This window comes from Arachis hypogaea, chromosome 8, assembly GCF_003086295.3.
Source record: "Arachis hypogaea cultivar Tifrunner chromosome 8, arahy.Tifrunner.gnm2.J5K5, whole genome shotgun sequence".
Taxonomy (NCBI): domain Eukaryota; kingdom Viridiplantae; phylum Streptophyta; class Magnoliopsida; order Fabales; family Fabaceae; genus Arachis; species Arachis hypogaea.
In genome coordinates this window covers 12729446-12801534 of record NC_092043.1, presented here as the reverse complement: position 1 = coordinate 12801534, position 72089 = coordinate 12729446, and the positions used below count along the sequence as shown (strand labels likewise).

General features: G+C 29.5%; 2 protein-coding genes and 1 long non-coding RNA gene across 3 annotated transcripts; 1 reads left to right on the top strand and 2 right to left on the bottom strand.

The window, feature by feature from the left end:
* Window positions 1-12483: 12483 nt before the first annotated feature.
* LOC140174580 (uncharacterized) lies at window positions 12484-14134 on the bottom strand. Its single transcript, XR_011864313.1, has 3 exons — window positions 13978-14134; window positions 13819-13880; window positions 12484-12874 (listed from the first exon to the last, which is right to left on the bottom strand). It is a non-coding gene; the product is annotated as an uncharacterized lncRNA (long non-coding RNA).
* Window positions 14135-27860: 13726 nt separating this feature from the next.
* On the top strand, window positions 27861-31370 carry LOC112706163 (inactive TPR repeat-containing thioredoxin TTL3). The gene is made up of 7 exons (XM_025757320.3): window positions 27861-29024; window positions 29112-29304; window positions 29452-29624; window positions 29780-30113; window positions 30207-30411; window positions 30499-30599; window positions 30801-31370. The coding sequence occupies exons 1-7, from the start codon at window positions 28087-28089 to the stop codon at window positions 30951-30953; spliced, it is 2097 nt and encodes a 698-aa protein (XP_025613105.1). The 5' UTR covers window positions 27861-28086; the 3' UTR covers window positions 30954-31370.
* An 11896-nt stretch (window positions 31371-43266) lies between these two features.
* LOC112706162 (uncharacterized) lies at window positions 43267-44785 on the bottom strand. Its single transcript, XM_025757319.3, has one exon. The coding sequence runs from the start codon at window positions 44566-44568 to the stop codon at window positions 43543-43545; it is 1026 nt and encodes a 341-aa protein (XP_025613104.1). The 5' UTR covers window positions 44569-44785; the 3' UTR covers window positions 43267-43542.
* Between the last annotated feature and the right edge of the window lie 27304 nt (window positions 44786-72089).

Sequence of the window (72089 nt, the reverse complement as noted above, 5' to 3'; positions counted from 1 at the left end):
GACTGTGTGTCAGGCACCATATCCCATGAGTGTGACGGGCACTATATCCCAAGAGTGTGACATGTCGGGCACTATATCCCAAGAGTGTTGGAGCACCTTACCCTGGGAAGTGTATCAGGCACTATATCCCATGAGTGTGACGGGCACTATATCCCAAGAGCGTGGCATGGCATGTGCTATATCCTAAGAGTGTGGGAGCACTTTGTCCCAGGAAATGCGACGGGCAGTATATCCTTTGAGTGTGACGGGCACTATATCCCGAGAGTGTAACGGGCACTATATCCCAAGAGTGTGGAGGCATAGAGAGACGATATACGGGTTAGCTACCGGGTGTGTCGGGTTCTGGCAAGTAACCAACACGTGAAGGCATGCATCATACGCATCTGTTTGTTTTGTTTGAGTTTGCATTATTTAGGATTGCCTTTGTGAAATTACTACTCTTACTTGCTATATGATTTTCTTGTTGTACCTGCCTTTTACATGTGTTTGCCTTGTCTGTGTTGTTTGTCTGTGTGGTTCAATTGGGGAAAGACGATGATTTTAGGTTAAGTTAGAATTGAGATAAGTTAGAAATCTTTAGATACCTTACCGTATTTTATGATCTTACATGTTGGCTTTAAGTTTAAATTTATTTTTGGAAGTTCTAGGATTGCCTTCAGCATTCCCAAGACATTATATGTTAGATATGTGGACACTGTTACCATGCTGAGAACCTCTAATTCTCACCCATGCGGATTTTGTGATTTCCAGATGCAGGTCAGGCGGCACCTCGCTGAGTCATGATGGAAGCTTCTGATTAGTGAAGATCCTTATCTTTTGGGGTTCTATTTTGGTTATATGTATTTACTTAGATATTTAATATCTCCACTGCTTATATACTTGATGTATTAACTTCCTCTTAGAGATTATTTTGGAGAAACAAGTTTTGTAACTCTGTACTTTGGGATATATATATATATATATATATATATATATATATATATATATATATGCTCGGTCCGGTTTATCTTCGCGAGCTGAGTCTTGAGTTTTGTTATCTGTATTTTGGAGCTCTTAGGATATAATCTTGTTAGCTTGCTCTATCTTGTTTCGTTTACTTTATCGCTTCGTGAATATTGTGCTTTTCGTTTTATTTAATTTTGCTTTACCCCTTTTTCTTCAAAGGTTCCTAGATAAAAATATCTTTGCTATATTATATAAATATATTTTTCTTTTAGAGATCGTAGCACCTCGCCACCTCCGTTTTACATCCTAGGTGTAAAGCTCTGTGTAGTAGGATATTACACGAAAGATCTATTCTTCTTGGTCACTGAACGCCAACCCTTACCAGTGCCTTCATTTCACTTGCTTTCGTCGCCCCTATTCACCTCCACCGCGCCTCTTCATTGGTCGCCAATCGACTCTGCCCTGCCATTTTGAAATTTCAGAAAGCCCGTCCCCACAACACCGAATCATCTCCCGAAACGCCAGAGTTTGTTTGGATTCATAGCTGAAATCATTCCATTACCCACCGGTTCCACCAACAAATCCTTCCACTCCATACCTGTTCTTGATAAACTCGATAAGAACTCTTACAAAACATGGCTGTAGTTGGCTCTTCATGCAATTGGCGCAAATTCCCTTGAAGATCATTTGATTCCAGAAAAAATTCCTCTAAAATTTTCAACAGAGGCTGAAAGACAAGCAAACACTAAATCTGCAACATACAAAGACTGGAAAGCCAAAGATAATTACTTGATGACTTGGTTACTCTCGTCCATGAAAACGTCAATCAAGAACAAGATGCTTAATTGTGCTTTTGCTTATCAAGTATGGCAGCGCATTCAAGATTATTTCTCTCACACTTCCAAGATTTAGGTAAAACAATTAAAACTCAAACTTAAAACCATCAAGAAAGTAGGATTATCCGCCACAGAATACCTCAAACAGATTCAGATAGTAGTAGATGTTTTAACTGCTATTGGTCATGAACTTGTCGATGAGCACATTGATGCCATCTCTAATGGGCTAACCAAAGACTACTCTCTGTTTCTTTCTTCTGTTTTGTTAAAATCTGATGATATCACCATTTTGGAAGTGGAATCCTTGCTTCTTGGGCATGAAGATATACTTGAGACATTACAAAAAACTAAACTCGGGCATATAAAATCTAATTTCACTCAAACATCATTTGGTAGAGGGTTTTAATCAAGAAGAGGAACAGGAACAGGAACCGCTAGGGGTTATGGTAGAGAATTACAATTTCATAATTTTTTCTCATCAAGACCACAATGTCAACTTTGTGGTAGGTTTGGTCAACAATTTCTTTCTCAATTTGGTTCTGGCCAAAACTCATCCCCTGTTCCTACTCCCACCCCGTCCAATTTTCAAAATCCATGATCTTTTATGGCTACAACTTCAAATTTCTCTAAACATTCTTGGTTTTCAGATACGGGGGCCTCACATCACATAACCCATGACCAGTCACACTTATTTTCTGCATCAGAATTTACAGGTCCAGATCAGGTTATGCTAGGTAATGAAACAGGTACACGTATCTTTCACATTGGTCATAGTTATTTAGTGTCTCTTGATACAAATAAAAAAAATTATTATTGAGGAATTTTATTCATGCTCCCGATATGTCTGAACATTTGATAAGCGTGCAAAAATTTGCTCAAGATAACAATTGTTTTTTGGAATTTGATGCTAATCATTATGTGGTTAAATCTCAGGGCACTCATCAGATCCTGCTTCAAGGAGTACCTAATAATGGTGTATATCAATTTCATCGTGTTGCAATTGCTACTTCTCTTCCAACTGATTCTGATTCTGTGACTTGTGCTACTTTTTCTTCTCCCTCCAGTAATACAGCTCGTGTTTTTCCTTCTATTTTACCTATTTCTGATTGTACTTCTTCTTTTTCACCATCTGTTTCTGATGATCCTCGTGTGTTTGGTGCAAAATGCACCTCTTTCTCTATTTGGCATGATAGATTAGGTCATGCTTCTTCTATAGTCGTTAAAAAAATTTTGAACTCATGTAACATACCTATATTAAATTCAATAAAAATTAGGGCTGCACATGGATCGGATAATATCCGCAGATCCGCGGTAAATATCCGCATTCGAACCGAATTTTGCGGATATTATCCGATCTGCAGAGTCATCAGATCGGATCAGATCCGATCCGCACTGTGGTAGGATCGGATCGCGGATTTGGCAGTGATACCCGCGGATTCGATCCGCAGATCCGCACAGATCCACACATCATATAAATAGCTAATGTTATGTTATTTTGACCTAACCCTAAATCCCTAATGTTACCTTACGGCGCTCCTCACCTCTTTCACTCTCTGGACTCTGGACTCTTCTCTCAGTCTCAGATCCTCACTCACTCACTCAGACTCTCAAACTTTGGCTCTCCTTCTCCTCTCTGATGGGCTCTACCTCGCTCTATCACCGGTGTTCACTATCCATTACCGTCTCCTAAGGTCATTATTTCTTGTTTTTCCAGGCTCCAGCTGCACGGTCATCACCTCCTCTGTCGACGTGGTGGACGGCGGTCGCGTCGTTCTCCATACGCGTTCTTCATAGGTCGCGTTCTTCACTGGCGCACCGCTCACGGTCGGTGGTCTCCTCCAGTAGTGCGGTCACCTCCTCTAGCGCTCACGGTCGCGTTCATCGTTTCTTGTTCTCCCCAAGCAGCTTCGTGAATCTGTCAAAGTCAGACAAGCCGTCCTTCTTCTCCATCATTTTTGCTCTCGGCTCTTCAACTGATTAGGTATTATGGATAAATTAATTTTACTTTTAAATTAAAAATTATTTGTACACAAATGCTTATTATAAAGTACTTGAATCGTTGTGTTATACTGTTATTATGTAATAAAATCTGTAAATTTGAATGGTTTATTCAACTGTGAACAAATATGGCACTGAGGGTTTATATGGTTTAAATGTTTAATTGTTTAAAAATTAAGATGGTTTATTTAATTGAAGTCATATGGCACTGAAGGTCTGTTGTTTGTAAACTGATATAGTGTTATGGCTTATTTTAAAGTACTTGAATCATTGTGTTATACTGTTATTATGTAATAAAATCTGTAAATTTGAATGGTTTATTCAACTGTGAACAGATATGGCACTGAGGGTTTATATGATTTAAATGTTTAATTGTTTGAAAATTAAGATGATTTATTTAATTGAAGTCATATGGCACTGAGGGTCTATTGTTTGTAAACTGATATAGTGATATGGCTTACTTAATTATAGGATTGTGTTGGAAAATTAGAATGGCTGATAAATAAGCGCTTACAACCAATGCAAATGGGTCTGAAGTTGGGAGCATTCCTACTCCACCTAGTGTCGCTGGATCTACACCAGAAGAATCAACAAGGGGAGGAGAAACAAATACCAATCCAGCTTCAAGTGATGCTCCTTCTTTGACGACAGCAGCACAATCTGGCCAGTCAGGTAAAAGAAAGTCTACTAGACCCCCTTCTATTGTTTGGGATCACTTCAAAAAAAATGATGAGAAAACTAAGGCTCAATGTAAGCATTGTTTGAAATGGTTACAATGTCATAGTCGTAGTGATGGGACCTCTAACCTAAAAAAAACATATTGGAACTTGTGCGAAAAATCCAAAAAATCATATTGATAAAAAACAGAAAACTCTTGTGTTCACAAATTCTAATTTAGAGGAACCACCAACATTAAAGGTAGTAGACTTTAATCAAGATCGGTGTAGGCTTGCACTTTGTAAGATGGTGATAATTGATGAGCTTCCATTTAAGATTGTGGAAAATACTGGTTTTAGGGGATTTTGTGGTGAAATGCAACCTCAATTTAAGATTCTGAGTCGTATGACAGTTGCTAGAGATTGTATACAATTGTATGTAGAGGAAAAACCAAACTTAAGTCCCTTTTGGAGCTGAATCATCAGATGGTTTCTTTAACTACTGATACTTGGACGTCTATTCAAAACATGAACTATATGTGTGTAACAGCTCATTATATTGATGATGGGTGGACATTGAATAAGAAGATCATGTCTTTTAATTTGATTGCTGATCATACTGGTGTTACCATAGGAAAAGTTCTAGAGAAATGTTTAAAAGATTGGGGTATTCGAAAACTTTGTACTGTAACTGTGGATAATGCTAGTGCAAACTTTGTTGCTGTGAATACTTTGGTTAAAATCATGCAAGAATGGAATGGTTGTACTATGTTAGGTGGGGAATTCGTTCATTTGAGATATGCTACCCATATTTTAAATTTTATTGTTTGTGATGGTTTGAAAGATCTACAGTCATCTATTGCTAGGATTAGAACTTCTTGTATGTTTGTGAAGTCATCTCCGTCTAGGTTAGCAACCTTTAGGAGGTGTGCACATGAGACAAACATTACAAGTCGACAAATGATTATTCTTGATGTGCCGACGAGGTGGAATTCTACTTATATGATGTTGGAAGTGGCCGAAAATTTTGAAAAGGCATTTGCTCGTCTTGTTAGGGAAGATGCTCATTTTGAAAGATACTTTGAAGATGATGGGGGGCCTCCTAGTGATGAGGATTGGAGTAGAGCTCGTATCTTTATATGTTTTTTGCAAATTTTCTATCATGCAACGCTTTCATTCTCTAGTTCTTTGAATGTCACTTCAAATACTTTTTTCCATGTATTGTGTAAGATTTTATGCACTTTGAATAAATGGATTATGAGTGATGATTTAGTGTTGAATGGAATGGCAACAACGATGAAGGCTAAATTTGATAAGTATTGGGATGATTCTGATCATTCTTATACTTCTACTCATTTGCCTTCAGTGAACAAGCCATATCTGAACTATCTATTACTTGTTGCTGTTTTTCTTGATCCGCGGTATAAATTGGAATATATTCAGTTTACTTTGTCTGAGATGTATGGTCAAGGTGAGAAATCTTCAAGGATCTTTAGAAAATTGAAGGATATCATTGCTAAATTGTTTGAGCAATATAGCATATGGAATCAGCGACCCCTGAAGACACTCAAGATGCTAGCATTTCTTCGGATACTACACCAAATCCTAGCGTAGAGATGAATGAGAATGATAGGATTACGATTGAAGATCCTATGAGCAAGTGGAAGCAAACTCAAATGATAAAATTAAGTGAGTTGAAGAAAAATGAAATGGATAGGTATTTGGAAGATGAAGTGGCGGAAGATTTTAGTGGATTTGATATATTGAGGTGGTGGAGAGGAAAGACTTTGAGGTATCGTGTTCTCTCTTGTATGGCTAGAGATATATTAGCCATTCCTATTTCTACTGTGGCATCTGAGTCCGTTTTTAGCACGGGAGGTCGTGTCCTTGACCCTTATCGTAGTTGTTTGAGTCCCACCACTATAGAGGCGTTAATTTGCACTCAAAATTGGTTGAAACCTGCTAAGATATTGGTTGAGCTTGATGAAGGAGATGCCGCTGTTGATTCAGGTATATAATGAATTAGTTCATTTATATTTTATTAATTATTATTCATTTTTTGTCTTTCATTTTAGAGCCTTGATATACCATGACATATTTTGTTATTGTTGAATTGAATAGAATTTTCTAGAGTTACTAGTGTCGGAGATCCTGAAGTTTAAAGTGGAATGCAATCTCATCAACCATCTTAGGTATTCAATGGTGCTTGTATTGTATTGGTATATAATAATTTATTATTCTAACATGTTTTACTAATTTTTCTCACTTGTTATTTCTTAATAGGAACGAATGCTTGCTGATATAGTGTCAATTGAAATACTGGAAGAGATATGTTAATTGGAACTTGTTGAGTTGCTGTTTTAGTGTTTTTAGTATACTGGGATTGCTGTTTTAGTATGATTTAGTGTGCTGAATTGTTGAGTTGCTATTTTAATAGAATGTTAAATTACTGATTTAATGTGTTTGTTTCACCAAGTGTTGTCATAAATTTTATGATATTTTATTTTTAATTTTTAATTGCTGAGTTGCTGTTTTATTTTTAATTTTTAATTTTATGATATTTATGGACATTTTTTTCAAAAACAAACAAAATCACAAAAACAGGGCCTTAAAACAAATATTTTATTACACGGATATATCCGATATCCGATCCGATCTAAAAAAGCGCGGATATGATATCCGATCCGATCCGATGGGAGCAGTGCGGATCGGATAGAATTTTAGCCTATATCCGATCCGATCCGATCCGTGTGCAGCCTTAATAAAAATAGATACTTTGTGCAGATTTTGTTGTATGGAAAAAATGCATTCCTTACCATTTGTTAAAGATTATTTTCAATTCAATAAGCCTCTTAACATGATTTACATAAATGTATGGGTCCTTCCCCAAATCTGTCTTACCATGATTTTCGCTACTATGTTTCATTTATTGATGCTTTTACTAGAGATATCTTTATTTTTTTGCTACATACTAAAGCTCAGCTTTGTCAAGCATTTGTTTAATTTAAGACTCAAATTGAGTATCACACTGGTCTTAAGATTAGGGTTTGCAATCTGATCATGGAGGGGACTATTTATCCCACTCTTTTACAGAATTTCTCACTAAAAGTGGAATAGAACATCGATTTTCATGCCCTTACACCCATCAACAAAATGGGAGGGCTGAAAGAAAATATAGACACATTGTTGAGATCAGATTGTCTATGCTAGCTAGAGCTTCTATTCCCCTTGTTCATTGGGATGATGCTTTTTTGTCCGCAACCTATCTCATAAACAGATTGCCATCTTCTACCACTCATGCTATATCTCCGTGTGAATTTTTACATAAAAAATCTCTAGATTATTTTTTTCTCAAGATTTTTTGTTGTGGGTGTTTTTCTTATTTACGACCATACAATGATAAAAAATTTTCTTTCAAATCTAATCTTACTGTGTTCATTGGTTATGCTTCAAATCATAAAGGAAAAAAATGCTTACCTAAATCTGGTAAGATTATCATCTCTAAAAATGTGCTATTTGATGAGAAAAATTTTTCTTATTCTGAATTATTTCATACCTACACTGCTAAACAAGTTTTTGCACAATTTTCTCCTACAACTTTAACTATGCATGTTCTGCATTCTTCTTCTAACATCTTTACCGTTGAAAACCATTCTAGATCTTCTTCATCTCATACACAAGTATCTTCCTCTCACACTCACCATCTTGTAGACGCACTAGCAAATCCTTGTATTTCAAACCCAGTAACCTCTTCTCCATCTATTCCACCTGATCCAAATTCTTCTCACCCTCCACTCTTTTCATCTTCAATTCCTATTTCCAGCATTGAAATTCACTTGCCCCTTCAAAAACCAAATTCTTCTACTACAAATAATCATCCTATGATAACTATATCCAAATCTGCCTCCTCTAGACCAAAAGTTTTTAAATCCACTTTTTCTATATCTGATTCTGATCTTCAACATCTTCAAACCATACCATCTTCTATTAAGAAAGCTCTGACTTTACCACATTGGAAATATGCTATGCTTACTGAATTGAATGCTTTACAACACACTCAGACTTGGAAATTGGTTGATCCTCCATCAAATAGTAAGGTTATTGAGACAAAATGGGTGCATGCTATTAAAAGATCTGCCTCTGGTGAAGTAAAGAGATACAAAGCTAGGTTAGTAGCCCTTGAAAATTATCAAGTTGAAAGTATAGATTTTACTAAATTATTCAGTCCCGTTATCAAAACCTCTACCATTCGTGTTATTTTGACTATTGCAACCTCCAAAAATTGGACAATTCACCAATATGACTTTAATAATGCTTTCTTAAATGGCACTCTAAATGAAACTGTCTATATTACACAACCTTTTGGTTTTGTTTTACATCCTTCTTCTCAGGTTTTCAGACTTAATAAGGCCATCTATGGCCTAAAACAGGCTCCTAGAGCCTGGTATCTTACATTATATATCTTCAACTCTTGCTCAGTTCGGCTTCAAGAGCACAAGGCCTGATCCTTCCCTCTTTTGCTTACAAACTAGTGATTGTAGTATGTATATATTGGTGTATGTAGATGACATACTAGTCACAAGTAACAATTCTTCAGTTATAACATTTATAATGACTAAACTGCATCACATTTTTACTTTCAAATATCTTGGTACCTTCAATTACTTTCTTGGCATAGAGGCTCTTCAATTAAAATCTGGCTCCTATCTTCTATGACAAACCAAATATATCAAAGATTTGTTGTTAAAATCTGGCATGCAGATTCAAAACCTGTTTCAATTTCTATGTTATCTTCCGAAAAGCTATCTCAATTTGGTGCTGAATTATTTGATGACCCTACACATTATAGGTCTATTATAGGTGCCTTGAAATATTGTACTCTCACTAGACCTGATATTTGTTTTGCTGTCAACAAAGTCAGCCAGTTCATGCACAAACCCTTAATTTCTCATTGGAAAGCTATTAAGTGTATCCTCAAATACCTTTTTGGCACAACAGATTAGGGTCTTATTTTTCATCCCTTTTCTCATTTTTTAATTTTTGCTTTTGCTGATGCAGATTGGGACTCTGATGTGGATGATCGGCGCTTAACCTCTAGGTTGTGTTTACTTTGGTGGAAATTTGGTGGCCTGTTTTAGCAGGAAGCAACACTCCGTCAGCCGTTCTAGTATAGAAGCCGAATTTCGCAATGTTGCTGATGCTTCTACGAAAATTATTTGGCTTGAAAATCTCCTGCATGAGTTACATATTCTCGTCGATGGCACCCCTATACTTTACTGTGACAGCTAGTGCTATCCAAATATATGCAAATCCAATTATGCATAGCCGCACCAAATATTTTGGGCTCAATCTTCATTTTGTCCAGGACAGTGTGAATCAACAAAAATTGCATATTGTACATGTCCTAGGACTTTATCAAGTTGATGATATTTGTACCAAACCCTTGTCTCTAAATGCTTTTGAAAAATTCAAGAGCAAACTCAATATCACTTCAAGAGATCCCTTGAGTTTGAGGGGGACTAAGAAGAGGAATAGACTTGAAACTGAAAAAGGGTAGTTATAGATTGACGTTTAGTGAGAAGGATTCAGAGCCTTGGAAATATAAAAGGAAAAATGTATGTTAATATTAATTTTCGAGGGAAAAATAAAACCAAAAACACGCTTATCTAATTTTCCTTCATATGCTAACTACAGAATCATCTTTCATCATCAGATTTCAACATGTTCATCCCTGAGGCCTTGCGAAAGTTATTCATAACCTCCATTACCAACTGAACTTAAGTCTTTCTCGCTTTACAAAAAAGTAGTAAATCATGAGCAAACATAATTAAGATGTGATATCTTAGGCGCCCCTCTTGACACAACCACCAAATTTCAATTAACTTCATTTACCTTATGCTTAATATAACAAGCTAATCATTCCATGCATAAGACAAATAAATAAGGTGACATGGGATCACCTTGTCTAAGCCCACATCTTAGAGAAAAGCTTTTCAACTTATTACCATTCCAAAGTATAGCTAAGGACGATGATGTTACATAATTCATGATCAGCCTAATAGTTGGAGTAGGGAAATCGAAGGAGAAAAGAGTGTGCTCAAGAAATCTCCAATCAATTCTGTCATATACTTTTTCAAGATCAATTTTAAAAGCTAGAGTACCTTTCTTTGACTTAGTGTACTTCATGAAGTGGAGGACTTCTTGAGCAATTATTATATTCTCCGGTGTACCTTTCCCAAGAATAAATTCACCCTAAAGAAGTCCAACAATACCAGCAATGAAAGGACGAAGTCTATTGACAAGAACTTGTGTAATGATCTTATAAACCACATTGCAGAGATTGATAGGTCTGAACTCTTTCATAGAGGAAGGATCTTCTACCTTAGGGATAAGAACAATTAAGGTTTTATAATATTGGTACTAATAGGGCTGCCCATGAAAGCTTGACGAACCATATTCCAAATATCCAATTCAACAATATCACAATATTCTTTGAAAAAGAGTGCTTGGAAGCCATCAGGTCCCGAGGCTTTAAATGAGCTCATATTGAAAACGACTGCTTTAACTTCCTCTAAAGAGGCAGGAGTCGTGAATTTTTGGCAAGCATTCTCCTTAAGAGAGGGAGTAGAGGTGTTACCCAGGCTATCCAGATTTATCTCTTCAGTGGTACAGAACAAACGTTTGAAGAAATTGCCAGTTTTCCTTATAAGAGCTTTCGGGTCTGTTTTCCAAACTCCATCCTCCAAAAAAAGTCGATGAATCTTGTTATGTTTTCTATGAATCAAAGTTTGAAGATGAAAAAATTTAGTTTTCCTATCTCCAAACCTCATCCAGTGCTCCCTTGACTTCTGAAACCACAAAAACTTTTCTTGGATCAGAATATTATTGTAATCTTCAATTAACTCTTTCTCTTTAATCATAAGAGCCAGAGTATCAACTCTTTCCCAATGATTCTGAACATTATTAATAAGATGCTCCAATTCCCTTTTCCTTGTAAATAAGTTTCCAAAAATTTTGGAATTAAAATCAAGAGCACCTCGTTGCACCTCAACCAGCTTATTCTGAATGCAATTATTCACTTTCACCCAACAATGATGCACTATGTTCTTGTAAGCCGGGTGAATGGACCAAGCAGCCTGGAAGCTGAATGTTCTATTGCCTTTAGCTTGTGGATAGCCCTTACACCTGACAAGGATTGGATAATGATCTGAATGCATCCTATTCAAAATTTCAGCGTAAGCTTCCAAAAACAAAAAGACAACTAAGCACTGTTAGTAACAACTCGATCAAGTTTCTTAGTGATCTTTAAGGAATTTGGGCCTCTCCTATGCCAAAAGAACCTTCTGCAATCATATGAAGATCAAATAATCCATAGTCACCCAATGTTGAAGTTTGAAGACCCACACTTTCCACCTGTCTTGGAGTGAATGCAAGATCACTTTGCAGGATGTTGCGTACCACATTGGGTTATGCACCAACGACAGTGGGTGGCTACTTGAGGGTCTTCTAGACATGGTACAAACACCCGACATGGGAGTGGATAGAAGAGCTCGTCGGTGCTAGACTGCTAGCCCTCTCCATGCTCAACAACAAGGAGAGTAGAAAAATGAGTCATTTTCTATCAAGATGACGTGACTTAGGGGCAGAGTGTAGTATATGCCAGTTGGTGCAGATCCGACCACTCTTTGACAGTACACGAGGTGTTACATCTTGCTGTTGATTAGGGGTTACTTGATGACAGATAAGTCGAACAATCAGATTCACATCAGGTGGCTTCCCATTGTTGCCTGGCTTTGATAGGTGTCACAATTTGTCTTGAGGTTTTGTCGTGCTACCATGGACGTATCACTCATTTTACTCGGGAATATCGAGCCATCACAGACATTGCTGCATGTAGGGGTGGCAATGGGTAAGGTAGGATTTGAACCCAACCCTAACCCAACCCGCGCTCAACCCGCGGGTATCCGACCCTACCTGCGAGTTGACAAAAAGAAACATTATAATGACATAAGTATCTCATAAATAACACAAGTATCTCATACACAACATAACCATCAAATAACACAAGTTATCCCATGAACATTCAAATAACACAAGTATTCAAACAACATAAATTATCCCACAAATAACACAAGTATGTCATACACAACATAACCATCAAATATTAAAGTATTTTGTAGTTCCATTTCTTGGATTGGCTCAAAGAACAGATTTGTAATGGTTGCATTTTTTCTTCCAGTCTTTTTCCTCTTGAAATCGACTAAAGTATTGATAATAAACACTTTTCACACTCGATTTGTTGCTATTTTCAATTGAAGTGGACTCATCTGGAACAAAATTAGCGGTTACTTCCACCGGGAGTTCTTGTTTTTGTTCTTCTGCAGCCACATCTTGTGCCACTACATCCATGTTGGTACTTGGCATTTCAAAGTGAATTCCCTACAAATATATATATATATATATATATATATATATATATATATATATATATATATATATATATATATATATATATATATATATATATGTCATGTTTAAATACACTTGATACAGATATACAAATTACAACTAATTCAAATAGAATCAAATTACATAATCAAAATTTAGCAAAAAAAAAACGATAAACAATAAGCGTTTAAGTATTCATTAGAGATAAAATTTAGCAAATAAAAATACTATTGTATTTTAATTGTTGAATTATATAGGTTATCTCTCCATTAAAATTTTTAAATTATTTTCTACGGTGAAAAGAAAAGAAGAGTTTTACAAGACAGATTAGTCACTTTCTCAATGTAAACTTGAAAGGATAATACATAAATAAAAAACTAAAAATAAAATGATTCATTAGTGAGAAATAGAGTGCAGTTAAGGATAGATCCTTGCAACCTTTAATTTTTTCAAAAAAAGGGGGGTTGGGAAGGGTCTTCAAACTTGCACAACTTTAGATAAGCTTTGAGAAGAGCAACTTTTAATTTATGTCGCTGTCTTTCCTAGTTTCATTTTTATTTATAAATAAATTTCAGCCTCAAGGGTAAGTATATACACAAAAAAAAAATTATGAATATACACAATAACTCAATCAAACATGAAAGACATGCTCCAAAAAAATGTGACTCCATCCATTTTTTGTTTAGGAGTAAAATAATGAATTCATAATCTGACTCCATCCATGTGATGTAAAGAAAGCAGTTCCAGAGGAACATACACAAAAAAATATATGTTTACAAAAAGCAAGAGACACAATAACTCAATCAGACATGAAAGACATGCTCAAAAAATACTCAGAATAATTATAGCTACAAAATGATTTGAAATACTCAGAATAATTATAGCTAAGAAGTACACTATGCAAAGTATATAAAACTTCACAGTATAAAGCTTACCACTAGATTAGGGAACAAGTTTAATGAGTCAACAGAGACTAGATCACCGATGTTGTTATCACCTGAATGAAGAATCAGAGATTTAAAGTCGATAGATGTCCACAATCTGTATTTTGTGCAGGAAGATGAGCATCATCAAGAGAAATAGTGAAAAACTACCTAATAGAAGGCCTTCGCGAACAAGCTGGCGACGAGAGTGAGGGGAGATTACAACACCGCTGGCGACACGATCAGAGTCCAGAGAGATTTGAATTTGAGAATTGAGAGAAGAGGATGAGGGTTCTTCTTGCGCCGTTGAGAGAGAGTGACTGTGAAATAAAGGCTATAATCTGAATGATTGAGGCCACTAGATTGTTCAAAATTGTATTTATATCTCATTAAATAAAAAATACGTTTTATAAAAATAAATGAGTAAAACTTACAAATTTATAAATTTAGTTAAGTGGCTAGGAATTTTTTGCACATGCTTAAGGTCCTTGGTTCAACTCCCATACCGCGCCCAATCCTACCCAACCGGGTTGGGTCGGGTTGGGTACTCGCGGATAGGGTCCATGCTGCCAGGCCTAGCTGCATGGTGCCCACCACCGATTTTCGGCATGGTGCCTACCTGACAAGCAGACACCGACCTTTCTATTGGACATGAGGTATACATTTGTTAGCTTTTTAATTATAGATTTTCTTGGTAGTTACATTTATTTTCTCAATGTATAACCTGTTATTGTTGTATATGATTGTAGATTGATAGGTTTGGCGCAGCAGAGTAAGGACTAGTTTGAGGAAAGACTCCTTTTATGGCGTCTTTGGTTGGACCAGTTGCCACTCGACACGATAAGAAAACTTTTTTTCATTTAATGTTTTATTGCACAAAGTTAATTGTACCCTTATCTCGTTTACGGTATAAACTATAAACGAATTGATATCGTAAACGAAATACATTGAGGTCTTCTTTTGACATATGTCACATGTGCATCTATTTTCTTTGTTTAAGATACGTGAACACAAAGTAATAAGACTCTAAATTACATATTTTGGTAAATAAACAAATTAAAATATTTATTCGAAAAAAAAATTCCAGTATTCTTTGATGTGAATATGTGAACGTTTATTAACCAAATATTAAAAAAGGGTCCCAGAAAAAAAATAATGTGTTTTCCCTTTGGGCCTCAGAAAAGTAATTTTATTGGATGGGCTGCTACCTTTTAATTCTGTTGGATATTGGAAAGGGTTTTGGTGTGGAAGAATGTAATGTTTGTATGCTTACGCCTTATAATGTATGATAAGAAAAATGTCATTGCAATTTTTCGCGTATCTAATACCATAATCATTTTTGGGCCTTGCCATTTTTGTCTGTTCGCAGGCAATGATAAAAAGTACAAAAAAAATGCAAGTGTCATTTCATTATTAAATCACTTAATTACGAATAAGCATGTCACCCAAAAAAAAAAAAGAAATACTGTGGCTGTGTGGCATACATCTCAAATTCTCAATCATTAGTTATTCTCACTATGTACTTACATGTAGCTCTTTCATATCGCAACGATATTTTATAGTTTACGTACAGATATCTAAGTTGATGGATTTGGATTCTCTAAATTTTGAAATTTATTTTAGAGAGTAAAGTATAATTTATCACCATTTATTTTATAGGTGGGACCAAAAAAAAACATGAGAGAGAAAACATTCAATGATGAGAGATTTAACTTTATCCTTTAGAGTGAAAATCTAAAATTTAGAGGATCTAAATCCTAAGTTGATGATGTAGATACTGGGAGAAAGTAGTAAAGTTACTCATTCCAAGGTCAAATAGCTAACCTTTAAGCCTTTAACCATAAATCTAGAAGCGTATTTTGCACACCGCTACTCCCAAGAATATAGTATTATCCTTATACGAGAAAATCTTGATAAATAAGTTCGAACAAATAAATAAGAGTGCACACCAGCCGGTGAAGCCGGGTTAGCTTTATTCGAATTTGGTCCTAACTAATTATTATATTAATTTAAAAATTTTTATTTGATCTTAGTTCTGGCGAAATTATATTATTTTCAAATCCATTAAAATTAGATTTAGACTGGAGACAGATTTTGATAAATTTTATGTAAAAAAAATTATAATGTAGTTATTTATAAAAAATATATTTGTTATCAAAAAATTAATATTTATATTTGAACTTAAATTTGTTCATAAATTCTAATTTTATATTTTTTTGATTTATTTCTTAATTCAACAAATATGATTAAAAAAAATAATAAATTTATGAGTATATATCCATTTTGATTCTTAAAGAATTTCAAATCAGACACTTTAATCTCTAACTAAAATTAATTATTCGATTAGTCTCTAACAATTAACCCTGTCATTCATTTAGGTCCTTTATTCCATCAACTCTAACGGAGGACAAAGTAATCTCTGACAACTCTAACAGAGGACAAAATGGTCCCTGATCTCCTCTGTTCAGAAACGATATTGTTCTCTCACAATTTCCATCATATCTCGCATAACACTGACAATCTAACACTGTAACTTCAAGCTACACAATGCACACTCTATAACTTTAATGTTCATAAGAAAAAAAATTCTCAACATGTTCTCAACCAATTCATGCTCAAGAAACTAATGACTATGTCTCTCAACTACTTGTCGTCTTCGATGGATCTTATGAATCTAGACAGCAAGCCTGATTTGTTAAGACTCACCAGCATCGTTGTCATCTCCCTCCTCCTCTGCCCTACCATTTCCATAACACCACATTGTCCACCACTCCAATCGATTTCTTCAGCTTCTTCTTCGAATCAATGTTCAGTAATCGGTTCAATTTCCATATGAGTGGCAACGGCGACATTGCTCATTGTATTGATAGCTTGGATGCGAGATCGAATCTGTCTGCCAACTTGGATTCTGGGAAAAAAGGAATGAAGCACTTGGTGTCTATTTCAAATGAGAATTTGCATATGATGTCGAAGAAAAATCTTCTCATGATTCCCTAATGTCCAACAATCTATATTTCTTGCCGGAGAATGGAGAAAGGCGTGCCCTTGGGGTAGTTGTGGAACTTGGTCTTGAGAATGTCGTGGACGTTGTCGGGGTTAGAGATGATATTATCGAAGACGTGGAAGTGGATGCTTCTGGTGGGTGAAGTGCAAAGGAGGTGGATGTACCAGTCACAAAAAATTAAGAAGTGTATGGTCCATGACATGTTGAGGTAGGTGCGACACGTGTGGCAATTACATCATGGCTTAATTTTGGAGTTAAAAAAAAGGAAGAAAAAGATGGAAAAGAAGACTGAGAAGGTGAAGAAGGAGAATATGAATATTAGGGTTATGTGAGATATGATAAAAATTGGGGAAGAACAGTGTCGTTTTCGAATAAAGGGGTCAGGGATCATTTTGTGCTTTGTTAGAGTTGTAAGGATCATTTTGTCCCCTGTTAGAGTTGTCAGGGACCATTTTGTTTTCTGTTAGAATTGACAGAGCCAATAACCTAAATGACTGACGAAATTAATCGTTAGAGACCAATCAAATAATTAATTTTAGTTGATGACTAAAGTATCTAGTTTAAAATTTGTTGAAAATCAAAATAAATATATACTCTAAATTTATAATAAATATAATATAATATTAAAATTAATTTAAAATATATATATTTTTAATCTCTCTAAAATGTATATAGATAAAATGAGATTGAATTCTTGTTAAACTAAATTCGACTCTAAAAATTAATCGAATATATTTTTGAGACTTTATTTAATTTTAAATTCGATAAAATTACATTAAATTAATCCCAAGATATTAAAAGTCGGTCTAGGTCATGTGCACCCTACAAATAAATGTGTGTGTATATTCTTCTTCGCTAGTAGTACATATAGACTTTGAGCTAGTTTCTCTGGGAAAGTGACACTCATGAAATATTGAAATGATAAATACCTTATCTAAACGTTAACGGCACCCATACTCTTTTGCCCTTTTTATCGAAACATTTTCTTTTACGTTAATACACGTGCGTCTCTAGATCTGCATTCTGCAAATCTTGCATAAATTAAAGTGTATGTACGTAGTAGTAGCAAATTTTGAACTTGGAATGAGTCCAATGCCTAAAGTTGCTACTACCTATAAATTATCTTGGATCTAATATATCCCATACAGTTATTAGAATTAAATTAGTGATCGAATTGGTCAAATTAATAATTCTTAGTTTATTAATTTAATTGATAAATTATTAATTGAATTAACAAAATTAATCTTATTTAAATAATTATATAAAATTTTAATTTTTTTACAATAAATATTTTTTATTTTATTTTTATATCGAAATAACTATTATTTTTAATTATTTTTTATTAAAAATAAAAAAATAAAAATATTGTTAGTTTGTGATCGAGAAAATAAAAAATAAAAAATAATAAATTAACGTTAATTATAAATGTTATACGTATAAAATTATGAATATTAAATTAGAGATACTATAATAATTTTTACTATATAATTTATATTTTTACATATAGAATATGACAAATAAAAAATAAAATATAAAAAAATTATAAAACAAAATTTTAAATATAATTATTAATTAATCAAATTAAAATAAATAAATAAATAAATATACATATAAATATCAAATAAAAAATATTAAAATAATTTAAAATTATGTTTGTTAGCACACATATGAAATAATTTAAACTATATAATAATATATAGTTTGGAATGGGATAATATTAACTATAAAAATACGTTAGTTATGAATATTATATTTATAAAATTACAAATGTCATGGACATGAAATTACGTACGTTATGAGTGTAAAATTATGAATATTAAATTAAAAATATTAAAAATTTAGTGCAGGGACTAATTAAAAAAAAATATATAAAGATCTAATTAAAAATTTTACAAAATTATAGAGATCAATAGAATAATTAAATCTTTCACTATTCAACTCATATTTTTATATATAAATTATCATAAAATTAAAAAAAATTAAAGATTTTTCATAAATTTCACTATACAACTCATATTTTTATATATGGATTGTCATAAAAATTAAAAAAAAGAAAAAAATATAGGAAAAAATATTAAACAAATTTTTAGATAAAATGTTTAACAGAAAAAATTAGAATCAATAAATAAACGCAAATATAAATATCAATTAAAAACTATCAAATTAATTGAAATCATACTGCATTATATCTCGCGTGAATTTCCATGGTTTTGAAAAGGTGTATTAGCAACATTCTCGTTATATGAATCCAAAAGTTATTCAAAATCTTCGGTTCTTTCTAACCAAGGTACTGTGTTTAGGGTGTTAGCACTAGTAAGTAGTAACATAGAGATAGATGTTAATTTTTCTTTTAATTTATCGGTATATCACGTTTACATTTTTCTATTTGAATACTAAAAATTAAAATAAAGGTTTGAACACGTAATTATATTTGAATATTAATATGTCATATTACCGTGCATATTTCACGAAATTTTTAGAATATGCAATTATTACAGTGAATGCAATTAACTATTATAACATTATATACAATTAATGAACCCAATTAATACGATTAACAATTAATGAATCCAATTATTTCAGTGAATACAATTAACTATTTAGTCAAATTACAAATATTTATATAGTCTAAATTAATTTAGACGAATGTGGTATAATTATTTTATTGAATATATGACGAAAAAGAGATTCAAGAATATAATAATATGTCTATATGTTTTTATAAAAAAATTTATATTTAAATTTATTATAATTGTATATAGTATACGTTGATAATTTAAATATTATTAAAATTTTTAAAAAGATTTTATAAATTATAAAAACTTAAAAAAAAGTTTGAGATAAAAGATTTTGAAAAGAGAAAATTTTGTCTCAATTTACATATCAAACATACAAATAAAAGAAGGAAAAGTATAGGTAGACAATAACATTGCTCAACAATATAAACAATAGGATTAAAAAAGTAAATTAATTCTAAATTTAATTAGTGGCATGAGTAATTAATAGCTACTAATAACCAAATTTAAAATCCATTGTGCAAAAAAATCATTAATTATGTAGCATAATCTATAAAAAAAAATCTTTATTCATCAAATAATTTACACAATTTTTTTTTAAAGAGTATTATATTATAATGATAAGTATATTATTATTGAGAATGTGTTATAAAATTTCAATTATAATAAATACACATATTAAAAATATTAATAAAATTATCTTATTTATTTATTTTATTTTTATATATTTTTTCTATTTATTTATTTTACAACAATATCAATGGATATATCCTATTAATGAGGCGCGTGGAAAAAATTAAGAGAAAATTCCACTCCCTTTTAGATGTTAAAATGACACTTTCCTACTCTCTATTATATATATGTATATTCTCCTCCCTTCTAACTTTTAAAAAACCTTCTCTTTAATTCATTTTAAACTTTTTATGTTAACTAATGTTAAATTTATTCATTTTTTAAGAAAAAAATATTTTTTTAAAAATATCCAATTTTATTTTTTATCATTAAATTTTGCTTACCAAAATATCCTTTAATAAATTATTTTTTATTGATTAAATTGTATTTTAAGAAAAATTAATAATTATATTATTTTTTTCTAAAACACCCTTCAATTAATTTTTAATTATTAAATTATAATTTTACCAAAATTTTCGTTAACAATTTTTTTATATTTTACTATTAATTTTTTGATATCTATATATATTATTTTAACATTATATAAAAAAATTTAGTAAGATTATTTTTTAATATCAATATATATTAATTGTTATACATATTAATAGTGATAATATTTTTTATTTAATATTAAAATAATATTTATTGATATAAAAAAATTAATAGTAAATATAAAAATAATTATTAACAAAATTTTTTGTAAAATCACAATTTAATAATTAAAAAATTATTGAAGGGAAAAAAATAATTTAATTATTAATTTTTTTGAAAATATTTTAATAAACATATAATTTAATCAATAAAAGAATAATTAATTAAAAGGTATTTTGGTAAGCAAAATTTAATGATAAAAAATAAAATTTTTGTAAATGGGTATTTTTTCAAAAAATAATTTATTTTTTTAAAAATGGATAAAGTTAACATTAGTTAACACAAAAAAATTTAAAATGGATTAAAGAGAAGGTTTTTTAAAAGTTAGAAGGGAGGAGAATGTACATTTATAAAATAGAGAGGTAGGGAGTGTCATTTTAGCATCTCGTAGGGGAGGGGAGTGAAATTTTCTAAAAAATTAATTCTAAATGCTAGATACTTTAATAGATAATGTTAAAAATGAAAAATTTAGACTGTTTTTTTGCTGTTTATTATTATTATTATTATTATTATTATTATTATTATTATTATTATTATTATTATTATTATTATTATTATTATTATCTCCCAAACATTTTTATTTACAGAATAATTCTCTCTTCTCTTCAAACATGTAAACGTACTCCAATTTCTACCTGCTTTGAATCTTGTTAGGTATTTCCATTCATATGCTTATTTTTGATATATTAGCTAACTACTTCAAATGAGAAGCTTAAGTGTCACACAACGTTAACATTGATATGCGTCAGGTAGTGACTGCTGATTATTATTATTATTATTATTATTATTATTATTATTATTTAGTGCAGTCACCATTGACACGTGCAACTTTTTTATATTAATATAGTAACTAGTGATGAATATGATAATGCAAAAGAGAGAGATTGAACGCGTTTATAAAATGATTTAGATTTAGATTCAGAGACCAATCATTATTGTACACGTACGCATGGACTTAGTCCTTTACAATTTGTGGTTATGTTTATATGGACTTGACACCTACTTACCCTCTTTGATTTTTATTAATCTCTTAATCAATTAATAGAATGAGACACGAAGGAGAAGCGAGGATTTGAGGGAACTCAACAAATCCATTTTAATTGGTTCAATGGATTTTTTAACGGACCAAATTTAATTAACAAATGGCTACAAATTAATAATATTCTAATAATCATCATCACTTCTTGTCTTTATCTTCACCACCCTCTCCTACCACTCCCTTTCTTTTGTATTAATATGCATACAAATAGACCCACCACAATTATTATGATGGTAACCGACGACACTGCAATATTCTTGTGTTGTTGTTGCGTACCCTAAAAATATGCATAAATCTTTTAGAAAATTAAAATATGTACTGTAATAATCTTAAATTTTTTTATCATAATTTTATTATATTTATCTTTTATTTTTATTAATTTGAGTGTTAGAGTATTTTTGCATATGTCTACTGCTGTCGTTTTTAAAAAAAATTGACATATCATCTTTTTTGTCCAAAAAAAAAGTGAGTCCGAATATCAAGAAAACGAATTATACCTTGGAGTCAACCACTCACGCAAGAACACATACATGGTAACAAAAAAAAAAAGAAAAGTAAAATAGTTGAGAGAAAACCAAAGATAAAAATTTACTTAAATTGGAAAAGGTAAGTGATGGCCCTTTGTGTCTATTATTGTTTTGAAGGCAAGTAACAAAATCAAGGACATGGACGATGATATCTTTGTTCGTCGTAGAACTTTGACTATTGTTTTCACTAGGACATAAGGTTATTTGCATGTGATCCGTATTGATATAAAGTACCTTTTTTTTTCCACTCTTCGTTCACTGAATGAGAGGAAATCCGTATGTCCCATCCCATCACTAGGGAATTCCATATATGAATTGAAGCATAAGATTCCATATAGTGAGTAACATTATGTAATCTTGATTTATGCAACATTAAAATGATATTAATAATAAGTGTCAAATTTAATTACTAGCTAAATAGCTAGTAACATGAGGCCATACAATTAATTAAGATTTCAATAATGCATGATATAATTATGGTTTTGACTAATATCTAAAGAGAAGAAGTGTAGGAAGAATGTAAGAGTGGATATATATGGCGTCTGGTACGGGGTGGTGGTGATTAGAAGACGGCACCGACGAAGAGAGAAGATTATTGAAATTGATTTATACATAATGCATGCATGGTCCCCCCATTTTCCATTGACATCTTCCGTGTCTCAAGTCTCACAAAGCCAAATTACAATCCCTACCAACCTCCAAATATGGGAATTGTAATATAATATTAAAAATGTTATTTATATATTAAAATTATCTACTAAAATCAATCATTAATATATATATAATTTAATTTATTTTTAATATATATTTATATTTTAAAATATATTTTATATTGGTAATTAATTTTGTTGGTTAATTTTAGTATTACGTAGCATATATAGTCGATGCTATATATACGAAAGAATATTAGAGAGTGAATCAAATTTATTATTTTGTTTAGAAATTAGTTATTAATATTTAAAAATATAAGAGTAAAATCCCTCCTCGATCTCTAAACATTTACGAAATTGACATGGCGATTTTTTATCATTGAAAATTAACAACGCGGTCCTTAATCATTCTCTCCGTATGACCAAAATGACTTTTTTACGGGTACTTCCGATTAAGAGGGTCCTTTCGGTCACACAAAGAGAATGGATAATGACCGTTTTGTTATTTTCTAATGGTAAGGGGACCAGGGAGAAATTTTACTTAAAATTGAAAAATAAATAAAAAAGCATTGTTTTAAGTTTTGCATCTAATGCATTCTGCCATATTTTACATGTGGACAGAGAGCAAACAACGTTAAACTTAATAGATAGCACGAAATCATTAACAACAGACTTAACACAAAAGTGATAATTATTTGGGTTGATTAAGCATTATTATATCTTAGATTTAGGGTTTTAAGAACGACATATATGTTCTATATTGTTGAACCCAAAAAAAAGTTAGTTCAAGATTATTATTCCATACACCTTTTTCTAAAAAAATTAAACTGCTTTTCTTTTTAGTGGAATTAAATTCATCAACCATAATTTTAATAGTAAGGTTACATATAGAGACTAAATATTCTTTTTAGATTTTTTGAAGTGATATTTGTTTCATTCAAATGTTCGTGATATGACGAATTAATTTTAATTTAATTTTACGTATTTTAATTTTGTTTATTTAGTTACTAATTTGAATTTTATGTCAGAGAATTTAGAGTTTTCTTTATTTAACCTAAAGTTGAGTGAGTTTCTTCGATTTAATTTCCAAACCAGTGAACAAATTATATTGAGGTATTTCTTTCTTGTTGCATCAAGAAATTGAATACAAAGAGAATTAGTTGATTTTTTATTCAATTTCTTGATGCAACAAAAAAGAAAGGTCACCGATTCTGCTGGTATGTTGTGAACGTAAGGATTTTTTCTCAAATTTTTAAAGTGTGGCTGTATCTCTGGCTGTAGCCACGCTTTAAAATCATGGCCATGTCTCGCTATCGCTATGTTTTAAAAGCGTGGCCATATCTCTCTCAACTGCCACGCTTGCAAACGCTACCCTTTCAAAAGCGTGGCGATAACTCAAAAAGCGTGACGAAAACTGTCGCCACACTTTTTTCAGATTTTTGCCACCCCTTAAAAGCGTGGCAATAGAGCTGTTTTCTTGTAGTGTTTAGTCCCTAACTATCTAGAAAAGAACCTGGCACCCCCTGACCATTAGAAAATAACAATACGATCCTTATCCATTCTCTCGTGTGACCGAAAGGATCTTCTTGTCGGTTTTCGGGTAAAAAATAATCGGAGGTACTGGTAAGAGGGTCTTTTTGATCACACGAAAAGAATGACTAAAAACCGCGTTGTTAATTTCCAATGGTGAAAGAACGCCAGATCAATTTCGTAAATGATTAGGAATCGGGGAGGAATTTTACTTAAAATATAAACTAAAAGTATGATGCTAAATTATTAGGGGTTTGATTTTGCATTTGAATACGTAAGTTATGAACTCTTCCTTTTTTCCATGGGCTCCTCTATTCCAAGCCTAATAAATATATGAAAAAAAGGATAAATAGGGTTTTGATTTCTTGATCTATCGATGTTTAAGTTTTTGAAAAATTAAAAATACTTTTAAATTTTTTACCTTTTTAAAATTTGGATATATCAATTTTTTATTTATTTAGATTAGTCAAACCCAACAAAAGAATTAAATGTGGCTTCTATTGTATTTACCTGACCGATATACGAATACACACATGAAAGAATTTTTAAAATGGGACAAAATAAATCCAGTAATCAATATGTCTAAATTTTGAGAAAATCAACAATTTAAATAGACCAAAGACATATCGTTTTTTCTAAATATTATTTGCGAACAACGTTGGGGAATTATTTTTAGTTAATATGAGTTAATTTTTTAATTTTAATTCAAAATATTAAGTTTTCTAAAAATAAAAGCTAAAAAATTAATTTTACAATAATAAGAAAAATTAATTAATATATTAATTACTTAAATTTAATTTCTTGTATATTTTTTTGGCGTCTGAATATATTTTGATTGAAAGACAGTTAGTTAATAGTTAAAAAAAGTTTGCATCCAAAACAAAAATCAAACTCTCAACATACTTAGCTAAAAGTTAAAAGGAATAAATCTCTTCCTCTCATCCACACTTGATTAAAAAATTAATTCAAATATAAATAAAATCCACATTCCCTTAATAACCATATTCAAATAGCAATAATGATCTTTGGAAAAAGTTGAACTGACATAAAATTCCATAGTAATTAAGTTAGTAACCATAATCACATAGCAATGCTCTTTTGCAAAAAAGTTGAATTGGGGAAAAGGTACAAAATATAGAATGATATTATACATGATGGTTTTGGTTTCACCATCAAGTCCATTATTTCACCAATTTTATATTGAATCCATAACAAACTCATTTTCAATTTTCAAATTGGATGGTTCTGCTAGCTCTTTTCACAACCAATTCTGAAAGATCACTTTCATATGCTAACAAATCAATTGTTTTCGTGATTAGAGGAATCATAAATATGCTTTGTTTCTGGTCAAAAAGTAATGTCTCTACCAGCTTACACGTAAACCACATATTTAATAGTTGTTTACATACACGTATAAATGTGTGTCAACAATTAATTATTACTCTAGAGAAATAAAAAGCATTATTATAAAATGCACATTATTATGTGATATCCTTCACACCTAATTTATCCTCCATGCTTCAACTTAAAGTTTTTCATACATTTATGACTATGAATACTGTTTCAGATTATTTATTATATATCATATGTAGTTTATGTTAATCAACTTATTATTACATCATAATATTAATCAAAGAGGTGATAATTAAAAAAGAATTAGTCATAATAAATTAATAATACACCAAATCGAATTTCCAGATTAGAGTGGAAGTGAAAATTGTAGGCCCAACGTAATTTCCCATTCCCTCCCTTCCAAATCCGAAATTTAGTTTTAAATGATCAACTTTATTCTGTTCTTAATATAATTAAAAGGAAACCACATATTGGAATTCATATTTTCAACATGATAATATCATATTATAAAGTTGATTAAAGCAGATCATGCTTTATTTAAGCTAAGATTCGAAACTTGAGATGCAGGTAGAATAGGGTAATATGCTATGAAATACAGATATTTTTTTAAATTTTGTGGATACATTTTGGATATGATATTTATCTAATATATGTATTTTTTGTGTCTTAATAAAAAATATAAAATATTTTTTGTAGACATATTTAAATACTATCACATATTAATTGTGTCTAATTTTATTTTTATTTTATATTTTTTAAATAAATTTAAAAATAATATATATTATTATTTATTAATATAAAAAATTATTTTAAATATTTTATAAAATTAAAAAAATATAAAAAATAGTTAAATATATATAATTTATATTTTAATCTAATAAAATATTAAAATATTATTATAATTTATTTAAAAAATACTTTATATTTTATATATGTATAATATCTTATGTCTTATAAAAATTTAAAATTCGTATATCCGCATATTTCATATTGCGTTCGTATCCGTATTAGTGTTTATACTTAGATAGGTAGCATGTCAACTAAATTAATTGAAATTTTCTAGAATATATCAATTAGGTGCTTAATATAAATCTTTACTGTTTGGATATAGTGTCTTATCAATTAGGAATGGACATAGATCACAGCAATGTTTTAGGAATATTCTCAAAAACTTGCTGCAACTTGATAAGGCGATTATCTTCCATTCAATTTTTTTTTGGGCACCTACATTTAAAGAATATATTAAAATACGTTTCACAAAAATATGCAACAGTATACGAATCACTATTATAATATATTAAACCTTGTCCTTTTTAATTATATTTAGTTAGGTTGAGCCCTTGAGACATTTTCAGGGCACATTTTGACCATTTGATTCTTACAAATAAATAATACAAATAATAATTTTCTATCCGTGACATCACACATACACGCCTGTTGATTAATGATTATAGTAATAGTAATAACTAATAAGTAAGTTGCTTAATTAATAATTACTTTGTGGTTAAAACAGAGCGATAAAGTCTATGTTTGAATCCGGCAGATGCAATTTCAATTTTTGAAACTTCAACTCCATCTGGCATATTATTGATTGGATTTTGACTTTAATTTAATTGGTTATCTCGTCCATTACATTAAATATTTATTATTAGGATAAAAATTAAATCTATTAGTAATTTTTTTTAAAATAAAATTTCAATATTAAGTCCACTCTCTACCAACCAAATTTAAATAAAACCAGTATTATGATTTTAATTATGGGAAGTTATTATGGCTTTTTCCACTCAGATATTTATACAATAATGTTCAACCCTAGTAGTGCAGGAAAAAGAATTGTTATTTTCTTGCTCATAACATCATACTATTATCTTATCTTATTTTTAAGGGAAAAAAAGAAGCATGAAATAAATGATAGAAATTCATTGATTCATTGATGAATGATGCGTGTATGTTAGCAAATATTATTTTGAAATGGTTGACAGTACCTACTACTATTTTGATTGTCCCCCCAAAGCCTCAAAAAGAGGCCAAAGTGGGTTTCTTGGAAGCCACTCTTTAAGGCTCCATTGATCTTTCTAGTTTGTGTATATATATATATATATATATATATATATATATATATATATATATATACACACACACAGAGACACATACTCACTCATTCACATTTAACACAACACACTTGTAAGTTGTAAACTCCTTACAAAAACTCCTTCCACTTCAAGCAATAAACTTGATCATTTCCATTCCCTTTTATTGCACACCATCTGTTTGTCATAGTGACTTCAACATATAGTTACTTTCTTTCTGTCACATTTTCCAAACTTGACTACTAGTGATGGCAGGGAAGGGTAAGAACAACAACAACAAGGTGGATGTTGACTTTGGTTGTGGTTTGGTTGGGAGAATTCTCCAACTTAAAAGCAACAATAGGCTGAGAAAATCATCAGTTCATTCATTACCCTTGAAAGCAAGCAACAACAAAGGACAGCAGAGAGATCATAAGGTGGAAAACGAATCCAACAAGCCTCAAATTCATGAATCAAAGACTCCAAGTCCAAGAAACAGCTTCACTGAGACCTTTCACACATTGAATGATGATCATAAACAAGCCAGAAAGAGCACCTCTGCCTACCGAAACAGCCAGAATCGAAGACCTTCAGATGCTGCAAGAAGCTCAACATCATCATCATCTGGTAACTCAGAGAAGCAACACAGAGAAGCCATTGGTAATTCTCTGCAACTTGCTAGGATCAACACTAATAGTCACCACCAAAAAGAAAACTTGAGCAGGTCCCCAGTCAAAGATTTTAGTCCCTTGAAACTCACTGGAAACTTGATAGTTAACAATAGCCCAAGAACCAGTGTATCCAAGAGCATGGAAAGTACTCCCAAGAGTAAAGAGTTAAACCCCATGTCAAGTTCTTATTATAACAATGCAAGCAGAGGAGGACTAATGGGGAATATAATGAGAAGGAACAATGATGAGTTTGCAGCTCAGTTTCGGAGTCCAAGGAATAATAATGGAGTAGACCCTGAGTTGTTGAAGGGAATGGGAAATGAAGCATACAAGCAGGGAAGGTTTGAAGAGGCTCTGACCTTGTATGACAGAGCAATTGCTATTGACTCCAACAAGGCTACATATCATTGCAATAAGAGTGCAGCTTTGATCGCATTGGGACGGCTTCTTGAAGCAATCATGGAGTGTGAGGAAGCTATCAAGTTAGACCCTTCTTATGGCAGGGCTCACAACCGTTTGGCAACAATATATTTCAGGTACTTGGATCATAACAATGAAAATGGTGGTGATTTTGTTTCTATTAATCTTTTTCCCCCTAATAATAAAATTGTGAATTGGTGCAGGCTTGGAGAAGCAGAAAAGGCACTAACTTGTAATCAGGCAGCTTCAGATGATGATTCGGTTCTTGCTTTTCAAGCTCAGGCTCTTGAAGACCACCTTAACAAATGCACTGAAGCTAGGAAAGTCAAAGATTGGAAAACTATAATAAAGGAAACACAGTCCGCAATATCGTTAGGAGCCGATTCAGCTCCAAAGGTTAGTTTCCATGGTCTGGTTAACTTTTCTAATCCAATTATCACTCACTGGTATCGTAAAATTTCTGTATTATATATAAGTTCCATACGGTCACTAGCCTCTTAATAAGCCTTATGCTGAATAAAAAAATGGGTATGTATGTAACAGATCTATGCTTTACAAACCGAAGCCTTGTTGAAGCTCCTAAGACATAAAGAGGCACATGCCACTTATGAGAAAGTGCCAAAATTTGACCGTGATTGGTGTAACAAATTATTTGGACCGGTTTGTAGAGCTTATGTTTTGATGATAGGCGTACAAGTTTACTTGGCAGCCGGCAGGTTGGTGAAAATGCTTTATTTGATAAATTCTCCAAGCATCATTCTTAGTTTACTGTGATACTGATCCATTGTAAAATTGATGACTATGATATCGAATGTTATTCGAGTCTAATTGGGAATGATCTCAAGTTGCTACATATTTTTTGTGATGACAGGTTTGAGGATGCTATGACTGCATCTCAGCAAGCAGCCAAATTAGATCCAAGCAACAGTGAGGTGAATGCAGTGTTAAGGAGGGCAAGAGCAGCAACATCAGCCAGAATGAGTGGTAACTTGCTCTTCAAGGCATCAAAATTCACTGAAGCATGTGCGGTGTACAACGAAGGACTCGAGCATGATCCCAACAACCCAGTGCTGCTATGCAACAGGGCAGCGTGCCGTTCTAAACTAGGCCAATTTGAGAAAGCAATTGAAGATTGTAATGCAGCCCTTTTGGTTCAGCCTAGCTATAGCAAGGCAAGGTTGAGGAGAGCTGATTGCAATGCCAAGGTGCCTTAATTACCACTTTAACCCTGAATTCTTTTAGTACATACTTGTTCGAAGTTAATAAACTGTGTCATTTTCTTTTTGTACAAATTATAGTTAGAACACTGGGAAGCTGCGATTGAAGACTATGAAGTGCTCATAAGAGAGAAGCCAGGGGATGAAGAGGTGGCCAGGGCTCTGTTTGAGGCCCAGCTCCAACTCAAGCTCCTGCGCGGTGAAGATATCAAAGACTTGAAATTTGGTTCGAATTTGGTTTTCATCTCGAGCAATGATCGGTTCCAACATTATGTAACCTCTCCTGGTGAGCCTCATTTGGATGTGTGTCTAACTCAATAAAATTTGGGCACTATCAATAACAAACACTAACTAGTTGTGGCCAATTGAACAGGTATGTCTGTGGTGCTATTTTGCAACAAGGCAACCAATAAAAATGTACTGTTGGTGTTAGAGCAAACCTGCAAGAGATTTCCATCAGTTAATTTTCTTAAGGTTGGTCAATATACATTGTTTCAGCTTGCTATATTAACTGAAGAATCTTAAAAGAAGAATACAGTAAAAATGGTATTAACAGTGGACAAGAATGTGAGATACATATATGCTTAGGAAAAATTAAAATTTTGCTGACCAAATTAGATATAGATTGGGAGCAACAATGTTCACACTTTTCTTACTTGATTATTATAATTTCAGGTGGAGATTGAAGATCACCCATACTTGGCAAAATCAGAAGATGTGAACTCTGTACCAGCCTTCAAAATATACAAGAATGGATCAAGGGTCAAAGAAATTCCGGGAAACAACCACCAGTTGTTGGAAAAATCAGTTAAACTATATAGCAGCTGAAGATAAATATACTCAAATAAATCAAGCTAATTATCTCTGCCTCTTAAATCTGTTGACTTTGCTTAGAAGGAAAGTGGAAAAACAAACAAGAAGCATAGCATTGCTGTAGTGGTAGCTGTAGATATGTTTATAGCAAAAAAGGGAATTCTTTCTGTTAGTAATTAGTTCTTTTAAATTCTTTGCTTGTTTGAGCAGTCTTTGATTCTTCATATCCCATATTTCGTGTATATTGGATTGGGAAACCAATTACTTGATACATTATTTTTTTCAGTTGAAATTACATATATTTATTACAGGAGTGATTTGTATTTTGTAAGTTTGTCATTTTAAATTATTAAAGCAATGTAGAAGGAATACAATTACTGTACATCACAGAAAGTTGGTGATCAGTAGTGAGAGTTCTTATTATTGTATTCACTTGCTCTTGGTAGAATTAATTTGGGTTGGAATATTTAAGGATTACATGATTGAGATTGGATTTAAACTAGACACCTTTAACAAAATACTCTAAAATTCAAGTTTTAACACCTCTTTTTTTAATGGTTGCCAGAAGACACTTATAATTGATTAACTTATTCAATATATTGGAACTCGGCCCAATTGAATTGTCTGTAATCTGAATTACTGTTTGCAATCAACTCAGGTTACTGTAATAATAAACACTTTCTTTAGTGTAGGACTTTATTTGTGTCTCTTAAAAAGGGTGAAAGAATCTTCAGTAGTGTTAATTATCCTCATCAGTGATGTCAAAATCATTCACAGGAGGCCTTCTATAATGTGAATAGATAGTTGTAAACCGATAAAAGAAAGAAAGAAATAGAATCATTGGATATAAATTTCTCATTCTAGTAACTAAAAATCCAGCATTAACTGTTTTGCATTCTTTTGTTTGCTCCATCGTCAATCAGCAACATCATTACATCATATGAAAAATCAAAGAAAAGAATTAGGGCTAACTACCAATTTCCGAAAGATTCTGTCATTGACAAAAAGATTTTTTTATTGATAAAATAACTCCTGAATGATTTGAAAATACGACAAAAATAACCCATAAATATTATAATTTTTGTAAGTAACAAAAAATTTTCATATTTAGCAAACCATTTATCTATTAGATCTATATATTTTTAGGATTATACTACGTGTACACTAAAATCAACTATCAAAATCAACCACTAGTATAAAATAGATGTTAAAAACTAAAAATACAAATCCACATTGAAAATAAATTAAACCACACATCTGACCTTGTTCTTACTAATAAAATATGAATTTGTAGAATCAAACTATAAGGCTGAGTAATTTTGTCCTTTATTTATAGTATAGAAGGAAAATCAATAGAGAATTGAATTGATATGTACACTTAAATACATGTTACGATCTAGATTTCATCTCATGAGATGGTTTGCCCCAGCCCCCAAGAGAAGTGTTTTGAACCATTCACTATCCTCATATCTGAGACTTGAACCGTAACAAATATATATAGATTATATAGCAAGTAACAACTATAATTAAACTAAAATATATGCTAGTCAAACGACCTAGACAGTTTTGGTTTGAAGAAATCAAACGTGTGAATTCCAGATCATGTAAAAATCTAATACATTTTCTTAACTTACAACTGCATTAGATGGATCTAAAGTTGTATAATAACTAGGATGACATGGAGGAGCAATATTCAGCTTTTACAAATAAGACATTGCTTTGGTATTTGAGAGCGCAAAACAACAACAAAATCACCTAGCTTCTAGCTAGGCTTTAACCCTTTTTCAGTGTACGGTGAGTGACAAAACTGAGATGCAAAAGAAAAGAAAAGACAACACCCTTGACCCCTTCTACTTCACCTGGAGAAACTAGTTAAGTGCCAACTTTGCTTGTACTTATATATATGGCAATTGGCAAGGTTATATTCTTTTTTTTTTTTTATATCAAGGTATCTATCAGGTCGAAAGTCTAATGACTAATTCCTCGGATACTGTAAAAGTATAAAGTGGACGATCCTCCCAAACAAACAAACTCCATTTCCATCTTTCAGCAAGTATCAAATCCAAAAAAGATGGTTAAAAGACACAAACTCTCAGTCATTTGCGCCAAGTTGCGTTGATAGATTATATTCTTGTTCATGTGAATCATGTTGTTGACCAACAAATCAAGTACACCATGTGATGTAATGTAAGTCACACTTGAAGACAGGACCTACAATCATTCCAATCAGCCCACACAAAACTTGACCAGCCTCCTCTATTATCACCTCTTAATGGGCCTCCATCATGATTTGGGTTTTGGATCAACACAAATTTACCTCATTGCTGTTGAACATAGTATATGCACACATGATACATAATAAAAAATACTAAGTTTGATTGGTCTAATAGTTAGCTCATTAGTCCGCTTAAGTAAGTGTCAAAAATTTGAATCCCACTTTATACATGTAACAAATTATTGATCAGTGACAAACCTTAAATGAAGCTAAAAAATTAATCCTTAAACTACCAAACTAAAAGATATTCCAAGCAAGTATAAAAAATTTAAATACAAATTGAAAATACCATGGGAAACCATGATTGTGGAGCACATGCAACCATTTTCCAAAGTCCATATATAATGACTTCTTTTTAACGTAAAACTAAAAGATGTAGTTCTTTCCTATAAGTATAAAATTTGACTAAATTCAAAGTTAGTCTCCCTTATCTTAATTATAACAAAGGATTCTCTAGTTTTATAGTGAGAGAGAAGCAGGTGTGTGTAAAATTTAGAGACCTTAATATAATAATAAAAAAATTAAAACAAAAACATCCTACGGCAAAATTTCTTAAAGAGCTATTTGAGTATATATTCAAAATTGAAATATAAATTGGAGCCTCACCCGTGAAAAATTCTAGCAAGGAGCAGTGTGGTACAGTAATAGAATTATTTGGACTGTGCTTCATATATAGTTATCTGCTCTATTCATAATTTCATATCTACCTACACTTCACAGGTAGCTCGTTCCTTCTGTCGCCACTTTCCTTTATCACTGGAAAATTGCAGAATGCCAGCATCATTCAGTAAACCACGGGCTTGTAATTCAATTTTAATCAACGAAGCAACATACATAATTTTAATTTGTCCTATTATCCCAATAAAACATTAATAAATACGAACAAGGTATTTTTTTTTTTTTTTACCAAAGATAGGAAACTCGAATCCGCAATCTCTTAATTGAGTATGGAGAAACTATGTCATTTGAGCTATAACTCATTGGCACGAACAATGTGTTTAAGGACTGATAAAATTGTAACATATATTAAAATACTCTTTCACCTTAATCCATGACTACAAGACTTCTTTATTATTGTCATGGATTAAGGTAAAAGAGTAGTTTAATAAGGACTCTGTTGGCTCTGATTAATAATACACTTGTTATTCTTAGTATCTTAAATATGAACAGTATAATCACTCCAATAAAGACGTTTAAAACATCTTTTTTAAGATATTTTTTAATAATTAAAATTTAATACATATAAACGATTAAATCGTATTATTTTTGTCAAAATTAGGCCAGATAAATTAATTTGACTAAAAAATGGTTAATCAAATTTTAAATCGGTCTAAATTAATATTATTTTTATAAAAAAATGACTACAATATCCCTATTATAAAAAAATGATTAAAATATTTTTATTATATATATTAATTTTAAGAATTCTAAATTCTAACCCTTTTTTTTCTGTCGTCATAGGGTTAAGATTTAGAATTTTTAAAATTAATATATATATATAATATGGGTATTTTAGTTAAATTTATTTTTAATTTTTGGCTAAATTGATTTATCGGGTCTAATTTTAATAAAAATAACACAATTTAATTGATTATATGTGTTAAATTTTAAATTTAAAAAACATCTTTACAAAAAGATGTTTTTGACATCTTTATTTAAGTGACTCCCATACACTAATACTAAAAAAACAATAATCTAAAAATACTCTATTTAATTTAATATTTGTAATGTTATATATTTAATATCTAAAACTACATACTTATTATATCTATTATTATGTATTTATTTTAAAAATAATTAATAAATATAAAATAAAATAATTTTTAACTGATTTAAATTAATTTTTTATTGTCTCTTAAATACTTTTATATATAAGGAGTGATTTACTTTAATAAATATTACTCTTGCTTATTTTACAATATACATTGCTTATTACTCATGAGCCGTACTATATATCCTATGTTGTTAATTAGTTATGGATGTGTTACATCTAATGTTGTTTAATTCATTCTTGAAGTTGGTGATGTGCGTTTGGGTTATGTTTGGTATGTTGTACGTTAATAGAAAAAAGAATTAGCTAGAAATCCTAGAATCGAATTATTTATTATCTTCAAACATACACAATATGATTAATTATCCGGAAGATGTAGCAACTTCTTCTTCGACATAAAAAATCACTGGGTTTTGGAAGGTTGCCAAATTCATTGGTGGAGTTGTGATGATTTGCCAAGTGAAGTCATGATTTCTGACGTTGGAGAAAGCACCCAAATTAAAGCAACTTAGGCAGCCTCACGCATACACAATTCATAACAAAATTCATAGGGTTTAACATTTCTTTTAACCCCCTTAGAATAAAGCTAATCATGATATCAAACGGTGCGTTTGTTTTCGAGAAGATATTGAAAATAGGATAGAATAAAACACTGATAAATAGAAACACAAAATTTTGTGTTCTTGTATTTTATTTGGTGATAAACTAGAACAAATTATAAAAATCTAATTTATTCTTATTTTTTATTCAAAAAATTTTAGATAAAAAATATAATAGTAAAAAATATAATTATGAAAAATTAACAAGAATAATGAAAGATAAAATAAAAAATAAGTTATGTCCCTTGTTAGTGTTTCTGTGTCCTTCTTGTCAGGATGGACACAAAATACACTAATTCAGTATCTTTGAACACATTGTCTCTGTCCATGTCTCTTCTGCCAAACACGATCATGTATCTCTGTGTCTCTGTCTCAGTGTCCTGTCTCTGTAAACAAACGCAGCTAAAGTGACGATTTTTTATTTTTTATTAAAGAGAAATATGTGAAACACAACTAGTAGACTAAGGTAAAAATTCAGGTATAGTTGACTACACGCGAAGTTGATAACTGAGAGTCGTTAGATGAAAATTTAGTCAGATTATCTAACAGCTCTCAGTTATCAACTTTACATGAAGTCGATTGCACCTGAGTTTTCACTATTAGACCAATGTGTTTCCGGCAGATTCATAGTATATTTTTTTCAGATTATACTTTTATTAAAAGAAAAATTTTACAATATACTTTTGGCAAATTAACAATACATTAACGGCAGAATTGTACTTTTACGAATGAGGAGTGTTAGAAATTTAACAGATTTTATAATTTGTAATTATTAATTAGTTATTATTAATAATTTTAATTGTGTGAGATTACATCTAATAATAAGAGATTATTTATTTTTTTATTGGTTATATATTGGTCAAATTTTAACAAAAATGCTATTCCTAAACTTTCTCTTTACAAATAATAAAAAACATTCCAAAAGTTTATTAAACACCAAAACACTCAGTATTTAGGTGATTCACTAGATATAAAATAATATGTAAAAAAAATTAGTTATCAATGAAAAAAATAGTAATAACTTAGTAGTGCTTGCAGCAGCAGTAGTACTATCACAATTAGAATTGTCAGTAATAAAGAAACTATAGAAAGAAAAATTTTTCTCATGAAACACAACATCTCTAGATATAATAATTTTGTTAGTGGAGGTCATGTATTTATATCTTTTTTGAGTACTAGAATATCCAACAAAAATATACGATTGTGATCGTAATTCCGATTTATGTTGATTATAAAGTCTTAAGTTAGAAAAACACAAGCAACCAAATACTCGAAAAAAAACTATAGTCTGAAACATAATGAAAAAGAATTTCAAATGGAGATTTATATGAGGTGACATAAGAAGGAATTCTATTTATTAAGTACACAACAGTAAAAAAAGCTTCACTCCAAAGATGCAACAGTAAAGAAGCAGTAGCTAAGAGAGTTAGGTCAGTTTTCACAATGTGTCTATGTTTTCGCTCAACAAGACTATTTTGTTGTGGGGTATATGGACATGATAATCTGTGTTCGATACTTTCCTCTCTTAGATACTGTGAAAAAGCATTGGATAAATATTCCTTACCATTGTCAGTTTGAAGAGCTTTTAAAGAATAATGAAGTTGCTTTTCCATGAAAGACTTATATTGTTTAAAAATTGAAAACACTTGGACTTTATTTGTTAAGAGATAAATATTGGTATGTCTAGAAAAAACATCTACAAATGAAACATAGTACCTAAAACCATGCAAAGATGAAATGGGAGCTAGACCCCAAACATCCGAAACAACTAGAGATAGTAGCGAATTATAAATGCGATTAGACAAAGAATAAGGTAAAGAATGAGCCTTAGCCATACAACAAAAATTCACAATTAAGCTTGCAATCTGAATTTTTATTCTCATGTGCAATAGGTGTAACACCCCAATTAACCTAAACTTTACCTCGCGTCGTAAAGTAAAGGTTAATCAAGGATTACGACAGTTCTAAACTCATACATATGATATATAAAAGGAGTAATATTATCTAGAAACCCGATGAAGGATATAGCTAAAAAATCAGGATTTGAAAAGCGCAAAACATACTAGTGAAGCTACTAACTTAAGGCACAAGGAATAGGTACGACATAACAAAATATCATAGCATAATAGTATAATATCATAAGACGCTAGCCACGGCTCACGGAGTTTAAGCCAACTAGCCATATACAGACAATACATGAACCCAAATAATAAAAATAGCTTATACAAATTTTGTTCTCTCAGATACAAGCCTCTAGGCGAAACAAAATACAAAAGTGAGAGACATAATTCAAAATAAATTAAAAGACCCAAAAGGAGTATCCAGATCCTCTGCTTCTATCACCAACCAGATAACTCACCAGGGTGGCCTGGTGGGTTACAACCTGCATCTGAAAACAACAACAGAAATATGGTATGAGAACCGGGGGTTCTCAGTATGGTAACAGTGCCCAGTGATGTAGGATATAAGACCCAGGGACGCCAAAGGCAATCCTAGACTCCATATCCATCATAAGAATTCAAGCTTATATCATTCTAACCCAAATAAGCATAATAGGTAAAACCTTAACAAAACTTAGAACCATAGCACCATAAAAGGGTAATCTATCTTAGGTGATTTCTAATATAATCAAACACCGCTATCCCACAGCCTTCACCAACCGATCCGTCATGCGATCCTATCGCCACCGCCTTCCAAACCCCCTCAAACCTAGTAAAAGCGCAAGTATATATAATACAAGTAAAATACAAGTATAGGCATGTATAGCTATTAAGTCAAATAGCAATTAGACATGTTATACAGATAGGAAAATAATATCAAGTCGGCAAAGCATACAAACAGATAGAAGATGCACATGATGAATGTCTGCCCTACTGGCTGTGATATCACATTGTCGGTTCAACTGCCAACCCGATATATCTCCATGGAGAAGTCGCCCTTCGGAATCATCATATGGGAGCCCCCGAGATATAGTGCTCGGATCACTATCCAGGATTGTGCGCCTATACGCTTTGGAGATCCGAAGGGATGCGAGCGGGATCTATTGCCACCGACCTCACATCTAAGCGCAAGCGGAACGAACCCCCGCCCTTACGCCGCCCCGCTACCTCGAATAGGCGGGATCCAACATCGGCCCCTGCCGGGCTCATAGCGTCTCATAGTCTCAATATATAATGATACATCAGTGGTTCTCAGAAAACATTTTCAATATGTCATGGATCCTTCAATTCCTTCAGAGTCTTCGACTCAACTCAACCATTGCCAATTCATATTTCCATTCATCTTCTCACTCTGCCAACCCATCCTCAGTACACCAGAAACCTAAACCTCTGTTTCTCTAATTTTTCATAATAAGCATCAACTAAAACCCTTAGCCTATTTTCCATATTCCCATACTCAAAAATTAAGCCCAAGAGTCCTATAATGCCGTTAGAGAAGCTTACAACCTTGTTGGAAAGGTAGAATAGTTGAAAACAAAGTAAAATTTGAGAAACAGGCGTGTGCGTCCGCACAAGGGTGTGCGTGCGCACGCCCAGGAAACTTTTTAAAAATGTGCGTACGCACAGGTGACAAAACTTGCAAGGTTTGTTCACTCGCACAACCTGTGCCAGCGCCCCCAACAGACTGGGCTCCCCAACGTGTGCGTGCGCACGAGTCTGTGCGTACGCACAGGTTGCAATTTCTCATTGGTGCACGCACACATGAGCTGCGCCAGCGCTGCAAGCAGACTGCCTGCCTCCGCGTGTGCGGATGCACAGGTCTGTGCGTATGCACAGGTCACAATTTCATAGAGTGTGTGTGCGCACATACCAGAAAACATAAAACTCTATAACTTTGCAGAATTTCTTATTTTTCACACCAACTTTGAATGATCATAACTTCCTCTACAAAATTTTAATTTTCACAAACTTCATATCGATTTAAAGGGTTTCAAAGATCTTTAATTCTAAACAAATTTCAACCAATTTTGAAAACCAAGGCGAAAGTTATGATCAGACAAAGTTCACCAAAATTTAACTTTTACCCAAAATCACAATTTCCTCAATCTTTCATAAAACACAACCAAAACCAAACCAAATTCCATTTTTCACCACCATTAACACTATATGTCGTATTACACCAAGATTACTATATTTTCCTTTACCATTCCTCATCATCAACCTCAACATCAATATATTACATTATAATCAATCCTCGTTAACACTCTCCCAACAACATTACCAAATCATCAACATTATCATCACATATATCAACACAAATCATTTCTCAACTTCACAAATCATTCATTATCATTACATCACTATCAATTAACATAATCCAACTCAACAATCCTCAATCTTTCATAAATCACCACATACCATCATTCAACAACTCAACAACCATATAATTTCAAACCTATTTTATGGGTCGCTAGCCTAAGTGTCCATAAATATTATATACACATAGAGAAAACCGAAACCATACCTTGGCCGATTTTCAATATGAACCAAATGATCTTTCAACCAAAATCCAACCACCAATGTAACTCTAACAAGCTCCAAACTCACAATAATCAAGCTATATACCACCACAAAATCAACCTAAGATTCCATTTAAACATAATATCACAAGGGTTTAGTGGCTCTTATCTTTTCCAACAGATTTGATAGCAAAAATCTAATACTAAGAAAGGATTAGAGAAAACCTAAACATCCAAAATCATAAAAACTCATTTAACCCAAAATCCTAAAAACCCAAAATTTAGAGGAGAGCAACCGGGAATATTTCAAACTTTTCTTACCAATTTCTTACATGGGTTTTATAGAGCTCTTCACAAGGAACGCGTAGCCGCTGACGACACGCAGATCGGAGCACCGTAGCTCAAAATATTAGCTTGGAAAGATTGAAGTGAATAATGCTCAAGGGTTTCTCTTCTTCCCCTTCTCTTCAGCTGAGTGTGTGTGTATGTGTGTTTGAGTGTGTTATGAGTATTTGGGTTCATTAATGAACCCTTATATATGTTGGACTTGGGCTCAACTTGGGCCCGGTTCAATCCGTTAACGTTTTTAGCCTGTTTGGCTCAACTTCGAATATGTGGTGAAAGCCGACTTTCCTTTTCATCTAATTCATCACTGATATAAGCACGTGCTAATATCGTTCTGCCCTTCGGGGACCACCCCTCTTCCTTTCTTGTTTTGGTTAGGTTGACCAGAAGTTTTTCTGCCAACTTCTTACAAACAAGGAAAAATGATACAAAAGCATCCCGTCTAAAGATTGGATGACCTTAGTACGGTTGAATTATGCATCAAGGCGCGTCATCCTTAACGCCCTAACTAACTAGAAATATCTTATGAGAAGAAAGGGCTTTCTTTCTATATTGGTAAAATTTATTTATGCCCGAAGAATTTGTAGGGTTATCGCCCGATAATATTAAATTGATTCAAAATAAGGTAAAGACTGGTAAGTATACTATGTCTCCATTTCCACTTAAAGTATTTTCTAATAAAGAAAAAGCACCTAAAAATACATATTTTATTCATATTAATATAGATAAATCAACAGTTTATGGATGTTTATCAGTTTTTCATCTCTAATGTTCTTCTAAGGTTTTTGACTGTTTCCACTGTTTCCTCCGCGGCACCGAGCAGACTTGAACCGATTCAACCGGTTCGACTGTCGGTTCGACTGTCGGTTCGCGATTTTTTACGGCTTTTCGCAGAAAACACATTTTCTGACTCGGAAGGACCTACTGAATTCAAAAATTATATTTAAATCTCCAAATTCTCATCCTAACTTTCTGGAATTTAATTTGGGCATTTAAATGATTTTATCCATGAAAAATCCAGTTCTTACCATAGGTAAATCACATTTAGTAACTATATTCTTTATAATTTGAAGAGTAGGATGGCCAAATCTCCTATGATAGGTATCTAAAGAAGCATGTTTAGCTAAAAAAACAGAAGGTGATGTCAAAGTCTTTGGAATTTCAACTTTCTCAAACTTATACATTCCATTTTCAGCCTTGCCTCGGAGAAGAACCTCCTTGGTAGCTTGCGATTTTACCAAACAAAATTCAGGCCAAAAAGAGAAATATACATGATTATCCTTAGCAAATCTAGATACACTTATCAGATTCTGAGTTATAGATGAAATTATCAATAAATCGTATAATTTATAACGTTTTCTTGTTGCATACCATTGGAAAAAGGACTGTCCAACTTTAGAGATATGCATACCTGATCCGTTGCCAACATATACCTGCTCTTGACCTTGATAGCCTTGAGAATATTGCAAATTTTGTTGTTCATGTGTGCAGTGATGTGTTGTTCCTGTGTCAGCATACCTTGAAGAATCTACTACAGATACAGGAGTTGCAATCACTGCACATGGATTATGAAATGATGGAGGGGGTGGCAGTGCATTGTGCATGGAGGTGGAGGGGTTATTTTGTTGAGCATGATTAAAATTTTGATCAAAGCGAAAGAAGTAATAGCTGGCTACATGACCCAACTTGCCACAAATTTAGCACTGTGGTCGATTTTGATTAGTGAAGGAGCCTCTTCCACCTTTACCAAATCTTCCTCCACGTCCACGCCTTCCTCCAGGTCCACGTCCCAAACTTCCATTGTTGTTGCCTCTGCCAGTTCCATAAGAAGGAGTTGTCTCTATTAGTTTATAGGGTAAAGGTGTTGTTTGAGAAACATGAACCTGCACCATTGTTGAATTAGGCTTCTTGAACCTTTCTACGATTTCTTCTTCTGCCATAAGTAATGCTTTAAGATAAGGAATTGCATAAGCTGGATCTTTTGCTGAAATCAGTGTAATAAAGGAGTGATAATCTTCATTAAGACCATCTAGAATAACATTTGTGTATTCTGAATCTGAAATTGGGGATCCTATAGCAGCTAAAGTGTCAGCCAGTTTCTTGATCTTGAGTAAGTATCGGATGCAGAACCATCTTTCTTTACAGATCTAAATTATAGCTGCAATTGTCGAACCCTATCATTGGTTTTTTATGCAAAATATGTATGAATTCGTGCCCAAACTTCATGAGCAGATTTATATCCTATCATCCGGTGTTTGAAAGATGCATCCATTGATGCGAAAAGCCAAGATGTAACATTGTAATCATCAATACGCCATTCTTTATATTGTTTTGATTCAATTCCTTTATGCGTATCTTCAGTGGAAGCATACCTGTGTGGGACCTTTTCTTTGTCAAGATGATCTTCCATTTCTTGTCCACAGATGGTGAGCATGGCCAAGTAACGCCATGTTAAGAAGTTGTCTTCTGAGAGTTTTTTTTAGAGTGGAATTGCAAATGGTTTATTTTGATTTTGTGTTGTTGCATTCATGATTGAAGGTGTAGAATCTGATGATAGTATAGGGTCGTCTTCTACAAATTTAACGTCGTCAGCCATGAACCGATTGTGCTTTTGATACCATATCAAATTTGTTGAAGAAAAGGAGAAAAAAGACTTGTGGTGAGAAACCAAGAAGTAAAAAAGCATAGGAATAGAAAATGAGTAAGATGAAAAGAATTTATTATTAAGAGAATTTATTTTTTTTTTCTCTCCTATACTCATACACTTGAACCTTGCTATTTTATAGCTAGGGATAGTTAACTCTAGCTAATATATCTCACAAAAATAAATGCAGGTGTGAGTTCCTTTGAGATGAGATGAGAAGAGAAAAGGGAAGGTATTTGTATGATGAAAAAGCTGTACAGATATATTCATAGATTAAACAAATTAAAGCATACATCCGAATCTAAAAACTGGGACTTATGGTTATGGGACACTAACTCATTATTAGAATTCCCACTTAGTTTTCACTCCACCACATTAAAGTACTTTGCTGCAAAATAAAATTCATACGTACAAACGCTATTTAATATACTACTAACAATTAACAAAAAAAATTGAAAAATGAAAAGAGTCCTGGAAGCAATGGCAATAGCATGATGATGATGGTGATGGATCATCTCTTACAGCTTCGAGCCTTTAATAATGTTTCTCTTAAGCCACCAACAATCCATGTCTCTTTAGCAATATCCGATGAAATCCAATCAGCTGCACTCTCGTATCTCATCACCAACGCCTTCTTGTTCTTGTTCTTGTTATTATCTTGTTCTGTTTTTATTATTCTCTTTTCTTCCTCCATTAACGACTTCAAACTCTGCCCTCTCACCACCTCCACTTTCTCTTTTCCTTTTCCTTCTTCTTCATTCTCTCTCTTCACCCAACTCTTCGCCGGAGCAGACCTACACCGCATCAGCAGCAACGCGTTCCGAGGAGGAACCACTGTAACCGATTCATCATCATCATCATCATGTGCCATTACTACGTTCTTCTTCTCTTTCTCCTCATCAACACTACTACTACTTTGATGCTCTTGTACCACCATGAACCATTTCGAAAACACGGTTCTTGAACCTTCTTCTTCTTCTCGATCACCACTCTCTTTTCTCTGGCTACTCTCTTCTCCTTCCTCGTCTTCGACGTCTTCCTCTTCTTCTTCTTCTTCTTCTTCTTCTTCTTCGTCGTCGTCGGAGGTTACTATATCGGTTCCGGGGAATGATCCAAAGCATCTGAAATCGAACCTGATGCTTCTCAAGCAAGTCAAGAACTGCATTACCTCCTTCTTGAAACCAAGATGATTCCTCTGCTTCCTGCGGTTGTGGATCTTCTCTATCTCCTCCATGACCGACTGCCAGCTCCGGCAAGCGGTGGTGCGGGTGTTCTTGTGGCGAACCTTGATCTGACCGGCGCAAGTGACCTTGGGGGAGGTGGGTTCCGCAACGTCAAGGGAAGGGCTACCACCTTGTCCTCCAGCAGCAAGCATGGAGATTGATCTCTTGCGGCGGTGGTGGCGGCGTTTGTTGTGATCGGAAGGTCTGGCAGGGCTGCAAATAGGCTTAGGCATTAGAGGGAGATGGGATCTTGAAGGGAAACATACAAGAAGATCTGCAGATTGTGGCGGTTTTCCTTCTCTTGGCTTCAACATGTTTACATTCACACCTTTCTATCTCTTTCTCTTCTGCTTCACCCTTTCCCTTTATTTATATATGAATGAATGACTATGTAGTATATGTACCTGTCTCTCTCTTTTTGTTCAATTAATCCCCTTCTACTCCTACATTCATACATACACTTGCTTTTTGGTCCCCTCCCCTTTCAATTTCCCCTACTTTACCTTACTTTCTTTTTCGCCTCTATAATTAGTGTCTTTGGTAATCATGTTTCTTTTTCTTTTTATATAAATTTAAGGAAAAGTCTAGGGACCAGCAATTTTATTGAATTTTGGCCAGCATGTAAACAGCAGAGAAAGGTGAGCTATTGGATAAAATTTCACACCAATCTCATACCATTAAATCATCATTAATGACTATTTGATGGCTACTAATCACAAAAATTGCTGGCCCTAGCATTACTCTAAATTTAAATACAAAAAGAACTAATTGATTTTAGTTAATCCATCATCACTAACACATCAATAATATATAAATTAGTATGAATTATTACATATACAATAATAGAGAATATGTATACATCAATTATTATATTTGTATTTTACAGGTTTATATGATATTGCTGTTTCAAGGTGTTTTATAAATGTTAATTGTATAAAAAAGTATTAGTTGAATAAATTATTTTTGTAACTAAGTTTAATTAAATCTTTTTTTTCTTTTTTTGTGTATCTCTTTTTTTTCCTCTTTTTTCTTCAGCTAAAATATTATTTAGTTATCAAAATAACTTAATCATATAATATAATCAAATTATATATTAGATGAAAAATAATTGGTTGACTAAAAAATTCATTTTGATATTATATCAAGAATTAATTATTTCAAAAATTTAACTTATTTGATATGGATAATTTTATATCTAACAAATTTTAGATTAGAAGAGCATCTATAGTATTAAAAGATATTTACAACTAGCTTATTAAGAGACTTCTCTCACAGACTAATAGAAAACACTCAAACATATAAAGTAAAAGTACAAGAGAATAACGTTTTTTCTTAACAACGTAAATAATAGGTTAAAATAAGAAAATTGATTTAAAAAATCAAATTTTGAATTAATTAGGTTTAATTATAATTTTGAGTATTTTAATTTTTGTCGCAACTGTTCTTTCATAATTCTGTGCTACCACCGCTGCTGTATCATGATTCTAGTGCTCCTATAGTTATTGTCTCGTTTAGATATTTTTTCATTTTAAAGTGGACGTTTATTTGGATATACCATTGATATTTTACTTGATTTGTTTGATTCTGTATGCACCTATTCCGCAAGATGTTTATTTTACTATATATGCGAATGGTTCTTTTTACTAAGATGTGAATGTTTATTTGGGTCATACAATATGGATGAACGAAGCAAAGCGGCACACGATAAAAGTGAAAAAGATACGACGCAGTGGCATGGAAGTAAGAGTAGAGGTGTAACATTGGAGTAGTGGCAGCACAAAATCTCTGACTCGACGACGGTACAATGTCACGGAGCGAGAAGAAGGCGTGCAGCGACAGCATCGCTTGCAGAGAGAACAGTGGCGGTGCGATGCATAAGAGAAGAAGGTACAACGATGGCGTCGAGAGCAGGAGGCGCGGCACAGGAAAGAAGAAAGTGCAACCGCGTCAGTTGCGGAGAGCACAGAGGCGGCGCAACGCATGGGATAAGAAGATATAACGGCGGCGCGGCGTGTTGCTTCTTCAGAGGATTGCGGCGGTGGAGAGGTGCGTTGGTGATGGTGCGACAGAAAAGGAGGAGTGAAGGGGATGCAATAAAATGAGAGAAAAGTGAAAGGTAAGAGGCTAGAGTTATAGTAGATAAATGAGGTGGAATGTTTTTTTTGTTTTAGTGGGTTTGGAGCAGTAATGGATCCAGAAGAATTTAGTCGTAGAGGTAAAAATATAATAAAATTTAGGTATAAATATATTTTTTTTTGCTTCCCACAATATCCAACAAGTTAATGACTAATCTACCAGTGAATTTGAGTTTTATTTAAGAGGGCCAATGAATTGCTATACATACGAGACAGAATTCGAACTCCCAACACTTGCTTAAGCAAACCACTAAGTTAATCACTCGACCAACCCAAATTTGTTTAGATATATTGAAAATTTTAAATTAGAACTATCTAAGTTATACATATTGATAAGAACTAGAAATATACACAAGTCACTTATTATAGTATTTAAAATAATAAAAAAATAATTTCACACACATTATAATTTTCAAAATAATAAAAAATAACTTATAATGACTTTTTTTATTTTTAACATGAATAAATATTATTTTTTATATATATTCTTAAATAATTATTTTATTTTTTATTACTTCATATTTAATGATAAAATCTATTTATTATAATCTTTATGTAATAAATAAATTTTTTAACCAAAATAATTACTATAATCAAGACTATTTTAATAATAAATATTAATAGAGTATATTAATATATAGATAATATATTTTTATCTTAAATATTTTTTAAAAGGTCACTAATAATTTAAGTTGTATTTAATTAGAAAACTAAATTTTAATTTCATTATCAATTAATTAACTAATATAATAAAATTAATTATCACTACTTTTTTGAATTTATTTACTTATTATTTTTATATTAAATCAAATTTAATAATATAATTATTATTAAATGTTAAGTTTAACAAAATATTTTTTAATATAAAACATAATAAAAATTATTTATATTTTATTTTGAGATAAATATAATATAATAAAAGATAATATATATATATATATATATATAAGTATTAGTTTTTTTTTTAAACTTTGTGGGGATAAATGCCTCTTCGTTACTGAATGTGAATGCAATTCATTATTCGCGTTGTTTGCACTCTTTATTATCTACTTAGCAAACTCTTTTATGAAATAAAATGAGAGTGCTCATCTCCAATACCATAAATTAATTGCAACACTAGCACTAATAATGACATTTAAAATTAGGAGAGAAAAAAAAAAAGTAAGCCAAGGCCCACGAAGCTTGCTTGCTTGCTTCATGATCCAATGATGGCCACACCTTAGCTTGTGAGCCCATTATGCCAGATGTTAAGTTTTTTTTTTTTTTTAATATCTTGCAATCTGACAGAATCAAATATTTAATTAATAATCAAGTTGGGTTGGTCTAGTGGTTAGCTCACTAGTCCGCTTAAGCAAGTGTCAGGAGTTCGAATCCCGCCTTGTGCATGCAGCAACCCATTGGCCAGCGGCAAACCCTTAAATGGAACTCAGTATCGCGACGAATTAGTCATTGGCCTGTCGGGCCAAGGGATACCGTGGGAAACCAAAAAAAAATATTTAATTAATGGCGAATCGAAATTCTATTTAAAAATGTTTTATTAGTAAACGAATTATTATATGGAGGTCATTCAGATAAAGATATCTAAAACGTCTTTTTTTAAAGATATTTTCATGTTGTATTTTAATTAGTTTTTGTATAATTTATTCGATGTTTCTCATTACATATTATTAAATTTCTCAAAAGATTTTCTTTCCAAAAACAATAAAAAAATATTTAATTTGGACTAAAATAAAAAAGTAATAGATTAATTATTAGATTCTTTTTTAAAAGATTATTTATATAAAAAAATATATCACATTCATCAAAATATATATATATATATATATATATATATATATATATATATATATATAACAAGTTCAAGTCTCTTAAATTTTTTATAAATAAAAAAAATAATTAATTTATATTCGTACAATATATAAAATAATTACTATATTATTATTATATTATAGATTAAGATTCACTAATTTAAATTTTTTATTTTTAATATAAACATTAGAAATAAATAAAATTTTTATAACTAAATGTAGTGTAACAGAATATATATAATATAAATTAGTTTTTAAAAAATTTTAAAAAAATAGTTTCTTTCATTTTAGTAAAATAACAATTTATTAAAGTAGACAAGTTAATTATTTTCATCTCATATACAGTTTTTTTTAAGACATAAAAGTAATTAATTAAGACATTAGTTAAGATAATTAAAGTCACTATTTCATTAAATTTTTAATTTAAAGAAAAATCCTAGTTAATTTTGGTATAGAAATTTTGAATTTGAAAACATTGATAAAAATTATGTTGAATTTTGATTTATTTGACTCTCATTTAAATTAATCACTACATAAGTTAAAGTTCTATTTTGAAGTTATATTCGAGTTTTAATATGATTTTTAAAAGTTTCAATTTACTTAGTTTGATTTTTTAACTTAGGTATCCGTGACTCATATTAGGGTTTTAAGTGTTTAGTTAAAAAAATAAGGTAAAAAAATTTCAATTGTCACATCAAATAGTCACTAGAATGTATAATATAGCAGTCGTTAGTCGATCTCAACATGTCGTTAACGATTTTGTGAGACGGTGACAAAAATAAGATTAGGAACCAATGTGAGTCATAACTATTAAGTTGGGAGACTAAATTGAATAAATCGAAATATTTGAAATTAGATTGAAACATAGTTGTTAGAACCGAACCAGTGATCGAACCAGTCAAGCTACTGGTTCACTGGTTTATTGGTTCAACCGATAAATCACTGGTTGAACCGATAAAATCGGTCTCACGTAAATATAAAATATAAAATAGTTAAAAACTTAAAATTAAAAATTGAAATACATATCTTCACTAACATTTTATGAAGAATCAAGTCTCAACTTCTAAAAATAACTAATATAAAAAAAACCATAAAATTTTAATACTACAATAGTATCTTATTTTGACACAATAAAAAAATAATTAATTCACAAAGCCTATCATCTAACTATAATATCAGTAGATTTTAACACTAACATCAAAATAAATAACCTTAATCACAATTCTAGCAATAAAATAGATCAAGTAAATTAATAAATTTTTAGTAAAATTTATATTTATATTAATAATGGTTAAGTGGCAAGTAGAGGTTGCTTTTGCTCCAAGGTTCTTGGTTCGAGACCTTGTGGAGACATTTTAAAAATTTTTCAAGCCGACCAGTTCGGTTAGACTGGTTTACACCGGTTCTTATCGGTTCACACCGGTTTTATTTCTTAAACGGTCCAAGGAGTAAACCGAACTGGACTAGGTCCAATTCTAGTCTGGTTCACTAGTTTTTCAGTCGAACCAGCCGATCCAGTTTGGTTTTTATAACTATGGATTGAAATACGAACATAATTTCAGAGACCAATAAGTATTATCTCTTTGTTGACAATTAATTTGTTTTAATGGTAATTAAGATCTAATAATGGTTTATAATAAAAGAAGCATTCTTTTGCAACAATGAATCTATAGTAGTAGTTAGGGGTGTTCATAGATTAGATCATATCCATATAAATCCACAGTATTTATCTGTATCTAATCTGTAATTTGAGGATATGATCTGATCTATAAGATGATCGGATCCACACTCTAATCAGATAGAAGTAAATATGTTTAAAAAAGTAAACAAAAAAAATTATTGACTTTTTTTATAAAAATAAATTTTTTTAATATTTTTTATTTTATGGATATATTTGATATCTGATCCAAACATAAAAAGTGCGAATATCGAATTTGATCTAATAAGTTTAGTACAAATTGGATCGAAATTTCAGCCATATCTCATCTGTAAACACCCTAGCAATAATAACTAAAAAATTATAATAATTATATTTTTAACTAAGAGGAAGTGCCAAAAAAGTACTAAATACAAGAACATTTAATCAAATATTAAAAAAATTTTACTTTAAAACAGTTGGACTTTTTTTGCTCATATATATATATATATATATATATATATATATATATATATATATATATATATATTTCGAACCAATCATAGACTTTATTGAGATAGGTAAACCAAAGGCCCCCTTTTCTTGAATTCCTGCTTTTATAAAAAACTGGAGATAAAAAAAAATGGCTAATTAATCATACTACTATTTTTGGTTTTGGATCTTCCAAATCATTCCCGGGTTCAAATATCCACGGGGTTCAAATATCCACGGATTCGACATTTGTTTACTGGCTTCATATAATTTAGAAAATACGATTCATTCGATAGTTTTTTTTGTTTTCTAATAACTAATAAAAAGGGATTATATATATATATATATAATGTAATAATAATAATAATAATATGATAATTATTTTATATATCACACAAATATAAACGTTTTTTTCTATGATCTTAAGAAAGGTTTTGTAAGTCCCTAACCTTGTTATTGATTTTTGTAGTGTTAGCCCTCATATTATCAATTTGATTCATATATAATTCAGATGATAAATTATTTGGTGACGTGCTTCTTTTTTTTACTGTGATATACTTGTTTATTATTATTATTATTATTATTATTATTATTATTATTATTATTATTATTATTATTATTATTATTATTATTAAAAAATAATAGGCCAAATTATTGCCATAACATAATAGAAGTATGGAAGTTTATCATTCTTCTCTAATGGAGAAAATAAAATTCTTTTCAATAGTTTATTTAACGTTTAGTAGAATAAAAATAACTTTTGTTAGAATAAATTTTAGTACGAGTTTAATATTTTTATTCATCATAAAATATTTATAGAATTACTCGTAGATAAATTTTGAAAAAAAAGGAAAAAAACCATGATTTTTTATTTTATTTTTAAATAAACTTTATTTTTAATTTTAAAATAAATTTTATTTTTATTTTTTAATAATATTAATTTTTTATCGTATATAATTATTTAATTTTTTTAATCATATATAAATAAATTACTCTTAATAAGACTTTTTTGTGTTATTCAATTATCTTTTTTAAAAGATAATTAATTAATAAAATAATTAAACTTTTCACAACAAAAATAATAAAAAAATTATGAACGAAAAAAATTAACCATCCTGATAATTTTTTGTATTTTTATTCATATTTTAATTATAAACATAAATATAATTTAATTATATTATTTATGAAATGTGACTATAGATGTAGATAAAATTTAGTTATATTACTTATATATAGTTTCATTGTATTGTATTGCTTATAAAGTTAGATTATAATTATGACAATAGAATTGTTTTTGTATTTTTATATGTGTGACTAATTGGTGGTGTTAAAATATTACTCTTAATTATAAATAAGGTTTATAATTTAAAAAATCAAAGACTCAATTAAAAAGATATGAAAAAAATGATGTTAAAATATTCTAACTCTTTAAAAAAAAAATTCAAAATTCAATTAAAAATTATTTAAAATTTAAACTCAATAAAAATTTATATTCAATGTGTTTTGTATTAAATATATTTAATAAGTATTATATCATATTGGTTGAAATTAGTTTTTATAATGTTAATTTTTTAATAACACTTTATTAGAAAAAATCATCTTTTCAGAATTTTTTAAAAACTAATTAATATTATATATATTTTGTTACATTACATCTTGTTATAAAAAATTTATTTATTTCTAATGCTTATATTAAAAATAAAAACAAAATTTAAATTAGTAAATTTTAATCTATAATATAATAATAATATAGTAATTATTTTATATATTATACGAATAAAAATTAATTATTTTTTTATTTATAAAAAATTTAAGAGCTTGTTTTATATATATATATATATATATATTTTTTTTTTTTGATGAATGTGATATATTTTTTTATGTAAATAATTTTTAAAAAAAATCTAATAATTAATCTATTACTTTTTTGTTTTAGTCCAAAGTAAATATTTTTTATTATTTTTGAAATTTTTTTTTTGAAAAATTTAATAATATGTGATGCAGAACACCAAATAAATTATACAGAAACCAATTAAAATACAACATAAAAACATCTTTATCTGAGTGACCTCCAATAACAAAATATATATAACCACCAAACTAACTCAAATTAGTTGAAAATATATATACTCTCTGCTTCATTGTATATATTTTACGTTTACAAGTGCCCACTAACACACATGCTTCAACCTCAACTACCGAACCCATAACTTACTTTCTGTGACAGAATTTAAAGGGGAAATTTGGATATCATCATTGCTTAGGTGATCATCATCATCAGTTTACTCAATTCACATTTAATCGCTTCGCATCAGAAACTTCTGCTAATAAAGCAGTAACCATCATTCAACTCAATCATTCATGCCTGCGAACTTAAAGCGCATTGTTAAATGTCACATTTTAAAATTTTAATACAAAATTTAAATAAATGAAGAAATAACTAATATGTAGTAGTATATGTTACGTCCCCGCAAAAGCTGAGTGGTCTGATGTATCAGTAGCTATTAAACTTGTCCTTGTCCGATTCTAGGTTTGGAATTAATTACAAAGGTATCGTCTCTCTATAATTAATGAGCTACTGAAGCTATGTTTCATCACCGAAAGGTCAAGGATACCAACAATATTTTCACATACACTGATGTAACCGATCAACGACTAATATTTTCACATATATCTGACATGCTCAACCAGATGCTTGGATTCACCTAAGAGCAACTCCAATGGGTCAAAAATTGAGACCCTATTTCTGACAGGTACAGGAACTCACCGATGGAGAAACGAGAGAATGAGTTCCTGCACAGCCTTTGAGGAGCATGAGTCCCTCTGAATAGGGACTTATATTCTCCAATAATAACTTGCCACTTGGCAAGTTATTATAAAAATAAATAATTATATAAAATATTAATTATATATTAAATAATTAAATTATATAAAATTATATTAATTATATTAAATAATTATATTATAATAAATAATTATATTAAATAAATAGATAATAATTAATTTAATAATTATTATAATAATTATTTATATTAAATAATTAAATAATAATTATAATGATTAATTATATTAAATATTGATATTTTTATTTAATTAATAATTTATTAATAATTATAATAATTAAATAGATTAAATAACTAAATTTTTATTTAATTAATAATTTATATTAATTATTTATATTATAATTAATATTAAATATTATTTATATTTATATTATTATATTAAATTAGCCGTTAGAAACTAGTCGTTACTATGTTACTGTTATTAGTAATAAATTAATATTAGTGTAACTCCGAATTATCTATTGTGTATTATTGTTATATATGAATTTATTTAATATTAATATCTTTTAATAGTGAATTATTTTTAAATTTAAATATTTAAATTACATTATTAAAAAAATTAATTACATTAATTACAAGTACTTTAATTAATTAATTAAGTGGGACCACAACAGGGACTAAAGTTAGTTCCTCCTAATGGAGAAGAGAGAGATGTTTTGAGTTCCTATTTACTGTTTATGACGCAAAAGCTGATGTGGAGTTACTTTTTATGACAGGTGGACCATAAACAGGAACTGGGATGAGTTCCTTACTGGAGATGGTCTAAAACTCAATTTCATAATATAATTATTTATGTTGTTTATTTTTATCGATTTAAATTTTTAGAATAAGTGATATTGTGATATAATATCAAAATTTTATATCCGAAAATTTTAAAATTTAATACATAATAAATCTCAAAAATAAAAGAAATAGTATATAAAGTAAATAAATAAAAAAGATGTAAAATTAAACAAATCTAAAAAAAATTACTTAAAAAAATATTTAAAATATAATTAAATAAGAACAAGTAAAATCATTAAACCCAAAAAATAAGAGATGTGTATCATAAAGCATTCCACATGGTGGGGTTTGCTCAAGTGTTTGCATGTATTAAGATATTTTTCCGTTTAAGTATTAATTACTATTGCATTATTATTGATAATTGATTACTGAATTGACAGTAGCAAAGTGGAAATTGGGGACGTGTAGCTAGCTAGTTAGGTTAGTTGAAGATTCTCTGGCCCCTGTTTAGTCTTTTCCATATTCCACATTGGGAGATAGATGGTGTAGCAGAGAACTAAAGTTATATATGAAGGTGTGAAATTATAATTAATTAGAGTGGGCATGTCATAATAATGGAAAAATAAATGGTCCCCTATCTTAGCCATCATGCATAACAGCCCCCATAGGATCATAGTTTTATGCTTTCTCAAGACGTATATCTATATATATTATATAATACTCTTCATCTTTATCATTTTTAGTTGTCATCTTGATATGCAGATCTTTTATATTTCTATCTATGTATCAATGCCTTTCAAGTTTCAATCATATGAATTTTGAAAATAAAGTTGGCTAGCTACCATTGCATGCCTTTAACGTGAAACTTTGCATATTTCAAATTAGACACATGACATTATCCGCCAGCTTCAAATTTCGGACAAGGCTGATGCCAGGGTTTTCAAAAATTTTGGACCAGAAAAAAAGTTACTATAATTCTGGGATACACGCACTTTATTGCAAGCATGTCGATACTTTTTTTAAGTTTTGAGTTTTGACCATTTGGTATTGCGACCCAAAAAAAAATTGCAACGGAACAAAAGCGCTACTGGTTTTAAAATAATGAAGTTAATGCCATTCCATCCATCAATAAGGTGTAGCTCAAATAGTATATGTCCTTTTTTCGAATCTAAAAATTTTAGACCATCCTTTTTATGTTGCTTAATAGGTCAACGACTAATCCGGCCGAAAAGATAAAGACTTTTTTTTTTGGGGGTAAGAAAATTATGATCAAGTTAGCGGATCCAAAACTATGAAACTTGAGTGTGGATATTTTGTTGAAATAGATTGAAATGATATGATTCGTTAAGAAGAATCTCCCCCTTTCTTTTTTTTTCCGAAATTCCATACCAGATATTTGGGAAGTTCATCGTCACGACTTCTAAATTGTTCATTCTAATCGCCAATCTATAATTCCAAAAAAAGTAGAATCTTTCGGAGAGTGGTTGGTTTGCTAGAAAAGACATAGCGTGAGTTAAAACTTTAATTTAGATTTAAATTTTATTTAAAAATTTATTGTTGATCAATAAATTACTGTATGTACAAAATAACATTTAAATGTCTGATACCTACTTAAATTAATGAGCTAACCAATCGATCAAACTAAGTTGGTTATTTCAGTAAGAACATTCTTCTTCTTCTTCTTTTCTGCCCCCATGGTGCATGCTTAGTAGTTTTAATTGGATCAACATGAACTTAACATGGATCCTTTTGTTTTTGAATGTATATAAAAAAAAAGTAGGACCAACAATGAAACAAGTTATCATGGGCTGAGCAAGATGAGGCCCAAAGTCCTAAACCTAAAAATAGAGCAAAAATAAATAGCATATGGGCTTCAAGGGCTTGAAAATTAAACCACCAAAGTCTTAAACCATGATTGGTTTTCTAAAGGAAATATTGACGAGAATCAAATAGAGAACGGGGAGACAACATAGAAGAGTTCCGACCAAAAAAAAAAGAAGAAGAATTTGTAAGCAAGATCGGTTCTCTAAGTTGGGAAATGTGAAAATCTAGGAATCCACAGAACACCATCATCAAAGTGAATTTTGCATAATCAGAATTCACCAAATAACTTTTTTTTCTACAATATCTCTTAATTCGGTATGTCAAAGATTAATCCGTCACATATTTAAATTTCATTTAACAGTTTGTTGTTAGCTAACCACTTAAGACAAAGATAAAGTTACAAAAACTCAGTATGCAGACAAAGCTGTAGAATTTCATGACTGAATTGCAAAATTTTTGGAGCAAGGTAAATTATTGAAAACTCAAAATGTAAAAAGAATTGTGAAAACTTGGAGTGCATTGCCAAAGTTTTTGAGCATGTGTAACTCTTGAAAATTCATAATGCAAGCAAAACTAGAATTTGGGATGCAAAATAAATTGCAAAAATTCTCAAGCCAACCAAACTACTAAAACTCGAAATGATAGAGAAAAGAGAAAGAACTCAACGATTTGAGGATACATAATTCTAATATTATATAAGAAACAAAAAAAAAAAAATATATATATATATATATATATATATATATATATTAGAAAAAGATATGTATAATTACTATGTGTGTACTATACATATCACAAAATAAAGCATACAACCTATTTTATAGGTATTAAACAAATAAAAAAATCATCATAAATATAAGTCTAATTTAAATTCATATATAAATTTAAATTCACATACAATGCAAATTTAACTAATATTTAAATACTATTCCAACCATACTTTATACCCAACTTTTGTACCCTATTTTTCTCTATTCCTTTTTACTTTCAAAAATAATAATTTGTTATATTCATGCATGTTAGCAGAGCAACATTATTTCACTTGGGGAACCAAACAAAAAATATATCTATATCACTTTCACTTTCACTTGAAGGGACCAGCTTATATAAGACTTTTAATTTTCTTTAAAAAGGATTCGCATTCATATGTGAGTCACAGTTATGTGGCTATTCGATATTAATAACTTTCATATATATCATGCATGAGTAGTTCTCATATTTTCTTCCTCACTAAATTCCGAAAGTTATTTTCAACCTTTTTCTTTTTTCAACAACTTTTTTATGATTGTCATTTTCCCACTTTTTCGCGTTACACAACAACTAATAGACCAAGCTAAGTGTCTATGAATTGTGTTATATATATCATTCTTTTTAGTTTGTTTTTATATACATTTTTTAATTTTTTATATAAAAAAATAATACTAAAGGACCAATATTTTTAAGGTTTAATTACTCTGTTGGTCACTATAGTTTCGCAAAATTTTCAATTAAATTCTTATACTTTTTTTCCTTTTAATTGGGTCTTTGCACAATTTTTTTTTTCAATTAGGTCTTTATACTTTCTTATACGTTGTAGCTTGATTCTTCGGCCCTTTACTTGCTTAGTTGTTTTTACTTTTTCTTTTCTTATCTTTTCTTTCTTTCTTTCTTTTTCTTTTTTTTTTTAATTTTTTTAGGGAAGCGTTTGATTCATGTTAACTCCCTGAAAATGCTTTTTTCTATTTAGGAGAACTATTTGGTTCACTTTGATATAGACATCTTGTTTGATTAACTTATTATATGAGGTTTCCTTTATCATATATCTTTAGAATAATTTATTAAACAGCTTATTTAATTATTACAACAAAACAGAAAATGAAAAGGATAAAAGCTTATTTTCAAGGGTACCCATATCCAAATAAAGAAAACTATTAAAGAAATCATCTCAAAATTGCTGGCTTTTTGTCCTAATTTGTGACCAATATTATTAGCTTCATCATCAGTAATGGAAATTTGTTGTCGTTGATTACTCTTATAGTTTACTCTCATCATTATGAGCGTTATTTTAAGAAATGATGAAATATATTATTATACACGTATATCCAAAAATAATATTTCATTCAATATATATAACCTTTTTTAAAATAAAAAAATTCATACATAAATTACATTGCCATCAACCCCTATTAGAGTGATCATGATGATACTCACAAATAAACTTGATACTTAGATATTGTGAGAATATCTTGTTGGATTTGAAAATTAAAAAATATTCTCCTAAGAGAGTTTGGGATAAGGGAAAAATTTAAAGAGTTGATAATTCATGATAATAATTCTGATGTAAAATAAATCTTATATTCAAATATTGTGAAAATGTACAGGGACAAATGTCTATTTGCAGATTGAATTTAACTGACATATATTTTTAGAGTACATGATAAAATTATTATTAAAAAATTATTATTTTTTTAATAAATACAAAATAAATATATTAAAAATTTAAATTTTTTATATTTTTAATAAAAAAAATTTAATTTATAATCTTAACATATATATTTAAGATACAAAGTAGCTAAATACTTTCAGATTAATGATACAATATAATCTAATCATAATTATAAAATCAAACTAATATATCAAATTAAATAAACATAACTTCAATATGAAATATGCTTAAATATTATACTAATATTTAAAAAAAATAGAGAACCAACTGCAATATAAACCAATTAAATCAATCTTCTTTTATTTTTAATCTTAAAATTTAAAAATTAAAAATAATATTTTTTTATATATATAACAGACTTATTTTTTAACTAATTGAGTGCCAGTTTATAATTATTAGAGCAGTGTATGTATGTCACTGTCATTGGCAAGGACTGCTTGGGCTTCAAAACTGAAAAGCATTCTAGTTTGTGGCATACCATGTCACCTCTATTCATGCACCAATCAGAGCCTCAAAAAAAAAAAAAAAAACTACTTTTTCATTTCACAATATTAATCTTTTAAAATTATGTTCTAAAACTAAAAAAGGTTAAATATTCTAGCTTTTTTCTAAAATGTTAAATATCCTTATCATATTATTTATCAAGTTAATGATAAAAAGAGTATTATAATAAATGTAAGGATAAAAATTGTATTAAAATATATATATTAAAATTCTTCAATATAATAACTATATAGGTGTGGTTTGGTGGCCCCTAACCAAAAGTTTTTAGTATAAATAAGAGTTTATAAAAACTAATATCATACACACAACTCTTATCCTCAATAGTGAAGACCATTTAATAAAATTAACGTTTTTAATTCATCACACGCTCAAGTTAATTCATTTTCTAATGCAATAATAATCTCAGGCAACTTGCCTATCTGCTTCATATATTGTTAAAGTGAATATGAATCATATCACCTAGAAACGTAACTTATATAGCTGCCTATTATCGTACAAATAAGACACAACCATATGATAGCAACATCTTCCTTTCTCTTTTCAAAAAAAAAAAAAAAAAATCTTCCTTTCTACATTTTCATTATTTAATCAATAATAATGATTCGAACACTACTAAGAAGTTTCTTTCCATCGAAGACATTCTTTTGTGTTCGATTTTGTTACTGTTTCTATCTTTAGAATAATTATATATTTAATGCGCTTCACAAAAATCTTTTCTCATATTTAAAATGTGAATTTTGCATAAATTTATTTTTGTTTTATATTATTTTTTTTTAAAATATATATATTGAAAATTAAATTCTATATGTTTTGATAATAAAAGTTTTAATATTAATATTTATGTTCATATGCCACTTTCTATCAATTTAATTAACTTTTGGAAAAAGTGATACATTATGATATGATATTAAAATTTTTAAGATAAAAATTTTAGAATTTAATCATTGTTATAAAAAAATAACATAAAATAAATAAAAAATAACACATTTTATTTAGAATGAGCCTTTGTGAGATGAATATATAGTGTATCAACAATGTTATTATTCGAGCTCTATTTCTTGTATAAGAGGCGTGTTAAAAATATAACTATTTTGATTCATGTGTCTTCTCTTACTAATTTAAACATTTTGAAAGAAGTATTGTCACGACAAATAAAACTATTTACTCAATAAATTTAAAAAATATATATTTTAATATGTTTATAGTGATTACGATGACTATGCAAGTATTGATAAAATTAAAAAATTGTTTTTTTTATATTTTAGTAATATTTTTTAAAAGTGTTATTAAATAATAAAAAATATTATTTTAATTTTAATTACTTACATTGATATGATAGTGCTAGCCTTTTGAAAATTCGCATGCAAGCGTGATCGGAAAAAAGGTGGTGTTGCTATATATATGTTTCAAGTGTAAGTGGTTAACTAATATTAAAGTCGGTATAACATATAAAGAAAATACATGAAGTCTAGCTTAATTTATTTTATAAAATTACTTATTTCAAATTTTTTATTAAATAAAAATACAAAAAAAGAAAATTGTATTTGAGAAATTGGGAGTGTCGGCCATGCATAGGAATATAAGGCACGTGGGGATATGATCACGTGCGGAATGCGTGGGTATTGGAATCATAAGAACGTTAGGCTGTTAGCAAAAGAGAAAGAGATCCAGTGTGGTGGAACGTGTGGGTTGCATAGCCATAGCCTTAGCCTTAGAGTAAGTGTGATGTTTGGTTAAAATCAAATCAAATCACGTTGAAAAATGCAAAAAATGTGATTCAAGGTAATGGCTTTAACATCATTGTGGCGTGTAGGGGATGGGGTTCAAATTCTGCAACAACAAGCACCATTCTTGATGATTGATTTTCAGTTCGTGGAAAAAGAACTACTATGATCGCCGAATTTTTATTCTATTTTATTTTTCTTGACGGTTCCATGGAACACTTGATATGCAAAGTTGCAAACTGCAAAGCAATACACCTCGTCCCCTTATTTTGTTTCTTTCTCTCTTTCTCTTCTTGCTTTTCCCATTTTTGCCTTTTCCTTTGCCCAAAGTTTGTGTCTTCATGATTTTAATACGGCAAAAATTTACGTGCAATTGTCTTTTTATGAAGTTGATAGTTGAGAATTATTAGATAATTTAATAGATTTGACTAAATTATTATCTAATAATTTTTAACTATATATCAACTTCATATAAAACAATTACACGCGCTCCACATGAGTTTTCATCTTTTAATGCTCTTTTTACTATTAGATATCTTTATATTTTTAATCTTGCTGATTTTGTTGCACTTTGGATCCGTTTCAAAAAGAAAAATTAATGTAATCTAAAATATATAATTTATTGTGATTTGAAAGGATAACTTAATTTTATTTTTAAATTCAATTTAAGCTATATATTACGATTTGGATTGAATTGATTTATTTATTTTTAAAAATTAAAAAAATATATTATTAAAAAATAAAAATAACTTTATGTTAGTGAAATAAATATATTTTATTTTATATTTAAAAATTATTATTAATAATAATAATAATAATAATAATAATAATAATAATAATAATAATAATAATAATAATAATAATAATACGTGAACAAGATAAAAATATATAACAAATTAAATATATTATCTCACACTTTGTAGCTTGGATTGAATTAATTCAATTTTGAGAAGTAAATTTAAAATTCGATCTTATTTGTACTTTTTATTAGTTTTTAATTTATATTAGATTGAACGAACGATTTTGTTTGAATTAGTCTGAATTTAAGGATCCTACTATTAATATAACAAAAATCAATCAGTAAATTAATTATTAGTATAAAATATTTATTAAAATATAAAATAAACATTTAAAATAACTAAAGTAACGCATACATTTATGAACAAGTATAGGGTGACTTATTTGGTATATATATGATTTTTTGTGTAGATAACTTTTCCATTATACTTTATATAATTATCTAATTAGATTATGCATTTTAATGATATTTTAAATAATAAATTTAAAATTTTATTATTTTTATTAATACGATAATATATAATTAATTATTAATATAAAATATTTTTATACCGATAATATATAAAGATTAAATTTATATTTTATAGTAAAAAAAGTTTAAGTTGATCAAAAATGTGAAATTTAGGGTTTAATTTTATATTGTTCTCAAATTAGAGCATTATTTTCGTCTCTTGAAAAATATTAGATAAATAAATTATTTTTGTAATTAAATTCAACCAAATTTTTTTTTGGCCTTATGCATCATCTTCTTCTTAGGTTCTTCTAACTGATTTATATTATGCCAAATAAGTTAACAAACTAATTTAATTAAACTTAATTATCAAAATGACTTGATCATACAGTTCATCTCTAGATTAACGATTAACTGTCCTTTTGATAATATTTTTTAGATTTTAATGATTTTTTGTTAAAATTTACAGAAACTTATATTATATATTAATGTTAACAACCTTTAAAGATTTATATATCCTATATATTATTGAAGCTGCAGTTTAGAAGCTCCTAAAACGCTGTCGTTTCAGTGCCGTGTATCTTCCACGTCCCGTTGACTAATGCCATGTGAGGAAAACCTACGGTGAAAATTGACTTCACATAAAATTGATAGCTGAGAGCGTTAGATGATTTGACTAATTTGACTAAATTTTTATTTAACGATTATCAACTATTAACTTCACATGAAATTGACTGCACTTGAGTTTTCACAAAAAAAACAAACTTAATTTTTTTCATATTATAAGTTTACTCCAAAAATCCTCAGAAAATCAAATATTCTTTTGTGATTTATTTTATTTAATTTTTGGAATACTTCCACTGAGGCCAGTGGGTTGAACCTAGTATGTACTTCTATATTTAGTGACTGATGCACATAGGAAGGCATTGGATTCACGACTAGTCACATTGATTAATGGCTCACAACCCCTCTAAAAAAAATGCACATGAACTACTTTTTTTTTTATTTAAAATTGCAAATTAATTAAAGTTGGTGTATGTTACTATGAGATGGGGGTAGCACTGTGGGACAATCAATTATACTTTGGACCACTGTGGCTTAGTGCTATAGCCACTAACCTAATGATAAAAAAAAAAAACAACCAACAGAGCAAAACCTTAGAGAGATATTGACGAAGATTCAAAGAGCAATAATAATCGTTTTATTCATTATCTTAGCATATAGATAAACTCTATATTATAACAATGATTTTGTTCCAAGAACCTTCCTAGCTATTCTTTCACTTAGTACATTAAACTGTATGTGTTCTTTGGAATAAAAAATTTCTAACATATGGAATCAAGCTAAGATGATGATTTAATTTATCTAGTGGATTTATTTTATACAAAGTAGTAACTAGAGGCATCACTACTATTAAGGCATAAAGTGCACCCTTATTATAATCCAATTCCAAATCTTCTGTGACAAACTTATTGGTGCCACTCGTTGAGGTGTTAAATCTCCTATCCCTGCCTAATAAGATTTTCTGGCACCTAATCTTTGGATATTCAATCACAAGATATGAGATGATAAAACATAAAAAAAATAATACTACTTTAAATTAGATTAAGGAGATATATGGGTATTATATTAAAATGCATTCAAGTTGCTCTAAGCGCACAATTTTAACATTCTAACTTTTTAGAAAAAGAATATAAAAAAAATAAATATTTACCAAGTGAATTCCATTCCCATGGCCCACAAAGCATGATAGGATATAATATAACAATAACTAATAAAGCCAAAAGAATTCCAAAAAAAAAAATAATATCTCGGTTAAAAATATAAAATAATTGTGAGTTGTAAGTGAAAAACTGCAATAAATAGTTTATTAGCATCTAATAATGGAGATTAGAAATTAGGAGGATATAGTGGGAATTAGAGATGAGTGGGGGCGTGGTGGGCATAAGTGGGCTTAGCACTAACCCTTAAGCCATGATTTGTGGGCCCAGGATGAATCATTGCCCAGGCAACGTGGGTGGCAAGTCACATCAAGAAAAGGCATCGTGGAGGCCCAATAAGCCCATCTGCAACTGGGTTTTGGTTACTATTTTATTATTATTTTATGTATATGCGATAAATAAAAACTGAAGGCTTTCTCTTTCAGTTTGTGAGGGAGGTGGCTGGCGGTTTTTTCAGTTAGCTGATTAGTGTTGCCTTTCTAAAATGGGAAAAATATTATTTGAGTGTGTGAGAGAATTAATGAGTGAACATTTTTTCAAGGCCTCAGGTACGGATTGCCCTAACTCCTAAGGGACCAACCTTGCTTCAGTGTTATGTGAATTAAATGCAATTACTACTTTTTATTCATGTATATAATACATCGTGATTTTCAGTTGCAGCAGTTAATTTTATGTAAAATTAATAATTGAGTCTGTTTTAACTGTTTTATTATATTGTGTTGAGCTCTTTATTTATAAAAAAAATTAATAATTAAAAATTATTAGACCATAATTTAATTAAATAATTTAAATTATTTAATAATCCTTAGCTACTAACTTTATATAAAGTTAACTGCATCTAAATTTTAAAAAAAATACGTTATCATTGAAATTGGGATATCTATGTTTTTTTATGATGTAATAAATGTCTTCAATTCTAAGAAAATAACCAACATTATAAAAAGGTGCAAAATGAGGCTATTTTTTAAACATGGAACTTTGGGAAATGTAAAAATATTAAGATTTTTTGTGTTTTACTAAAATATGAAGATAATTCATAAAATAAGAAAAAATGCAGGGGTAATTTGTAATTTTTTTAAAATATATCTATAAAGTGATTTATAAAGTTTAATTTTTTAATTTGGAAATATAAATCGTAGAGGGAAATTTATATTTTAAAATATATATATAACCAGAAATTATAGGGGCGACTTATAATTTTAGAAAAATAATTGTTAAACAGAAATAGTAGAAAGTAATTTCACCGATTTCATTATCATACCACACTTTAGTTAAACACCAAAACGGGTTATTTCTTGTTAATCACTTGATCTACGCCCAAATAAAAATTAATTTAGGACAATGAATTAAATTTTTTTTAACCTTGTTTTAATCTCTCTCTCTCTCTCTCTCTCCAACTCTTTAATATCTAGCATGTGCTTAGCTTGACCAATAGGTTGGTTTGACTTTGAGGTGTATGTATAATTATTTTGAAGAGTACTATAATTTCTCTTTACTAAGATTTGTCTATATTTAAAAAGCATCACTGAAAATTACCCATTTATCCAAAAGTTATTAGGTATCCATTCGAGGAAAGTTTAGACAACAGAATTATTGTTCGTCGTCTAATATTTTTAAAGATAAACGATTCAGAACAATAATGTAATTAAAAAGGTACCCTTTTAATATTAAGTTAGAGAGTTTAGTCTTTTAGAACACATAATAAATTAATTATTAGTAAAAAAATTTAATTTTTTTAATAAATATAAAATAAAAAATAATTTTTATTTTTTAAATTTTCAGTTTTTAATCAGTTTTTTAATTTAAATAATATTATTTAATTAATTTAAATATTTACTTTTATACTAACTTACTTATTTTTTTATATGAAATTATTTATTTTGTAGTTTCTTTTTTTTAAAGACTGAATGATGGATAATTTTAAAAAAATATCTAATTAGACTGAAAAATAAATACATTAAAATTTATTTATTTTATATTTTATATTTATAATCTTAATATATATCATAAATAAATCTTAAGTTAAAGGTGAAAACTCAGGTATAGTCAATTTTACGTAAAATTGATAGTTACAAGCCGTTAAATAATTTAATTGATTTGACTAAATTTTTATCTAACGATTTTTAACTATCAACTTCACGTGAAATTGACTATACGTGAGTTTCGACCAAAGTTAAAACATATATAGTCGGTTGATGAAATAATAATGCAGAGGACTCAAACATTGATTATTTCTGTTAATTGAATAAGAACAAGTGACATTCCATGCTGGGGTCCTGTGTATTCTTCCGTACACGTAGAAAATATTGAATTATTTAGAGTTTTGGGGTAAAATTATGTGAACCATAGCTCGTTATATTTCGTCATCAGGATGAGGAAACAGCCCTTGCCGTGGGCAAAGTTTTCTCCAAGGGAAAATAGTAAAGAAATATTTGATTAAGAAAGAAACAAATAAATAAAATAAAAGTACCATATGGAATTAAACTTTTAACTTAAACCAAGAAAAGAAAGAAAAACGGAGCAGCTTTAATTTATGCTCGAATTTATTAAAGGACGACCAAGACCAAAATACCCAATTGGATTTATTCTATCAATTATATTGGTAGATTAATCAATAATCAAGGTACCTCTGTGGTTAATTTGAAAGATATACTACATAATATTCTTCAATTATTCACCCACACTGGTGGATATTTTGAAACGCATTGGATTCTATTTTTGACCCAATTAGAGGTTCATGCATTATAGAATCTCGGTATAAAAATCAAGGCACTACAAGGTAGTCTATGGATTCCACCCTTTTTGTTAGAGTGGCAGCCAAAAAAGAAAAAGAACTAGTGTTCATGATCAAGGGTTAGAACATATATTTGACCCAAAGAAACTTAAATAATAATGACAGACCTTGGATTATGTAAATGATAATACAAACTGCACATTTATTTACTTTTCGTTTCTTTCTTTAATTGAAAAAAATGTTCAAAATACTTACAAAATTTCTTCGAATATTAAATGGGTCAAACTGAATTTTAAGCATTAAACATGCAAAACGTCATTTTTGTCATGAAATTATTTTTTTCAAAATATCAAATTGATAGTAGAAAATATATAAATTATTATATTTTTAATACGTTTTTTTATTTTTTTTAAATTTATTTAAATTATTGCATAGGCTAATATTTTTTTTATTTATCTTACATTATTTTTTTTCTTTGAGAAATAATAATAAACAAATTCTAAATATTTTGATTATAAAAATTTTAATATTATATTATAAAATTACTCTCAAAAACATAAATTGATAAAAGCAGCATAAATGGTTATATCTAGAACAATATTTATTTTTAATTGAATAAAATCTGCTAAGAAGATAAAAAAGTCTTTTTATAAAAATATTTTTTAATAATTAAAATTTAACACATATAATCGATTAAATCGTGTTATTTTTGTTAAAATTAGGCTAGACAAATTGATTTGACCGAAAAATGGTGAATCAAATCTTGAACTGGTTTAAATTAATATTATTTTTTTATAGAAAATGACTACAATACCCTATTATAGAAAATGACTAAAATACTTTTATTATATATATTAATTTTGAGAATCCTAAATTTTAGTCTTTTATTTTTCTATCATAGGGTTAGAATTTAAAATTTTTAATATATATATATATATATAATAAGAGTATTTTAATCAATTCTCTATAATAAGTGTATTGTAGTTATTTTTTATAAAAAATAATATTAACTTTGACTAGTTTAAGATTTGATTTACCATTTTTTCGATTAAATCAATTTGTCTAGCCTAATTTTAACAAAAATAACATGATTTAATCAATTATATATGTTAAATTTTAATTACTGAAAAACATCTTTAAAAAAAAGACGTTTTAGACATCTTTATTTGAGTGATTTGTTATTAATAATTATAAAATAATATTTATAATATTATAAAAATTAATTAGCCTACAAACAAAAAATTGTCCAACCACTTATTGAGACAATACATCTTCTAGACATTATTTCCGGATAGTTGTATGTAGGATATAAAATACGAAGCTAGGTCTCTTAGGGGAAAAAAAAAACCATAAAATATTGACAATATAACGAGGTTAGGATATAAAGAACCACGATCACATGAGCTCCAATGATAAAGTAATTAAAACAAATTCCACTTGTGATTTTATTTTGTATAAGTGTTGCTTCGAAAAATAAAGGGAGTGTGTTCTCATCCCATTATTCTATCATACTAAAATTAAAGCAAGAAGAGTGTAAGAGATGTCTTTGACAACTTGTCAAGTGGAAATAAACCTTAAACGTTTAAATTAGCAAGTGGCTATGAACCTTAACCAATTGAAAGAGTTCTTCGATCATAAAATGTCAAGTGGCTAACCTTAATATTAATTATAAGAGTTCTTTCCTTTTGACAATTGTTACATAATATATATAATGCATAATTGCACTTGGCTCATATTCCAAATTAAAACTTCCTATATAAACTCCTAAGTGCTTAAAATACAACCCACTGTTTGAAATTTAAGATAAGATCATCATATATATTAGGAATTTGTTCAATCTTAAATGTGTAATGATGTACTTTTATAAGTAACTTTTTATATAGAAAAAGTACAGGGAGTTAATATATATTCTGTACAATGTATATAATGGGATTAATTTTAAATTAAAATCAAAGTATCGGATATTTATTTAAAGCGATTCAGTAGGATATCAGATATTTATTATTTTTGATATTCGGATGGTTATCCTAAATAGTATAGATGTATTGTGTTTGATAAATTAGTAGTATTTTACTCTAAATGTTCGAACTTGTATGATAGCGGATGATTACTTCTTCTTATTGGGTCAAAGAATCAGTTCATTATACACATTGTATACTTATTCCATTGGCTACCTAGTAGAATATATATATATATATATATATATATATATATATATATATATATATATATATTAATGACCTTTTAATTACCATAAGTATATTAGAGATATAATTATTTATATATCTTTTTATCAAATTTAAATTTTTAAAAAAATAATATTATAATATAAAATTTGATTCTTATTATTTTCTAAAAGATAGAAAAATAACATAAAATAAATTAAAAGAGATAGAAAAGATCATCTACGCAAAATTCTAAACAAACTAAAAAAAACTCTTGTATGAAAAAATGAGTAAAAAAAAATTATTATATATTACTAATTTTATAACTAAAATATATAATATGTCATTTTTTTATTGTAATTAAAATAAAAAATTTTTCTTTAAATTAAAGAATTCTCTTATCCTTTCTTCTTTTATCTCTCATTTTTTCATCGATCAACTTTATCTTTCTTATAAATCATTATCAATGACTAATTATAAATTTGACTATTAAAATGTACATGCCATTTTTTAATTACAATTAAAATTAAAAGTAAAATTAAAATATTAAATTGAAATAAAAACACAGCTATATTATATTACGAATTTAATAATCAAAATGTATCACATGACATTCTCTCATTAAAATTAAAATGAAATATTTTTTTTTCAAATTAATGAACTCCCTCTCTCCATTCTATTATCTACCTCTATCCCGTTTTCTATTTCTCTTGTCATTTTCACTTTATATATAGTTTATATTTTATATTGCCAATTTGATAAATCAAAATGTATTACAAGATAATCTTTCATTACAATTAAAATATTTTTTTTAAATTAACAAACTCTGTCGCTCTTTCTTCTTCTTTTTCTTTCTCTCTTTTTTCTCTTTCATTCTCTATCTCTCTATCTTTTTTTCTATAAAAAATAAAATTAATAAAATAATATAATTTAAATAAATTCATAAAATTATAAAAAATACACTAAATATAAAATTAAATATTATTTGCATAAAATATATTATTATTATTTACATACTTTTTTAGTTTTTTTTAGTTTTAAATTTTTACCGCTTATCTTTCTAATTTATATTTTTACTTCTCTTCTTTCAAATATTTATTACATATAATTTGGAGAGAATACTAATATTGCGATTAATAATTAAAATCAAGATTCAGTTGTTTCAAAAAAAATCAATCTTGAGTTAATTTTTATAACTATCAATATAAATTTTTTATACAAATATCTAATTATATTTTTATATATAATAAAAAATATTATTTTTAAATAACAAACATAAAAATTAATTATTTTTATTTGTGCAACAGACTTAACACCTAATCAAATAAAAAAGTATACACATTAAATTTTTTTAAATTTTATATATTAAATATTAAAATTAATATTAATAAAAAAATTAACTCTTTCACATAAAAATAATAATTAAAAAGTTTATTATTTATTTTTTTATCTATGGAGATCTTGATATTCTTAGTCGATAAAAATTTTTGTCTTCTATACTTTTTTTTATAAAGGTAGTTTATTTCTATAATTTTTTTGTATCATAATTTATAATATTAAAACAAAATTGATATAATTTTAAAATATTTATATTCTTATAATATTATTACGAATAAAAATATTAATAATTATTTATATATCTTCTCATATCAATTTAAATTTTTGAAAAAAAGATAAAAGTCACCAACGTATTTATTTAACTTTAAAATAATTTGAGGGAAATTAAAATGTATCATTTTCAATCCAACTTAAATATCCACCAGTGCTGCACCAAGAAAAGAGACATAGAAGATATGGCGTGTTTATGGTTAATGTTAAAGAGATCTCAAACCTAGTTCCAACCCAATAGAATAAGTTTAACTAAAAGCAGCATAGTTGAATTATGGACACGATGGACACACGTGGCCGCATCATTAATTAATATCTATGTCCTTCAATTTAAGAAAATAATTGGCATAACAATCTTATATCATAGTATAACATTATTTTTTTAAAAATTTAATCCGATATAAAAAGAAAAAAAAGTGATTATAAATAATACCATACTTGTAAACTCAATTATGATAAATAAGATTTAAGATCTAAAATACAATGGGTTTTGAAGATGAACAAAATTGAAGGGAGACAGCTGGAAAAAGGACACGTAAGAAAGGAGAAAAGTAGAAAGGAAAAAAGCAAGGTAGTGGCTTAAAATGAAAATGGGTTTGTCGTTTTATGGGACCCTTGAGAGGAAAATTTCAACCCATTGGTTCCCGTTCGGAGAATCATACAGAAACTTTGCTTACTCGGATTATTTGACTTTTTCTAAAACTTCAATAACTGCGACAAACATTTCATTCAAAAGAACCTCCAAAGTCCTCTACTGTTATAGCACTTTGGTCCACTTTTTTTTCTTTTTTTTTTTTTGCTTTTATATTCACTCCTATGTGTCCTTAACTTAATGCAAATTGGACACCACTAATGAAACTTGGGGTGTACATGGATCAGATCGTATTTGCAGATTCGTGATAAATATCCGCATTCGATCCGAAAATTGCGGATACAATTTGATCCGCAAATTAATCGGATCGGATCCGATTCGCACCCTTTGTAGATTTGATCCACAAATACGCACAATAATAATTAAAAAATAAATAAATATATATTTAGTATTATATTTACTTGTTTGTATATTTTAGTTAGTAATTATTATTCATATATTGTATTATTTTATTTTTGTTATTTAGAAAGAGTTTGATTAAAAATATTTTAGAAATAAATAAGTTTAAAAATATAAAAAAATATTTTTATTAAATTTTTTGACATTGAAATATGATTAAAAAGAGAAGGTTTAATTATGCGGATATATCTGATATCCGATCCGATCCGTTCCGCAGACACCCTTAATAAAACCGCACTTCATCAACAACCGTTCTATTCTGCCATCTTACTAATCACCACTAATTAACTTAACTACACTGCTTCTATCTTAAACTAATTAACTATATTAGATATACATTAAAACCAATAATAGTTTATTAGTGTTACAAGTGTGAAGAATAATATATAAAATTAGTCCCACGTTGAATAAAATAAAGAAAAATGATGATTTTATAAGATAAAAGACTTGTTAATTTATTATCTTAAAATTTTGAGTGAGTTAGATATAATGTATTTTCATCTTATGTTCTCTCTTGATTTCTTCTTGGTGGTTATGAGAATTTCTTACAATGGCCCAACATACAATTATATTTATTTTACATTGATAATACATCAAAATTAAATTCTAAAATCAATTATTAATATAAAATATATATTAAAAAAAAATAAAATAATATATATTTATATATAAATACATTATAATTAATTTTATTATACAAATCATATTTTTCCTCTTTAGAAATTAAACCTTTATCTGTATTTTGATTTGCTAGGTTTTTTAACCCTACTAATAATAATATTAACCTCTTGTACCTAAGGATCTATAATTATTGCTCTTTAGCATATTATTTTACTAATAATAATCTGAGCAGTTTGATCCAAAACAAATGTTTATTAAGACCATTATTGCTGAAAGTTGAAAGCATTAAATTAATTGGCCTCCTTCTTCATTCATGGCAGTTAGCTTGTAAATAAAGAATTTCTTTCCAAAGCCACCAGTTTTGAATGTAAGTAGTAAATCTGGAAATAAAGAAAAAGAAAGAGGAAAAGTGTATGACTTTTTATTCTTATTTTACTACGTTCGATCCCATGCGCATGCAACACCATTTGAATTTACAGAACGAAGGGATCGGAATAGAATAAAGCTAGAATTTTTCATCCACAACACTATTAGACATGTGAACAATTCAAATTTGACTGGTCTATGTAACA

Excerpts from the sequence above, each read along its gene's own strand:
- LOC112706163 (XM_025757320.3), top strand. The coding sequence starts at position 28,087 with ATGGCAGGGAAGGGTAAGAACAACAACAACAAGGTGGATGTTGACTTT. Across the intron at positions 29,025-29,111 it reads TTGGCAACAATATATTTCAG|GCTTGGAGAAGCAGAAAAGG; the intron begins GTACTTGGATCA and ends GAATTGGTGCAG. Across the intron at positions 30,412-30,498 it reads ACATTATGTAACCTCTCCTG|GTATGTCTGTGGTGCTATTT; the intron begins GTGAGCCTCATT and ends CCAATTGAACAG.
- LOC112706162 (XM_025757319.3), bottom strand. The coding sequence starts at position 44,568 with ATGTTGAAGCCAAGAGAAGGAAAACCGCCACAATCTGCAGATCTTCTT.